The sequence below is a fragment of the Thalassophryne amazonica genome, chromosome 4 (genome assembly GCF_902500255.1).
Source record: "Thalassophryne amazonica chromosome 4, fThaAma1.1, whole genome shotgun sequence".
NCBI classification, from domain to species: Eukaryota; Metazoa; Chordata; class Actinopteri; order Batrachoidiformes; family Batrachoididae; genus Thalassophryne; species Thalassophryne amazonica.
Genome location: NC_047106.1, coordinates 19,174,317 through 19,236,003, shown reverse-complemented (window position 1 = coordinate 19,236,003; position 61,687 = coordinate 19,174,317). Strand labels below are relative to the sequence as shown.

Sequence of the window (61,687 nt, the reverse complement as noted above, 5' to 3'; positions counted from 1 at the left end):
TCTTTAGGCCAGTTGATGTGTTCTTTTGGCAAATTGTAACCTCTTCTGCACGTCTTTTTTACTTTGCGGGGGATTCTTGCAAATAAATTAGCTTCATTTACACAGGCGTCTTCTAACTGTCACAGCACTTACAGGTAACTCCAGACTGTCTTTGATCATCCTGGAGCTGATCAATGGGTGAGCCTTTGCCATTCTGGTTATTCTTCTATCCATTTTGATGGTTGTTTTCCGTTTTCTTCCACGCGTCTCTGTTTTTTTTGTCCATTTTAAAGCATTGGAGATCATTGTAGATGAACAGCCTATAATTTTTTGCACCTGCGTATAAGTTTTCCCCTCTCCAATCAACTTTTTAATCAAACTACACTGTTCTTCTGAACAATGTCTTGAACGTCCCATTTTCCTCAGGCTTTCAAAGAGAAAAGCATGTTCAACAGGTGCTGGCTTCATCCTTAAATAGGGGACACCTGATTCACACCTGTTTGTTCCACAAAATTGATGAACTCACTAACTGAATGGCACACTACTATTATTGTGAACACCCCCTTTTCTACTTTTTTTTTTACTAATAGCCCAATTTCATAGCCTTAAGAGTGTGTATATCATGAATGCTTAGTCTTGTTGGATTTGTGGGAATCTACTGAATCTGCTGGTACCTTGTTTCCCATGTAACAATAAGGAATATACTCAAAACCTGGATTAATCTTTTTAGTCACATAGCACTACTATTATTCTGAACACTACTGTATACACACACACAAACAAAGGGCTGAGTGGTAATTACAGCCCCACGCGTGTGCGCATGAGGAAAACAGTGCAGTCTGTGTCATCTACGTACATGCCCTCTGGAAGCGATCTGACAGGTGTGGACGAGGCAGTCTGTCTGTGCTCCGACACTGCAGACCACGCCTTTTTTCCTCCCAACTGCGTCGGATTATGGCAATATTTCCCATATTGGGCATGACTTTATAAACACTATCCACAGGCTTTAGATTGGGTAGTGTTTATAAAATAGGTAGCTGACATTTTTCAAGGCTGGTAATAAATTAAGCAAAACATGTATAATGAGGTAGAATGGCGTGAGTCCAGAATGTTTTTAGAAACTTAGACCTCAATTTTTAGAAGAGGAACACAACCTTTTTATTTCCTGTTAATTATGTAATTTTTAAAAATCTTTTTAAATCTTACTACTTTAATCTACTCTCTTAATGTATTTATAAATTGTTTAGGTTCTTGTTATCTTATACACACTGTTAGATAACATACACTGCATTAGATAACCGCAATCTGAGATTTCTGACAAGAGTTGACGAACTATACTCAACAAAAATATAAACGCAGCACTTTTGGTTTTGCTCCCATTTTGTATGAGATGAACTCAAAGATCTAAAACTTTTTGCACATTCACAATATCACCATTTCCCTCAAATATTGTTCACAAACCAGTCTAAATCTGTGATAGTGAGCACTTCTCCTTTGCTGAGATAATCCATCCCACCTCACAGGTGTGCCATATCAAGATGCTGATTAGACACCACGATTAGTGCACAGGTGTGCCTTAGACTGTCCACAATAAAAGGCCACTCTGAAAGGTGCAGTTTTGTTTTATTGAGGGGGGGATACCAGTCAGTATCTGGTGTGACCACCATTTGCCTCATGCAGTGCAACACATCTCCCTCGCATAGAGTTGATCAGGTTGTCAATTGTGGCCTGTGGAATGTTGGTCCACTCCTCTTCAATGGCTGTGCGAAGTTGCTGGATATTGGCAGGAACTGGTACACGCTGTCGTATACGCCGGTCCAGAGCATCCCAAACATGCTCAATGGGTGACATGTCCGGTGAGTATGCCGGCCATGCAAGAACTGGGACATTTTCAGCTTCCAAGAATTGTGTACAGATCCTTGCAACATGGGGCCGTGCATTATCCTGCTGCAACATGAGGTGATGTTCTTGGATGGCACAACAATGGGCCTCAGGATCTCATCACGGTATCTCTGTGCAATCAAAATGCCATCAATAAAATGCACCTGTGTTCTTCGTCCATAACAGACGCCTGCCCATAATGTAACCCCACCGCCACCATGGGCCACTCGATCCACAACATTGACATCAGAAAACCGCTCACCCACACGACGCCACACACGCTGTCTGCCATCTGCCCTGGACACCTCTCCAGCGTGCAAAACGCCAGCGAATGTGAGCATTTGCCCACTCAAGTCAATTACGACGACGAACTGGAGTCAGGTCGAGACCCCGATGAGGACGACGAGCATGCAGATGAGCTTCCCTGAGATGGTTTCTGACAGTCTGTGCAGAAATTCTTTGGTTATGCAAACCGATTGTTTCAGCAGCTGTCCGAGTGGCTGGTCTCAGACAATCTTGGAGATGAACATGCTGGATGTGGAGGTCCTGGGCTGGTGTGGTTACACGTGGTCTGCGGTTGTGAGGCTGGTTGGATGTACTGCCAAATTCTCTGAAACACCTTTGGAGACGGCTTATGGTAGAGAAATGAACATTCAATACACGAGCAACAGCTCTGGTTGACATTCCTGCTGTCAGCATGCCAACTGCACGCTCCCTCAAATCTTGCGACATCTGTGGCATTGTGCTGTGTGATAAAACTGCACCTTTCAGAGTGGCCTTTTATTGTGGGCGGTCTAAGGCACACCTGTGCACTAATCATGGTGTCTTATCAGCATCATGGTATGGCACACCTGTGAGGTGGGATGGATTATCTCAGCAAAGGAGAAGTGCTCACTATCACAGATTTAGACTGGTTTATGAACAATATTTGAGGGAAATGGTGATATTGTGTATGTGGAAAAAGTTTTAGATCTTTGAGTTCATCTCATACAAAATGGGAGCAAAACCAAAAGTGTTGCATTTATATTTTTGTTGAGTGTATGTTAGAATGAGTTGCAGCAAATTATATCAGTTCTGTGAAGTTGTCAGGGTTCGTCTTAGTCAATACTGATTTGCACACACAATTGGGGGGGGGGGGGGGGCAGAATAGTTCATCAGCTGGTGATGTAAGACAGTCGCTACGATGATGTCATATTGAAATGTGAAAGGAGCTTATGCTACCACAAATCAAATCAAATCAAAATCAAAACAATTTTATTTATATAGCGCCAAATCACAACAAACAGTTGCCCCAAGGGGCTTTATATTGTAAGGCAAGGCCATACAATAATTATGTAAAAACCCCAACGGTCAAAACGACGCCCTGTGAGCAAGCACTTGGCAACAGTGGGAAGGAAAAACTCCCTTTTAACAGGAAGAAACCTCCAGCAGAACCAGGCTCAGGGAGGGGCAGTCTTCTGCTGGGACTGGTTGGGGCTGAGGGAGAGAACCAGGAAAAAGACATGCTGTGGAGGGGAGCAGAGATCAATCACTAATGATTAAATGCAGAGAGGTGCATACAGAACAAAAAGAGAAAGAAACACTCAGTGCATCATGGGAACACCTCAGCAGTCTAAGTCTATAGCAGCATAACTAAGGGATGGTTCAGGGTCACCTGATCCAGCCCTAACTATAAGCTTTAGCAAAAAGGAAAGTTTTAAGCCTAATCTTAAAAGTAGAGAGGGTGTCTGTCTCCCTGATCTGAATTGGGAGCTGGTTCCACAGGAGAGGAGCCTGAAAGCTGAAGGCTCTGCCTCCCATTCTACTCTTACAAACCCTAGGAACTACAAGTAAGCCTGCAGTCTGAGAGCGAAGCGCTCTATTGGGGTGATATGGTACTATGAGGTCCCTAAGATAAGATGGGACCTGATTATTCAAAACCTTATCAGTAAGAAGAAGAATTTTAAATTCTATTCTAGAATTAACAGGAAGCCAATAAAGAGAGGCCAATATGGGTGAGATATGCTCTCTCCTTCTAGTCCCCGTCAGTACTCTAGCTGCAGCATTTTGAATTAACTGAAGGCTTTTCAGGGAACTTTTAGGACAACCTGATAATAATGAATTACAATAGTCCAGCCTAGAGGAAATAAATGCATGAATTAGTTTTTCAGCATCACTCTGAGACAAGACCTAATTTTAGAGATATTGCGCAAATGCAAAAAAGCAGTCCTACATATTTGTTTAATATGCGCATTGAATGACATATCCTGATCAAAAATGACTCCAAGATTTCTCACAGTATTACTACAGGTCAGGGTAATGCCATCCAGAGTAAGGATCTGGTTAGACACCATGTTTCTAAGATTTGTGGGGCCAAGTACAATAACTTCAGTTTTATCTGAGTTTAAAAGCAGGAAATTAGAGGTCATCCATGTCTTTATGTCTGTAAGACAATCCTGCAGTTTAGCTAATTGGTGTGTGTCCTCTGGCTTCATGGATAGATAAAGCTGGGTATCATCTGCGTAACAATGAAAATTTAAGCAATGCCGTCTAATAATACTGCCTAAGGGAAACATGTATAAAGTGAATAAAATTGGTCCTAGCACAGAACCTTGTGGAACTCCATAATTAACCTTAGTCTGTGAAGAAGATTCCCCATTTACATGAACAAATTGTAATCTATTAGATAAATATGATTCAAACCACCGCAGCGCAGTGCCTTTAATACCTATGGCATGCTCTAATCTCTGTAATAAAATTTTATGGTCAACAGTATCAAAAGCAGCACTGAGGTCTAACAGAACAAGCACAGAGATGAGTCCACTGTCTGAGGCCATAAAAAGATCATTTGTAACCTTCACTAATGTTGTTTCTGTACTATGATGAATTCTAAAACCTGACTGAAACTCTTCAAATAGACCATTCCTCTGCAGATGATCAGTTAGCTGTTTTACAACTACCCTTTCAAGAATTTTTGAGAGAAAAGGAAGGTTGGAGATTGGCCTATAATTAGCTAAGATAGCTGGGTCAAGTGATGGCTTTTTAAGTAATGGTTTAATTACTGCCACCTTAAAAGCCTGTGGTACATAGCCAACTAATAAAGATAGATTGATCATATTTAAGATCGAAGCATTAATTAATGGTAGGGCTTTCTTGAGCAGCCTGGTAGGAATGGGCTCTAATAGACATGTTGATAGTTTGGAGGAAGTAACTAATGAAAATAACTCAGCCAGAACAATCGGAGAGAAAGAGTCTAACCAAATACCGGCATCACTGAAAGCAGCCAAAGATAACGATACGTCTTTGGGATGGTTATGAGTAATTTTTTCTCTAATAGTTAAAATTTTATTAGCAAAGAAAGTCATGAAGTTATTACTAGTTAAAGTTAAAGGAATACTCGGCTCAATAGAGCTCTGACTCTTTGTCAGCCTGGCTACAGTGCTGAAAAGAAACCTTGGGTTGTTCTTATTTTCTTCAATTAGTGATGAGTAGTAAGATGTCCTAGTTTTACAGAGGGCTTTTTTATAGAGCAACAGTGTTGTGTGGGCCGCTGAAGAGGAGGTACTGCTGGCCCACCACCACAAGATGGCGCCCTGCTTGAAGTGTGGGCTTCAAGCACGAGAGGGCGTCGGAGCGACCAGGAGTGACAGCTGTCACTCATCATCCGTACCAGCTGTCACTCATCCACTACTCATCACCACCACCATAAAGGCCGGACTGCAACTCCACCTCCCCGCCGAGAAATCAGCTACCATTCAGGTAATTTTCTCTGCTGAACAAAACCTTGTGTAATAGTCTGAACTCTTTTGCAGCCGTTTTCCTGTGACGGTGTCCTTATCTGTGGGATTGGCGTTTGGTGTGATCAGCGACGGCTTCGCTTCACACCCCAACCAGATAAGTGATTAGACAGGAGCTGCATGAGTGTGTGATTGGAGGTGGAGGTGCTCCCTCCTTCCTGAATACAGACTGTGGGATTACTGAGTGTACGAACTCACACTCATCAGGACTGTCTCTGTTCTCTGCCAGCAGTACCGGGTCTGACTGCTGAAGACAGCGGCCACCTGGGGCGCAGGGCTTGGCGGCTCCGGTGTTTTTCAGCTCCATTGGTGGTGGAAGCTGTGTGGGAGCCGGCTCTTCTCTCGCCAGGCATCTTCTATCGTCGAGCCTGCCCACACGTCACCTGGTGTATAATTGACAGTCCACCATATTGTTATTGTCTGTACGTCGTTGTGCGATTCACAACATTAAATTGTTACTTTTGGCTTATCCATTGTCCGTTCATTAACGCCCCCTGTTGTGGGTCCGTGTCACGACACTTTCACAACAAACAGACTCTTTTTCCAGGCTAAGTGAAGATCTTCTAAATTAGTGAGACGCCATTTCCTCTCCAACGTACGGGTTATCTGCTTTAAGCTGCGAGTTTGTGAGTTATACCACGGAGTCAGGCACTTCTGATTTAAAGCTCTCTTTTTCAGAGGAGCTACAGCATCCAAAGTTGTCTTCAATGAGGATGTAAAACTATTGACGAGATACTCTATCTCACTTACAGAGTTTAGGTAGCTACTCTGCACTGTGTTGGTATATGGCATTAGAGAACATAAAGAAGGAATCATATCCTTAAACCTAGTTACAGCGCTTTCTGAAAGACTTCTAGTGTAATGAAACTTATTCCCCACTGCTGGGTAGTCCATCAGAGTAAATGTAAATGTTATTAAGAAATGATCAGACAGAAGGGAGTTTTCAGGGAATACTGTTAAGTCTTCAATTTCCATACCATAAGTCAGAACAAGATCTAAGGTATGATTAAAGTAGTGGGTGGACTCATTTACATTTTGAGCAAAGCCAATTGAGTCTAATAATAGATTAAATGCAGTGTTGAGGCTGTCATTCTCAGCATCTGTGTGGATGTTAAAATCGCCCACTATAATGATCTTATCTGAGCTAAGCACTAAGTCAGACAAAAGGTCTGAAAATTCAATCAATCAATCAAATCAATTTTTTTTATATAGCACCAAATCACAACAAACAGTTGCCCCAAGGCACTTTATATTGTAAGGCAAGGCCATACAATAATTATGTAAAACCCCAACGGTCAAAACGACCCCCTGTGAGCAAGCACTTGGCTACAGTGGGAAGGAAAAACTCCCTTTTAACAGGAAGAAACCTCCAGCAGAACCAGGCTCAGGGAGGGGCAGTCTTCTGCTGGGTCTGGTTGGGGCTGAGGGAGAGAACCAGGAAAAAGACATGCTGTGGAGGGGAGCAGAGATCGATCACTAATGATTAAATGCAGAGTGGTGCATACAGAACAAAAAGAGAAAGAAACACTCAGTGCATCATGGGAACACCTCAGCAGTCTAAGTCTATAGCAGCATAACTAAGGGATGGTTCAGGGTCACCTGATCCAGGCCTAACTATAAGCTTTAGCAAAAAGGAAAGTTTTAAGCCTAATCTTAAACGTAGAGAGGGTGTCTGTCTCCCTGATCTGAATTGGGAGCTGGTTCCACAGGAGAGGAGCCTGAAAGCTGAGAGAGAAATTCACAGAGAAACTCACAGTAACGACCAGGTGTACGATAGATAATAACAAATATAACTGGTTTTTGGGACTTCCAATTTGGATGGACAAGACTAAGAGTCAAGCTTTCAAATGAATTAAAGCTCTGTCTGGGTTTTTGATTAATTAATAAGCTGGAATGGAAGATTGCTGCTAATCCTCCGCCTCGGCCCGTGCTACGAGCGTTCTGGCAGTTAGTGTGACTCAGGGGTGTTGACTCATTTAAACTAACATATTCATCCTGCTGTAACCAGGTTTCTGTAAGGCAGAATAAATCAATATGTTGATCAATTATTATATCATTTACTAACAGGGACTTAGAAGGGAGAGACCTAAAGTTTAATAGACCACATTTAACTGTTTTAGTCTGTGGTGCAGTTGAAGGTGCTATATTATTTTTTCTTTTTGAATTTTTATGCTTAAATAGATTTTTACTGGTTATTGGTGGTCTGGGAGCAGGCACCGTCTCTACGGGGATGGGGTAATGAGGGGATGGGGATACCACACCAGCAGATAAGCAAAAAAATGAGCTGCTAGTTGATGCGTTCACTGCGCACCAGTCATTTCAAAGCGTCACGGAATTTCGTAGAGTTTCTGCTTAAAACTGCCTAGTTTATGCTTAAAACTGACTTTAGAATTATTTAAGAAGATTTACTTTTATCATCTGATGGTTAATAATCACATTAATCCATTGCTTTGAGTGAAGAGACTCCGTCTAGACGTGCTGCTGTGGTCCGAAATGACGCATGCGCAGATGCAAAAGGTGGACCAATTTTTAGGGGCGGACTGTTTGTTCTGCGACACCGGACCTTACCTGGATCCAGATGTTTCAATCTGATATTTAATTCACAAAATGGTAAACCCTGAGTCTTCCATGGCCTAATATTTGTCTGTGGTGAAAATTTAGTGAGAATCAGTGAAGTAGTTTTGATGTAATCCTTGAAATCCTATATATAGTGAAATCCTGAGCCAGAATCCAGATCTGGACCGCACCAGAATTTAATGGAGTCTTCCATGGCCTAATCTGTGGTGCAAATTTCATCAATTCATGCAGTAGTTTTGATATAATCCTGCTAACAGACAAACAAATAAGTAAACGATGATTTTATTACGTCCTTGGAGGACGTAAAAATCAGTCCATTTATTTTAAAATGTGCAGTATTTTACATTTTATTATTATTTTACAGCAGCTCAAATGTATTTTTTTTCCCAATTTTTCAGGATTAAGGTCCAGAGTCTGATCGTTCACAAAATAATAATCACTGCTGCAATTACGAGACAAATCCAAAAACAATGTCCTTGATGACAATAAGTAAGTGCATGACACATTTCCATTACAGAAAATAAGTTTTTTCTGAATCCTAATAAAAAAACAACAACAACAACAAAAAACAAATAAGAATGCCTTCTGGACATCGTCTTCCACAGGGATATAACTGTTCGTGGTACAAAGACGCCTCTGGCAGGAGCTGAATCTGTTCCCCTCCTGATACACACCAGCCTCAGTATCAGGTGGACAGATCTGGAGTCGGTGAAGGTTTTTGAGCATTGATGACGCCACAGAGTACTGACAAGTGAACGCCTCCCCACTGCCCGGCTGACATCCACACAAAGCCTTGCGTGTATGGGCGCTACTTCGGTCAATACTCCACTCTGTCACTTTTACATCACCACGTGATCATTATGTTTAGAACAATTCCTGCAGCCAGGATGGACAGCATGGCAACCACAGCCAGACCCCGACGCAGTGCCACGGTACGAAAAGGGAGCATCACTGCCTCAGGCACCGCCTCACTTCCACCGCCCTCCACAGCGTGCGTTTGGTTCGTCAGGCACTCTTGGTCATGTATTGGGGTTCCTGGAGACACTGACAGAGAAAACAAAGAACCGGTCAGTGCAGCACTACCATATGATCTTTAATGCTGTATTTACACATAGGCAAGACGCATTACGAATGTCATATTTGCGTCATTCTTAGCACATCCCTGACATTCTTAACGTGACTTAATGCATCTGAATAGGTTTCTTAATAGTGCGTGATATTCGTGATTTTCATGGAGCATGTTTTTGTCTTTCAAAAAATCTTCCACGAATGTCACGCACCACCCTCATTTCACCTCATGTCATGGAGGTCGCAACTGAGCGCGTTGATCAGTCTTGATTAGTGTTAATCCTTAATAGAGCGTGACAGCGTTCTTCTCTGACATGCGCACAAATAAACCCTGCTGCACCACATTCAGTTTCATTGCTGCAGTATGCTGAAGAAGGACAGTGACGCCAAGTCGGCTAAAAGTTTCGTTCCAGTGCTCCTCGGCGTGCTGCTGCAGGTGTTCCACCTGCTGCATGTGCCTGATGTTTGGGAAAACGCATGAGATGAGAGCCGCATGGAGCCACACATCTGGCTCTCTCGCCATCTCCTCCTCCTCTCTGCGCCTCTCCACGGTACAGAGCCCAACTAAGCATGCAATCACAAAGTTCTTCTGCTGTGGATTTTGAGGAACAAACTGGAGCGATCTGAAACTGACGTTTGGATGAATATGGGTGTGTGTGTGGAGACAATTCACCTCATTCTCAATGTGACAGAACTTAACTGTTACATGCGATAGTGCGCAACAACGCGGAACATTGTTCTTGACCGTGCGTAATGGTTTTTGATAATTTGCCAGTAACACGTGCCATTAATCATAATGTGTGGTAATAGGTTGCAGCAGTTCCTGAGGACACCTGACACCTCTGCCTAAAATCATCACATTCGTGATCAGCGGCCAAGAATGTATCATTCGTGGCATTCGTGACTTTTACTGCATTTTGTGAACAATCTTTAAGAGTCACGTGGAAAAAAAAATGGCCCAAGAGCAGCCTAGAATTCCATATGCTGATCTGGATTCCTAAGAGAGATTTCTGGTGAGTACACAAAGGGTTTGTCACCGTGCAGCGTCTGAAATGATCCCACAGTGTCAAAACACACATAGACACAGAAGTGTTGGGGAAGTGTCGTGACACGGACCCACAACAGGGGCGTTAATGAAGGGACAATGGAATAGCCAAAAAGTAACAATTTAATGTTGTGAAGGTGCACAACGTGATACAGAGATACAAATATGTGTTATATCAATCCAACAAAACGTGACGTGTGGCAGGCTCAAAGATAGGAGACGTCCGATGAGAGAGAAGCCGGAACCCACACAAGCCTCACCACCAACGGACCTGAAGAACACCGGAGCCGCCAAGCCCTGCGCCCCAGGTGGCCACTGTCTTCAGCAGTCAGACCCGGTACTGCTGGCAGAAAACAGAAACAGTTCTGAATGAGTGTGAGTCCGCACACCACACCGCCAACTCCGCAGATAAGGCACACCACAGGAAAACGGCTGCAAAAAGAGATCAGACTAATACTCAAAGTTTAAGTCAGCAGAGAAAATTACCTGTATGGTAGACGATTTCTTGGCGAGGAGGTGGAGTTGCAGTCTGGTCTTTATAGTGGTGGTGATGGGTGACAGCTGGTGTTGATTGATGACAGCTGTCACCTCCAGCGGCTCCGACGCCCTCTCGTGCTTGGAGCCCGCACTCCAAGCAGGGCGCCATCTGGTGGTGGTGGGCCAGCAGTACCGCCTCTTCAGCGGCCCACACAACAGGACCCCCCCCTCAACGGGCGCCTCCTGGCGCCCGACCAGGTTTATCCGGGTGCCGGGCGTAGAAGTCGGCCAGGAGGGCCGGGTCCAGGATGAAGCTCCTTTTCACCCAGGAGCGTTCCTCGGGACCATACCCCTCCCAGTCCACCAGATACTGGAAGCCCCGACCCTTGCGACGGACGTCCAGAAGCCGACGCACAGTCCACGCCGGCACCCCATCGATGATCCGGGCAGGAGGTGGTGCAGGTCCAGGGGTGCAGAGCGGTGAGGTGTGGTATGGTTTGATCCGGGACACGTGGAAAACAGGATGGATCTGCAGTGAAGCTGGCAGCCGTAGCTTCACTGCGGCCGGGCTGAGGACCTTGGTGATGGGAAAGGGTCCGATATATCTGTCCTTTAGTTTGTGTGATTCCACTTGAAGGGGGATGTCCTTTGTTGATAACCATACCTCCTGCCCAGGCTGGTATGCAGGGGCCGGGGAACGCCGGCGGTCTGCATAGGCCTTGGCCCTCATCCGGGCCTTCAACAGGGCAGAACGGGCGGTCCGCCACACCCGGCGGCACCTCCTGAGGTGGGCCTGGACCGAGGGCACACCGACCTCACCCTCCACAAGCGGGAACAATGGGGGCTGATACCCCAAACACACCTCGAACGGGGAGAGGCCGGTGGCAGATGACACTTGGCTGTTGTGGGCGTACTCGATCCAGGCCAGATGGGTACTCCAGGCCGTCGGGTGCGTGGAGGTAATGCAACGGAGGGCCTGCTCCAACTCCTGGTTGGCCCGCTCTGCCTGTCCGTTCGTCTGGGGGTGATACCCGGACGAGAGACTCACAGTGGCCCCCAGTTCCTTGCAAAAACTCCTCCAGACCTGAGAGGAGAACTGAGGGCCACGGTCTGAGACGATGTCCGCTGGTATCCCATGCAGACGCACGACGTGGTGGACCAGGAGGTCTGCTGTCTCCTGGGCCGTAGGGAGCTTCGGGAGGGCCACGAAGTGGGCCGCCTTGGAGAACCGGTCCACTATCGTCAAGATGGTGGTGTGGCCCTGGGATGGCGGGAGGCCCATGACAAAGTCCAGGCCGATGTGGGACCAGGGGCGATGAGGCACCGGTAGGGGTCGGAGGAGTCCTGAGGTCCTCTTGTGGTCTGCTTTGCCCCTGGCGCAGGTGGTGCAGGCCTGGACGTAGTCCCGGACGTCGGCTTCCATAGACGCCCACTAGAAGCGCTGCTGGACTACTGCCATGGTCCTACGCACTCCAGGATGACAGGAGAGTTTGGACCCATGGCAGAAGTCCAAAACCGCAGCTCTGGCCTCTGGTGGGACGTACAGCTTGTTCTTCGGGCCGGTCCCCGGGTCCGGGTTCCGTGCCAGGGCCTCCCGGAAGGTCTTCTCCACGTCCCAGGTGAGGGTGGCCACGACAGTGGACTCGGGGATGATGGTTTCTGGGGGGTCTGACAGCTCGGCCCTGACTTCCTCTTCATGCACCCGGGACAGTGCATCCGACCGTTGGTTCTTGGTCCCGGGGCGGTACGTAATCTGGAAGTCAAAGCGCCCGAAGAACAGTGACCAGCGGGCTTGCCTGGGGTTCAACCGCTCCAGGTTCCGATGGTCCGTGAAAACTGTGAAGGGCACCGTCGCTCCCTCCAACAGGTGTCTCCACTCTTCAAGAGCCTCCTTCACCGCCAAGAGTTCCCGATTGCCGACGTCATAATTCCTCTCAGCCGGGGTCAACCTGCGGGAAAAATAGGCACAAGGGTGGAGGACCTTATCGGACTCCCCGCTCTGGGACAGCACAGCTCCTATCCCTGAGTCAGAGGCATCCACTTCCACTGTGAACTGGCGAGTAGGATCGGGCTGCACCAGAACTGGCGCAGTCGAGAACCGGCGTTTCAACTCCCTAAACGCGGCTTCGCACCGATCTGACCAGGTGAAGGGGACTTTAGTGGAGGTCAGGGCTGTCAGGGGGCTAACTACCTGACTGTAGCCCTTAATGAACCTCCTGTAGAAATTTGCAAAGCCGAGGAACTGTTGCAGTTTCCTATGGCTTATTGGGTGGGGCCAGTCTCTCACCGCCGCAACCTTGGCCGGATCAGGGGCGACGAAGTTGGAGGAGATTATGAACCCCAGGAAGGACAAAGAAGTGCAGTGGAACTCGCACTTCTCGCCCTTCACAAACAGCCGGTTCTCCAACAACCGCTGTAGGACCTGACGTACATGCCTGACATGACTCTCAGGGTCCGGAGAAAAGATGAGGATGTCGTCTAGATACACGAAGACAAACCGGTGCAGGAAATCCCGCAAGACGTCATTAACCAAAGCTTGGAACGTCGCAGGGGCGTTTGTGAGGCCGAACGGCATGACCAGGTACTCAAAGTGACCTAAGGGGGTGTTAAATGCCGTCTTCCACTCGTCTCCCTTCCGGATCCGAACCAGGTGGTACGCATTCCTAAGATCAAGTTTGGTAAATATTTGGGCTCCATGCAGGGGCGTGAACACCGAATCCAACAGAGGTAACGGGTATCGGTTGCGAACCGTAATGTCGTTCAGCCCTCTGTAATCGATGCATGGACGGAGTCCGCTGTCCTTTTTACCCACAAAAAAGAAACCAGCACCCATCGGGGAGGTGGAGTTCCGGATCAACCCAGCAGCTAACGAGTCCCGGATGTAGGTCTCCATTGATTCGCGTTCCGGACGTGAGAGGTTGTACAGCCTGCTGGACGGGTACTCAGCGCCCGGAATCAAATTGATGGCACAATCGTATGGTCGGTGCGGGGGAAGGGCGAGTGCCAGATCTTTGCTGAAGACGTCAGTAAGATCGTGGTACTCACATGGCACCGCCGTCAGATTGGGCGGGACTTTGACCTCCTCCTTAGCTATCTCACCGGGTGGAACCGAGGATCCTATACACTCCCGGTGGCAGGTTTCGCTCCACTGCGTCACAACCCCAGATGGCCAATCAATCCGGGGATTGTGTTTCAACACCCATGGAAAACCCAAAATCACTCGGGAGGTAGAAGGTGTTACAAAAAACACTATCTCCTCCCTGTGATTCCCAGACACCACCAAAGTCACTGGCTGTGTCTGGTGTGTGATTAATGGAAGAAGAGTGCCATCTAGTGCTCGTACCTTCACAGGGGAAGGCAGAGCCACCAGAGGGAGCCCTACTTCCTTTGCCCATCTGCTGTCCAGCAGATTCCCTTCTGACCCCGTGTCTATAAGTGCTGGGGCGTGAAGGGTTAAATCCTCACAAAGGATTGTGACTGGGATTCGTGCTGATTTTCGGGGTTCCCCCGCGTGCGTGTTATGGCCCACCCTTAGCCCAGTTTCTAAGGACGGGCGTTGTAGTTTGACCGTTTGGGACAGTTCCTCTGTATATGACTGTTAGACCCACAGAAAAAAAACTCCCCGCGGGCCTGCCTCCCTTGTCTGTCCTTTGATTTCATTTTGGCCCTGCTCGTGTCCATAGCTTCGTCAGCAGGGGGAGCTGTAGCCACACAGGGCCCTCTGGCTGTGGAGCGTGGGGACGACGGCACCCTTTCGGACCCGGAAGGAAGAGGGATGGCCCGTGCCCGGTCACGCCCCCCGCCCTGCTCCCGACGGTGTTCCTCTAACCGGTTGTCTAAGCGTATAACCAGGTCGACAAGCCCGTCAAAATCCCGCGGTTCCTCCTTAGCCAGCAGGTGCTCCTTCAGGACCGGAGACAGTCCGTTTATGAAGGCGGCGCGGAGTGCAACGGTATTCCAGCCGGACCTCGCAGCCGCGATGCGGAAGTCGACTGCATACTCGGCTGCACTCCGGCGCCCCTGTCGCATTGACAGTAGCATGCTCGAAGCAGTCTCACCTCTGTTGGGATGATCAAAAACCTGTTTGAACTCCCTTACAAACCCAGCGTATGACGTTAGGAGCCGTGAGTTCTCCTCCCAGAGCACCGTAGCCCAGGCGCGTGCCTCTCCTCGAAGCAAATTGATGACATAAGCCACCCGGCTAGCGTCTGACGCGTACATGACGGGACGCTGTGCAAAGACGAGTGAGCACTGCATCAGGAAGTCCACGCACGTCTCAACACAACCTCCGTACGGCTCCGGAGGGCTTATGTATGCTTCAGGGGATGGTGGGGGGGGTCGTTCAACGACCAGTGGAACGTTTGTGTCTGACAAAGGATCAGCAGGAGGAGGTGCTGCAGCAGCGCCTTGATCGCGCGCCTCCACCCTGGCGGTGAGAGCCTCCATCCTCCAATTGAGGATAACGTTCTGCTCGGTGACCAGATCCAACCGAGCAGTGAAAGCGGTCAGTATTTGCTGCAGCTCCCCTAACACGCCTCCTGCTGGTGCCTGTGCACCTTGCTCTTCCATTGGCCGTTCAGGCTCGAGTTGATGCCCCTCGGGATCCATGACGCTGGCCGAGAAATCCTGTTGGGGAAGTGTCGTGACACGGACCCACAACAGGGGGCGTTAATGAAGGGACAATGGAATAGCCAAAAAGTAACAATTTAATGTTGTGAAGGTGCACAACGTGATACAGACAGATACAAATATGTGTTATATCAATCCAACAAAAGGTGACGTGTGGCAGGCTCGAAGATAGGAGACGTCCGATGAGAGAGAAGCCGGAACCCACACAAGCCTCACCACCAACGGACCTGAAGAACACTGGAGCCGCCAAGCCCTGCGCTCCAGGTGGCCACTGTCTTCAGCAGTCAGACCCGGTACTGCTGGCAGAAAACAGAAACAGTTCTGGATGAGTGTGAGTCCGCACACTCAGTAATCCCACAGTCTGTGTTCAGTTAAGGAGGGAGAACCTCCACCTCCAATCACACACTCGTGCAGCTCCTGAGTTAACCACTTATCTGAGTGGGGTGTGAGGCGAAGCCGTCGCAGTCCACACCAAACGCCAACTCCGCAGATAAGGCACACCACAGGAAAACGGCTGCAAAAAGAGATCAGACTAATACTCAAAGTTTAAGTCAGCAGAGAAAATTACCTGTATGGTAGACGATTTCTCGGCGAGGAGGTGGAGTTGCAGTCCGGTCTTTATAGTGGTGGTGATGGGTGACAGCTGGTGTTGATTGATGACAGCTGTCACCTCCAGCGGCTCCGATGCCCTCTCGTGCTTGGAGCCCGCACTCCAAGCAGGGCGCCATCTGGTGGTGGTGGGCCAGCAGTACCTCCTCTTCAGCGGCCCACACAACAGTTAAGATTTCTTAAAACCTTTGGTGCTACTTATGTAAATGATCATCAATTATTTCATCAACCCAAGTTCCCTTTGCCCCTCCCTCCCCCCCACCCAGTTTAGTATTGTCTTTTGACTCTTTATGACTGCAGTCTCTCTTACTTGTGTCTGTAGCGTTCTCATGAACTCCAGCTCTGATCCGGGCCTGCAGACAGGGAAAGAAGAATAATAAAAATAAATAAATAAATAAATAAAATAAGAAAAGGTAAATATTTATTCTTTCAGAGGTTGACAAAAGGTAAGTGTAGAGGGAGAACTTAAGTGCTGAACACCAACCTCAATTGTGACTTTGGCCCAATTCAATTTAATGAGGTAGACGATCAAAAATAATGACTGCAGAAACCCACAAACAAACAAGCCTGTCCACAGACCTGAAAGAAGGAAAGGAAAATATACATCTTCATAGAGATACTTCCAGGGGCGTAGCACCAAATTCTGGGCCCTAGGTACTAGCCATATTGAAGACCCCCCCACTGTTATGTTCTTTTTTATTAACGCACACATTAACACCAAATTTCTAATGCGTCGTCAAACCAGGTCTAAATCATGTATACCTTTGATCACACCTGGGAGCCAGAACCCTTTTTAAAGTTGGGGGAGCAATATTGAGTTTGGGGGGTCTGGGGGACCAAATTGCACAATGGTGCAATTTGGTCCCCCAGACCCCCCAACTCAATATAGCTAGCTTTCAAATTCACCTCTCCTTTCAAAGAATTTGGTTAGCAGCTGCTTTCCCTCATTTAGTTTTCTTTCCCTGTCCTTTTTTCTCTTCTTTTTTGAAATCCGGACTTTGATTTTTTTAGGAAAGACATATTTTATTTCAGCCTAAACACTAGGGCTGCAATTAATGATTATTTTACTAATCAGTTCATCGGTCGATTATTTTTTTGATTAATCGTTTTGTTTTTTTGTTTTTTACTTACATGTGAGTTTTGCCATTATTTCTTTAAGTGAGTTATTATTAAAAGGCCTTTATCACGCAACATCAACGTTTGACCTTGTAACAAAGTTATGTTATATTCTCGTCAAAAACATACCTGGAGTAGTGTTTTGTTTTATTTTGCACATACATACATCACCGACACACCACAAAGAGATTTCTATCAGGTTTCACCCGATTATGAGCATTTTTAGATGCCTACAGCAACTATCTCAACCACTGACAACATATTACAGCAAGAGTTCATGAAACTATTTAAAAGGCCTGACTAAGGTGTAATATGTGATCTTTAAAAACAGATTTTCATGAAGAAAGACGCAAATGTGCAGTTTACTGCATTTTATTTTTTTTCTTGTGTAAAAACACAGCTTAGATGTGGTTTGACTGAAACAAATTGTCATTAAACAAATAAAACATGGATGAAGTGGAGGTTTAAGAGTCACTAGGTGTTCACAGGAAACAGTTATTTCTATATTTATTTATGTTCATTGTTAGTTGGTTTAATCTTTTCGGTTTTGTTTTATCAGATTCTTTTTGTCCGTTTCTCTATTGTGGCATTATTAGTTATTATTACTATTATTGTTGTTTCTATTATTACTATTATTGATATATATAAAAAAATTGAATAAAAATTACAATTTGTAATACATTTGACTCTTTTACGACAACAAACGCTGAGCCATGAATTATTATACAGAAAACAAATGTGCTGACAGCTGCAACAGCTTAATGCTAACTTTAAAATTGAAAACGCCATAGACATGCTAACGCATTAGCATCGGTCCCGTTTTTAAGTTATAAAATACATCTATCAACTGTTTCAGAAGACCATAACAGGTCAGATTAACATAAAAAGGTAAATATTACTCACAGACATATGCTCTTTGGGGTTTTAGTGGAGAAAAATTAAGATTAAGCGAAATAAAACACTGAATAAACAAAGCACCAGATTGAAGCACTGCTTCGATCTGCGAAGCACTGCTTCGATCTGCAAAGCACTGCTTGGATCTGCGAAGCACTGCTTCGATCTGCGAATCACTGCTTCAATTGGTTCAAGGTTCAAAGCAAAGCCGCGCTGCAGAAACGGTTGATTTATATGGAAGAAGCAAAACATTTGCGGTAAAACAAAGTTATTTAACAACTAACTGATGACTAAATTAGTTGACAACTATTTTAATAATCGATTAAATCGAATAGTTGTTTCAGCACTACTAAACACCTCCTCTTTCTGTCCGATCCCGTTTGGGATGTATGTGCGTGTGTGTGTGTGTGGGGGGGGAGTGCCGCCTGTGCGCCTGGACTAAACCATTGTACAAATGTGCAGGGGTGGAAGGGCCTTCAGAGATCTTTCAATATTATTGTTAGAGCAGAATTATGTTTTGCAACATTTATACATTGATTATATTCTTTTACAACATGAATTGTATGGACATTAATACCATGCAACACAAAAATGTATTTAATGCGTTTTTTGTGCCCCCCCCCCCATGCTCTGGGCCCTGGGTACATAGTACCCTTTACCCCCCCCCAGTCCGACGTCCCTGGATACTCCAACTAACAACCTATTTTATTTTTTTTAATACTGAGGTCAGATCTGGGAGCATGTGGTTGTGCCACATATTGTTTCATCCACCATGCTAATGAACTGTCTTGCATTCTAGATGGCAACCATTCAGTCAGACAACAGGTCTGTCCCCACCTCTCAAAAGTATCTATTGCAGCCAGGTGAAACATGTGTGTGTGTGTCCTTGGTCTTTTTGCAGCAGTTGAAGTAATCAACACTGAGGCGCCTGCATGATGGATTATGCACAGAGGAAATGTACCACATGGCCAAAATGTCATAGTGGTGCTCCTTCATAATGCAAGTGATACTCCTCCTCAAAGTCTCCCTACAATACGTAACTGCTCCTGTGACAAAGAGTAATTGAAGTGGTACCCAAGGATCCTCCAAAGGGACCTAGTACCAAAGACACCCAGTCGTGACCTTAGGTCGCTGGTTAGTATCCAAGTCTCACAACCACAAGTAAGACAGGAAGCACCAGGACCCTAAAGACTGCCCTGTAACCTCATAACTCCATCTCCAGCCATGACCTGATTTCAAAGGCTGAGAACCTAGAGACATGAATCTCACTGCCAAGCAGTGATGCTGGTAACGCGTTACTCTAATCTGACCATTTTTTTCAGTAATGAGTAATTTAACGCCTTAAACTTTCCAAACCAGTATTCAGATTAAAGTTACTTCTCCAAGTCACTGTGTGTTACTATTACTTTTGCATTGTGGGTTGATTTCAGCATTAAACTTGGTCCGTGGGCAGGGGGTCGGGGTTCGACTAAACTGTCCACTTCACCCACTTTCAACGAGCTGCGAGTGGGTTCTCAAAGCGCAGTGATAACAGCACATCTGCACTGTGCTTTACAAAGACATTTTTCTGCTTTTTGTCCCTTTATTTAAAACTGAGCCACTGTGTGTCTCCTCAATAAAAACCGCTGATCCGTGACGTGTTAGCAACACTTTTTTCAACCCAACTGCACCTAAACTCTTTCTGAGGACAACATAACGTAAAAACCGCTGATAAAACTTTCTTACCAGAACGCACTCATTATAAACTTGGCCAAGACTGAGGAAATCATCTTTGGCCAACCTCAATTCACCACTGCTCCTGTGGTCATACATCAGGAGATCAAACAGTCTGACTCATTGAAATATCTAGGAGTGTATGTGGACAGCGCCCTCTCCTGGAGTGTTTACATAGACTACCTGTGCAACAAGCTGCAGCGGAGAATATACTTTTTAAGGAGACTCCGAACCTTTGGAGCCAGTCCAGTCATTCTGGACCAGTTCTATGCAGCTACCATTCAGAGTGTTTTGCTGTATGGCAGCTCTGTGTGGTTCTGTGGCCTCTCAGTGCAGCTGAAGAACAGGATACTGAGACTCCTCAACATCTGCTCCAAAATTGTGGGTCACTCGGTAGAGAACAAATTCACAGAGCTATGCAGGAAACAAACCTTATGACTTGCGGACTCAGCCCATGTTCTGAACAGTGAATATGAGCTTCTTCCTTCTGGGAAGCGCTTTAGAGTGCATCACTACAGCAGGAATAGATACAAGAACTCATTTGTGCCACACTCCATTGTACTTTTAAATCAGAGGGAGACCAAATGAACACATTGTTGCAGACCACATACTAATTTTAAAATTATTTTATGTTGAATGTTTTATGATGAATGTTTGATGTGTTTTTTATGTCTTGGGGCTTCGGCAGCTCATGTAAGTCAAATTTCCATTTTATGGACAATAAAGTTTTATCTTATAAATTTTCAACAGGTGGGAAAAGTGGTTTTACATTTATCATTTATAAATATTGTACATTTAGCAATTTTCTGTCAATTTTTAAAACTGTTCAAGGTGCATTAAATGCAGTTCCTTCCTACTCCTGCACGTGTAACAACCAAAAATAACAAGAAGTTTGTGTGGAAGCCGCTGGCATTGCTCTGAGCGTTTACATATGCAACTGTGAAGTGTCCTCGTCACAGTGCTTTGGGGGCACGTTTATTTTGTGACTGATCAGGTTGAACTAGATTGTTACACCTGTGGGGCTTAACAAGACAGATAGAGGAAACACTCACTCAAACTGAAGGCTCTTACCCTTGATTCCCAATTTGGCTGCAAACATCAGCGGTATTCCAATCGGAAAAGCAACACCATAGAATCCCACGATGTACAGGATCGCTCCAACTCTTTGCTTTCCTGCTCCTGTTATAATGCTTCCTGAGGCAGCCTGGTCAGGAATAAAGATGACATTAGCACAAACGGCCCAATTTTGATTTTATTTTTAAATAAAGATGTTAGTTAAGTGTACTTGTAGAAATACATACTGATATTGCATCTAAGAGGATGAACGGCGCATAGAATGAGATAACGTCGGCAACTCTTTTCCTGATTTCTCTGTTGACAAAGAACACATCATTGACATTCTAACAGTGTACAAGGGGCAGTGGAGTTTGTAGCCACCAGACGAGGCTTTTGGGAATTAAAGAAACTGACAAACAAGCTACATGTGACTTCACAGCCACACGAGTGTGGAGCAGGACAGAAAGAGGCCAAAGAAGTGTCCAAGTGAACTAAATTCATACAAAATCCTTTCTGTGGGTTGCTGTTGGGATTTGCTCCCCGTTTGTGCACATTTAAGATTATTTTGGAGTTTATTTATTGGTGTTTTTCTGTATAAGTTACTTGTTCATGTTGTTTCTTGTGGGTGGTCTGGGCCCCCTTGTCCCACCCCTTGATCCTCACCTGTTAGTCTGGTTCCACTTTGCTTTAACTATTATTATTATTATTATTATTATTATTGGTCAGTTTTAGTTCTTAAGCCCCGTTTACATAGACGGTAAGAGCTCCCGGAAGCATCCCGGAAGTGTTTTTGGCCGTCTTAAGGATCAAACACTGGCTTAGTTCCGGCTTTATCAGGAATCGTCGAAAAAATTATTCAACATGTCGAATAATTCCGGGAGCGCTCCCGGAGAATTCGCGTGACGACGGAGACAACGCGAACAACGGCATTTGATACTAAAACGGCGATAGAGCCCACATCGGCGTCCTCAAGGGCGTTTTAACCGGCGACAGAGGCAGACAAAACGGCGGCGCTAGCGGACAGTATGCCGTTCTAAATGCCACCTCCCGGTTAACAGCATTCCAAACGGCCGACAGGCGGCGGCCAGTATAAAAACACTAGCGCGCTGCATGCAGGCCTCTCACTCACGGCCAGCTCCAGATATTTTTGCAGAGAAGCTCCAGTATGCCTCCTAAAAGAAAATTGTCAGCGGTAAGGACTTACCAAGAGGTCTGGTTCAGAAGCAGAGGGTAGCCCTGTGGTGGAGACGGAGCAACACGTTGAGGAGGGGAAAAAGGAAGGAGAAGAAAAGGCTGAGGATGATCTCCCTCCCTCTGCAGTGACAGAGGCATGTATTCCTGCTGCTTCAGCTTATTATACTCTGGCTGCGGTACCTATATGCAAAAGTTCCTGGAGTAACGCAGGATTTGCCTGGATAAAACCAGCGGTACACAGGGCATTATCGGCGGCAGCAGAAAACCGCCGTTCTCACGCACGTCTTAACCTGCGATTGTAAAGGATAGAACTGGGTATTAACCCCCGTTCCCTGATGTGTGCCGGATGCTACGGCGTCAAAACGCTGCTTTATTTGGCAGATTTAGCGGCGTTTTAGCCGCGTATTTGCAGCTAGTACGGCGGACAAAACGCCGGCAAAATTCTCCGCCCCTTTACACCGCGAAAACAGACGGAACTACCGTGAACTTCGGTCTACGTACTACCCGCCGACAAAACTGTCTATGTGTAAACGGGGCTTTAAAGTTTTTGTTCTTTTTCACATTATTTATGTTTAGTCCTTTACCCTCACACTTTATTTGCTCCTGAGTTCTTTCTTTGTTTGGGAGTTTATGATTTCATTTAATATTATTTATCATGTCAGTTTCTCCATTTATGCAATTTATTAACACCTGAGTTCTATGTTGTGTTTATGAGTTTTCCTTCATTTTTTGATGGTTGTTTATTTCATGTTTGTCACTCACCCCTTGTAATCAGTTGCGCTGTTTGGGACCATCTAGTCTGCGTTAGATTCAGTCACCTCGTGTTTGTTCATTTCCATTTGTTCTTGCTGATTCTCGTCACCTGTAATCATTTAGATCATTTGGTATTTAAGTTGTCACCTGTCAGTTTTTGGTTGTGGGTTCATTCCTCGTTGCTGGCTCTCCACTCACTCCGTGAGTACATGTTTTTCCTCTGCGCTTCATCCTCCGTCACCTGCTCTTTTATTGCTTTGTAGTCGCACGCTCCGCTGTTTTTTTTTCGTTATTTGTTACAGCCTCCTGGGATTAACATTTGTATTTTGTTTTTGTATGTTATGAATTGTTTGCTTTTGGCTCCGCCAATAAATCACTCTGGGGTTTTGATTGCACATGCTTCTCATGGTTTCTGTCTGCAACTCTGGGTTCGTTATTAGAACAAAACCGTAACAGTTGTGTAGTGTTCTGACAGTGCTATGCAAGCATTAGAATATAACTGCTGTTAAACAATTAGAAAATTATTTTGTTGTTGTTTTGTTTCTCCAGTTTAGTAAACTTCTGGTCTCTGACTGTGTACCACATTCAACCATCCCCATTCCTCTTTTTCTTCTGACGGAGTCCTATTTTCCGGTGAACGGCACGACTTCCCAAGTCATATGCACGAGCATACATAAGTGCGCAGCGGTGTAGTTAATAACAAGGTTAAACATTATGACTGCAGACAGTTGTACAATCTCACCCACTTCATGCTACAGAGTCTGTAGACAAGCAGTGGCACCAACGGACCTTACAGCCGATATCTGACTCATTTCTTCTTCTATTTGAAAAGTGCAGCTACTATCCTAGTGTGTTTAATAGAGGATCACTCAGTAACAGCAGTGATAGTAATGTACAACACACGATTAAACCTCACAATCACGTTTAGTGTATCTAAGGTTTATCTGTAAGGATGTACACCCAGAGAATTCTGAGTACCAGTCTCCAACCCAATCAGATGAGGAAGGTTATACCAGGATGGGCATCCAGCTTAAATTATTTTGGCAAACCAGCCATACAGTTCACAAACTGAAATTCCACACAGGGTAAGTTGAGGACCAGGTTAACAACAACCAGTGGTGGTTCCGATAATCCGCTAACCGATAATTATCGAAGATAATGTTTTCATTATCGGATTATCTTTTCAGATAACTTTGAAAACCATTATCGGACTAATTATCTTCCAATAGATTTTTGTCCGATAATTTTTAGACCATTAACATGGTAAACAAAGCTGAACAACTACAAACTCTTATAAAATTTAAAATCAGTTGAACACCTACCTGTTAAAAATTTTGTAGCAGATGTGTAGTTCTACCCTCTGCAAAAAGAGGAAAGCTGCTTCTAGAAGAAACCACTCTATCCTCTGCAGGCAAAGGTGAACTGGTCACAAAAAAACCCTCATTTTTTTAACCCCATACTGATACAACAGCAATATCACCCAAGTCATTCAGAGGTATACATTTTTAACTTATGGTTCAAATTTTAACCAAACTAATTTCGGACAAGTTATTTAAATTAACGTCATGTCTGAAGTTTTATGAAGTGAAAATATCAGATATATGTTTTACTTTTAAAGTAATGCGCTAATTTTTAAGGTTTTAGTGTTGACATGCTGTGTCCAGGTGCATTATGGGTATAGGATAATCTCTATGTTCATGACATGAAAAATGCATTTGAGACGCTCTGATCAGGCTCCACGGACAACAGAATTAAACTCTTGTGCCTAAAACTCTTGTGAATATATTCTCTGGGTTTACAGACGTTATTGTGTTTGCGTTTATTAAATTTCACGTATCTTAAACGTAGCAGAGTAGCAGCAGACACAGATTATCTGGAATTTTGTTTTGGCAAGTCTCTACTTCCATCTATTGGCCAGTAGTGTTCATGGCAGTATTCAAACTGAAGCTGGGCTGATATTTTCAATCACTGTTCTCGGTTCCAGCTCAAATTGTACCACAGAACCACATGGTGTAAAAGTTCAGAGCGCACGATTTATGTTCTCACACACATTGTACGTTCAAAAACCACATGTTGGACTCATGTTTCCAGAAGCAAAATGTAAACAGAAGCTTTTTTTTCAAACTTAATTTACAAAAACTCTCGATGGGAGACATCAAAGTTAAAAAACAAAACAAAACAAAAAAACATTACAAGACAGGTCTGCGGTGTTTGCACAGGCACAATGCGAGAGGTGGTCGTGAGATGTTAAATGCAGCTCGTTACTCCATGTATACTAAACGATGCAGGACGTGTGATTAACCTGAAACTCGGTGCGATCCAAAAAATTCTTGCACCAATGAAAAATCAAGTGAAAAAGGGCCAAAACTCGCACTGGCACCAGTAGATCATGGCAGTGTTCTATTTATTTTGACACCGGTTATATCAGACAGTTATCTAATTACAACTTGGCTTTTTTTTTTTTTAACATATTTTACAAAAGCACATTTATCTGTAAACACCAACACACGACACACCTCACATTAACGTGTTGGTTTACATAACCAATCAGTGTTAGTGGAGGCACATTTTACCCAGAATGCCATCTGTCTGTTTGTTAAAAATTGAGCTTTGTGGCTTCTCTCAGCTGCGTTTGTGCTGGAAGCCATGTAGTAAACTGGAGCTTCCAGCAGGAGGCAGGACACTCAAAGACAGAAGTGCTGACTCATTGTTTGGGTCTGTTATCGCTTTTGATACTTCCAAAAGCGACTGTGGTGTTAAACTCAAAATCAGCTTGTTAGTAGTTGCAAGTATACCGGAGACAATGCTGGAATTTATCGGTTATCTGTAACTTCCGATACATTTTTGGATGGTTTATCGTTTTAACTTTATCAAAGTTAACTTTTCAGTTATCTGATTATCTGTTATCGAAGTTAATTTTTTAGTTATCTGTGCCCACCACTGACAACAACTACCATTCGTGCAGCAAAAACTGGGCTACTGTTATATGAAAACATGTCTGGAAGCAGTGGAAGGTAAGTCAGAAGTGTGGAAGTGAGAGTCTGGACTTTAAATGCTGACAGATTGACTGATAAAGGGACAAAATTGGTCAATATGATGAAGAGGAGAAAGGAAGAAAACTGTGTGCACAACAGACGAAGTGAAAGGGAAGGCACTATTGTTAGTATGGCCAAAGCAGTGGGTCACCCCTTTGAGTCTGGTCTTCTTAAGGTTTCTTCCTCAAAAAAAAAAAAAATACCAGAGGGAGTTATTCCTTACCACTGCTAACTCAGAGGGGTTGGTAACGTTAGACCCTACCCTTGTGAAGCACCTTGGGGTGACTTATACTGTGAAACTGAATTAAGACCAGGAGAATCGAAGGTGGGTTCAAACTGTTCTATCACAGTGTCGATGGAAGGACAAATGGGGTTTAGATCATTCTAAAGGAAGAGCAAATTAAGTGTGTTAGGGGTTGACAGGGTGAAATTAAGTCAGAAATTGAAGCTGTGATGATGAATGTCATCAGTGCATATGTCAGATGGAGTTATATTTTGCATTTGTGGATTGGGAGAAATCTTATGACAGGGAGTCAAGAGAAGAGTGGTGATCAGGATGGACAAGATTAAGAATGAACATATCATAAGGACAACACAAGTAGGAAAGTTTGGAGACAAAGTCAGAGGAAAGATTGAGATGGTTTGGATATGTACAGAGGAGGGACCCAGGTTATACAGGAAGAAGGATGCTGAGGATGCAGGCACCAGGAAGGAGGAGAAGAGGGAGGCCAAAGAGGAGATTTATGGATGTACTGAGGGAGGACATGCAGGTGGTTGGTGTGACAGAGGAAGATACAGAGGACAGGGTGAGATGGACACAGATGACATGCTGCAGTGCCCCCTCTTCAGGCACTGGAAGGAACACTTTGAGGAACTCCTGCATCAGACCGGAGCACCCTCTATAGTAGGGGCAGAGCTGGAAGCTGATGCAGGATTCTAATCAATTTCCCTGGTGAAGTCACTGAGGTAGTCAAACAACTCCGCAGTGGCAAGGCCCTGGGGATTGATGAGATCTGTCCAGAAATGCTGAAGGCTTTGGGTGTGGAGAGATTGTCTTAGATGAGACGTCTCTTCAACATTGCTTTGAGATCTGGTACAGTGCCTAAGGAGTGGCAAACTGGGGTGGTGGTCCCCATATTTAAAAAGGGGACCAGAGAGTGTGTGCCAAGTACAGGCGCATCACACTACTCAGCCTCCCCGGTAAAGTCTACTCCAAGGTGCTGGAACGGAGGGTTCGGCTGATAGTTGAACCTCTGATTGAAGAGGAACAATGCATGTTCCGTCCTGGTGGAACAACCGACCGGCTCTTTACTCTCACAAGAATCATGGAGGGTGCCTGGGAGTATGCCCATCCAGTCTACATGTGTTTTATGGACTTGGAGAAGGCATATGATCAGGTACCCCGGGAGATACTGTGGGAGGTGCTGCGGGAGTATGGCTGGAGAATCAGTGCAGCATGGGCAGTATTGCATTTGCTCTACCGTACTGTTGTGACAAAAAAGGAGCTGAGCCAAAAGGCAACGCTCTCAATCTATTGATCAATCTTTGTTCCTACTCTCACCTATGGTCATGAAGGTTGGGTCATGACCGAAAGAACTAGATCGCGGGTACAAGCGGCTGAAATGGGTTTCCTCAGGAGGGTGGCTGGTGTCTCCCTTAGAGATAGGGTGAGAAGTTTGGTCATCCATGGGGAGCTCGGAGTATAGCCGCTGCTTCTTTGCGTTGAAAGGAGCCAGCTGAGGTGGTTTGGGCATCTGGTAAGGATGGCTCCTGTGTGCCTCCCTAGGGAGGTTTTCCAGGCACGTCCATGTGGGAGGAGACCCAGGGGAAGACCCAGGACTAGGGGGAGAGATTATATCTCCACACTGGCCTGGGAATGCCTCGGGATCCCCCAGTCAGAGGTGGTCAATGTGGCATGGGAAAGGGAAGTCTAGGGTCTCCTGATAGAACTGCTGTCCCTGCGACCCGATCCCGGATAAGCGGTTGAAGATGAGATGAGATTTATTTTCAGCAGTGGTAAAGGTCCTGTAAGTGCTCTTTATCTCCAACATTTTTACATAACTCCCTAACAGACAAGATAGCAAATGAACCGGTCCTTTGAAACATAAACTACTCACTCATCATATGTGAAGACATAAGCGATATGATCCTTCAGGCTGCCAATGGTCACTGCCAAAAACATGGACACTGACACTAGAGGGCACAGAATTCACCAGAGTCATTACATAATCTTTGTGACAGCAATCAAAGTCTTAATGTGTGAGTCAAGATGTTGGTCAGAAACCTTCTTCAGCTTTCTGTGGTTCAGTGAAATGAGCTTATTTATTAAAGCATTTCTAGCAAAGCAGCACTATAAAGACAGTTCAGGCTGTCAGCTTGAGCAATGTTCTTAAAATGTTTAATGTCAAAGCCCGGGAATTACTGTACATTTAAAGGCAAAGTTCACTTTACCAACTTTAACCATATTAAATAACTGCATTTTTCATGTGAACGGGTCCACAGGAAAATCATTTTGTTCCACGGTTCCGGTGAGTCCTGAGTCGACAGGGTTCTATCCCAAGGTAGAACTAGAGATCTGTCAGCAAGCTCACTAGTAACTACACTGAACAAAAGTATAAACACAACACTGAATTTTAAAATATGTTATAAACAGTGGAAAAAGATTACCAGTTTTTTTCTGTAAGTACTATTCTTTTTAATGCACAAACGCGTTGAGACACATGCAATGGCTTGCCACTCCCTTTTTGAGACATTGCCCCCTCCAGACAGGTGTGGTATGTTGTAGCACTTTCAAAAGAACATGCACATTACTCAGACAATCCTTGTACTGGGGACGATAAAAGGCCACCCCAAATTGTTGTGAAATGTCAGACATTGTAGCGCCACAGATGACATAAGTCATGACAGAGCGCAGAGTTGGCATGCTCAATGCTGGGATGTTGACTACAGCTGTAATGTCCTCTTCTCTACCATCAGCCACTGGACACGTCAGTTTTGACAGTTTGGGAAAACGATCAATTGACCACACACCTGCAAACCATGTGCTAAGATACCCCTCCCCATGTGGTGCTAATGTGCTTCAGTGATGGCACTTCTGTGGTAATAAAGACTTCAAATTGAAGCAAGACATCTGTCTTCCTCTTCCTCAGATGCGAGTCAGGGCAGTTATTATTATTATATTATTATTTTTCTGACATGCACAGGAGACATACCGCACCGCAAGATGCAAACAGAGGCCACACAAGATAGCAGCGTGTGAATTTTTATACATGGTCCCACACTGTAATGAATCTCAGTGAAATTTAAATAGACGTCCGAATGTGGAAATGTCTGTCATCTGTGGGAAATTGACCAATAAAGCAAAGGTGATGGAGGTGAGTAATTTCCTTAACACTAAGCATACAAAATATTTAAAAATGTCCAATTTTCTGTTTATAATTTTGTTCAGTATCATAACATTAACCAGTTCTGCTCTGACGCCTGTAGGCCAACTGGCCTGTCAGTTGACAGCTGCCAGCTTGCAAGATGTGTCATGGCAACGGGGAACCGAACAAAGGATCCTCTGGCCTTCAGTCCTTAGTCAGTTCTCACAAATTAAAAATCCTTCTTAGAGAAGGAAACATGGATCAAAGATATTGGGCTTAAATAGAACTCGTGCCAGCTCAGTCAAGTGTAACAGACGATGTGTTTTCTGATTCTCAGCAGACAAACTCTGACAACAGGTTTGTTATTTTATGTTGAAATAACTTAAGAGGATTGAAATAAGGAGCATTATCAGGTGAGCAGTTGGCATATTTGTGTATGTAGAGACAAGCCAAGGATGACCACAACAACTCCAGTTACCTCAACAACTTTCACATTTTACTCTCATTTAAAATTTATGAAGCGGTTGGCAGAGAAAGTCCGTACTAACCCGCACAAAACATGGCGACTTTAGCAGACATTTTGGCCTCTTCCGTGTTTCCGGCTCCCAAAGCATTTCCCACTCTGATGCTGGCTGCCACACTAAAACCCAAAGGGAACTTAAAAAGAACAAACATCTGTAACAATCAACATCACATTCAGTGAGATTCTGTGTGTCATCTGTGTTTGATCGTAGAGACAACAGTCACCATATATGCAACATTTGACAGTTCGTATACAACCGATTGAGCGCCAAGTTCCACCTCACTTATTAGACCTGTAGACAAAACATAACAAAATAACTGTTTAGATGTCACTCGTGCACTGACTACCATAGATTACTTCAAAATAAGAATTACCTGCCAGAAAACCACCAATCTCATATGTCCACCACTCAACACAGAGCATGACCATACTGGGGATGGCCAGGCGCATGTAAGATCCCCAGTCCTGCAGACACTCTGTAGTCCAGCCTGTGCAATCAACCAAACAAATACTCTAATGAGCCAATCAGAACTGACTCAGAAACCAGACGTTTATGATCACTTCTGTATTTGTCAAATTTGTTAGCATCAGCCATTGACGTCATGTTAAACCAAGAGTCACTTTATTTGCAAAAGGTTAATGGCCTCAGTGATGCCAAACTTTTCTATTTTTTCCCCACCAAGATTGCCTGAGGCGCCCCTTGGTGGCTACATTGTAATGAAGAATTATGAACATATCAAAGATTATAGATGTCTTCAAGCATAAATTTCAGTAACATTGTGATTATCGCTCCTCAAAATTGATTTTTAAACATTTAAAGGGTAGAATTTCTTCTAACAAAGCTTATCTGCATGCCTAAAAACTATGGAATAAATTTACTGAATTTGAGTTTTCAATTCATGAGCTCCAGTTTAAAGGTGTAGTACCTTTCAATGTCTCCCATTGATTACAGTTTGCCTTGTCTGGAAACAATTCAGCATTTTGACCCATGTGAGTAGTCGGACAGGTGTTTGGCAATGATACCTTTCCAGAAGTTCCAAGTCTTTAGAGTCCTGGTGCTTCATGTATAGTTGTGAGATTTAAATGTTAACCAGCAACCTCAAGCAGCAAGGGTTAACCCTAACCCGGTAAATTTGTCTACTTTGTGATAAGCTGACAAAGGGAATATACACCTTCAAACTGTCAAACATATTTTATTTGTTTTGGTTAATTTAGATCACTACTGCAAACTGACCATCCTACGTTGCAAATTTGCTTGATCTCACCTCCCCAGGTGGCCTTATGGAGACCATTCCAGATGATGTACACATAAAGACTTGCAGCCATGGTGAACTGTGAAATAGCGTTGGCAACGGCAGAACCTCTGCAAAGATGATTTTACTGAGTGACAGTGGTCATGTAGCAACATCGATAATACTGAAGGATTATCGGCAGTACGGCGTGCGGCATAAGAGGTGATACTTACGCCACTCCCAGGTTTATCACATAGAGAACGATGTAGTTGATGAGGGCATTTAGCAAATTGACAAAGATGCCCGTGATAACTTGTGGCCAAATAATGTTCTAAAAGGAACAAGAATTGGTTATATAACAGGAATTTAGCTCATAAAATATTTCAGCAAATGTTCATTAACCCTCTGGGGCCGACACCGTTGTATACGACAGTTGAGACCAAGCTTTACTAAATTCTAAATAACTTTTTAATGATATGAGATAGAAACTTTTTTTGCTGAAAGGTTAACTCCGTGGACTTTCGAGCCAGCCGTCGGCCATCTTTGTACTCCTCATAGAAGCTGTGTGATGACGTGTGCCATGTGTGTCCAATCGGAATTGGTTCACCGTCACATGGTTTTCCAAAATCCAGTTGTAGGGCAGATTTACCTCACGTGATAAACCAAAGATTGTTTTTAGCAGTGATATGTTTCTAGCTGGCCCGTCTGAGTAGCCCCCTGGCTGGTGGCTTCAATGCATCCTGCGCCATTACGCACAGCGATCAGTCAGTGAGCAGAGGGAGCAGATGGAGAGCCTCTGATGACAATCTCACGTGCTCAAACACAGAGTGTGTGAGTTTTAGAGATGCTCCACTCCTCATTACCCGTGAATGTTACTGGATAAGCCTGTGGCAAGCTCTCTCGCTCCAGTGTAAAGCACTGTTTACCATATCAATGGAGCAAGGGGGGGGGGGGGGGGGCTGCTCCTCAGAGTGTAAATGGGCCAAAGTGTCAAAGCTGCTTTCAGAGCAGGACAGAACACTCCAAAACACAGTAGAAGTAGAAGTTTGAGATGTGACCTTTGTGTAATAGCAGACAGAAATTGTTTTGAGATGAAGACAAACAAAAAGCATAGACCATTTTGTATATATTGTTCAAAATGTGCATTTCAATCAATCAATCAATCAACTTTTTTCTTATATAGCGCCAAATCACAACAAACAGTTGCCCCAAGGCGCTCCATATTGTAAGGCAAGGCCATACAATAATTATGAAAAACCCCAACGGTCAAAACGACCCCCTATGAGCAAGCACTTGGCCACAGTGGGAAGGAAAAACTCCCTTTTAACAGGAAGAAACCTCCAGCAGAACCAGGCTCAGGGAGGGGCAGTCTTCTGCTGAGACTGGTTGGGGCTGAGGGAAAGAACCAGGAAAAAGACATGCCGAGAAGGGGGGCAGAGATCGATCACTAATGATTAAATGCAGAGTGATGCATACGGAGCAAAAAGAGAAAGAAACAGTGCATCATGGGAACCCCCCCACAGTCTACGTCTAAAGCAACAACAACACTAAGCATTTGTGTTTAGTGTTTGAACCTTTTTGTTGTACAGTCTTTGACACAAGAGCACAAATTACCTTTACAAAGTGTCAAAACAGTAGCTTATTATAGTTTACTGTGTGTTTTGAATGAATGTGTGTGGAAAATAATTTCCGCTTTACTTTTTTCCTTTCTTATTTCTGATTGTAAACCTTTATTACACTTATAAAACACAACTATAGCATATATATATATATATTCTGAAAGTACAGGTTGTCCTGAAAAAAGAGACATAAAACTTGATTGTGGGATGCAGGGAGAGCTGTTAACAGCAATAATAAAACATTTATGCCAGGCGAGTGAACTGTCAAAAAAATGCCCTCGGACCCCAGAGGGTTAATAATACTTTTAGACGGACCTGATTCTGCAGGTATCTTTTTAACAATGCAAACATAAATGTAGCCTGTAAAGAAAAAGACTGATGTCAGATTTTCCACCTGAACCACTGGTGACCTGTCAGGAGTGGTACTTACAGGAAGTGCAGGCATAAATATCTTCACATACAGCTGAGCCAGTCTAGAAAGAAATTCAGAATCAGAATTCAAACAAGAACTTTGGTGGGTTTAAAGAATACAACAAAATGTAGAACAGGCATTTCGAACCAGCTGACCTTGCCACTTCTGGACTTTGTCGGACAGCCAACAGAATTAGTTCAGTGTTTAGGAGAATGGCCCAGCAGGGGAAACAAGCCAGCAACAAAATAAGAACGGCCCGCTGCATAATGACACCAATTCTCAGGAGGTTGTGGCTCCCAAATGTCTGAAATCAAAGACAAGTTTCAGATTTTTGAAAATTTCAGCTGTCAATCCAAGAGTTATACACAATCAGCCACTTTATAAGGTACATTACGCTTACCTATCTGGATCCCCTTTTGCCCTCAGACCTGAATTTAAACAGAATATAGACATATTCAACAGAACCTGTTGAATATGTCTATATTATTACGTCAACATTACATTTAATTTCTGTCAAATAAAATTTTTTTGTCTGGGAGCACTGTGCTGTGCGAATCATTTGGTTTTTCTTTTTGTATTTAATGGGTGACTTGTAAAATCATTTTTTTTTTTTAATCTAAAGAATTAAACCTTTGTTCCAAGGTTCAACAAGACCTCAGGTTTACAACTTGGGACCTGATGAAGGATTTGGAGGCATCAGACAGACATGTATATAAATGAACACAGCTTTTTCTTCTGGGTTAATATGTAGAGATGAAAAAAGGAATATTATGATAATGTCTGCATACTGACAGACATCAGTTTAGTTGTAACTGCATTGACACGGGGGGTGGAATTTACTCTAAATATTACTCACTGGGTATGTTAAATGCTGTCAAGCCTTCCATTAGGAAGGATCACCTTCATTTTGAAGAGTTAAAAATGTTTGAAGATGTACAGGGACGCTTTGTGAATTATACATCTCAGATTATTTTGATTGATGATAAAGCAGAGGTTTGATTTGTAATTTATTTATTGTGTACAGAGCCCCATTAGTCTTCACCATAGTGAAGACTATTCTTCCTGTTGGTGAAGACAAAGTTTTCATTTCAATCAATCAACATTTATTTATAAAGCGCTTTACAGCACCGACTGGTGTCCAAAGTGCTTAACATTAAAAACACAAATTCACAAAAATAAAACACATATAGAATAAAAATTTAAAACAGCACATAAAAAACAGAACATGTCACCTCCCCACTAAGTGTTAAAAGCCAGTTTAAATAATTACGTCTTTAACTTAGATTTAAAAAGCGCTAGGTCAGGAATACTAGTACGTAACTCAAGAGGTTTCACCCTCTGAATCAAACCCGCCGTGGGGTGGGTAATCAGCTAGTTTATATAACACCTGAATAGACCCTTGTCATTTGATTGGTGGATTGTATGTCATGTGATATGGATTATTCACACCATTTTCCATTTTGTTGCATTTACTGTGCAATTTTGGTCCTATTGAAAATAAAATAAGATCAACTTTATTCATCCCGAAGGATATTATTTTGTCAGAGTATCAAAACAGTAAACATTTTTTTTTTTTTTTTACAATAAGTACAACAAATTTATATGAAATGAGTAGAAGACATTTGCACAAGATGTTCAATAGTATTGCACATAACTTCGAGTAACTGAATAAATCAGTTCATTATGTATTCATCCTGCAGAAGGGGGACGAATTATACAGTCTGACTGCCACAGGTAGGAAAGAACTCCTGTAGTGCACCTCGGTGGTCTCAGTCTGTGGCTGAAGGTGCTCTGACAGGATGCCAGTGTGGCATGCAGGGGGTGAGAGGTGCTGTCCAGGATACTGAGCAGTTTCCTCAACATCCTCCTATCTGACACCCCCACTACAGACTCCAGCTCAACCCCCAAGACAGAGCCAGCTCTACTGATGAGCTTGTTGAGTCTGTTCATGTCAGCTGCCTTCAGCCTGCTGCCCCAGCACACTACATTGTAGAAGATGATGCTGGAGACCACCGAGTGATAAAACATCTGCAACATATTTCTGCAGACATTAAAAGATCTGAGCTTCCTGAGGAAGTACAGTCAGCTCTGACTGCTCTGAAAAACTCAAATATTGTACATATTAAAGCTTTTTTTTTTTAAACTCAGAGAAGTGAACAATTTCAATACATTACTGAGACAGTTCCACAAGTTAACTATTTATTTCTGTGTTGGTAAAACAGTTTGTGGTTTCAGGCTTGGATAAATCAATAATTATCTTGCTCTAACAAGGAAAACAACTGTAAGTGTTAGTCCATGGTCCAAGCATGTTTTTGGTACCACGTAAGGTGATGAAACAACACTTAGAATCCAGCCTCGGTGTACCATGGCCTACACAAAAATGTATGATAACCATCCCAGGGTGGTAGTTATAGCCAGGTAGGGGTCAATGAAGAATTACACAGAGGTCAAGGTTAAAAGTGTTCTAAAAAGCAATAGTTTACACCATCTGTCATGCTTAGTTATCATGTTACGAGTTAACATATGTCATACGTCATAGATTCCAATGTACATGGACCTAGTTTGACCATTACTTCGAAGACCACACAGTCAAAACTATTTGATTTATTAATCCTTTTATTTCAACCAATAATTTGCATCATTTTTTTTACTGAAATTGGAGCAACGTCAACTTTTGACCCCTGTACAAACTGAAACTGACCTTTGTCACCATTTTTGCTGTTTTTTCCCCATTCAAGTCATAGATAGTCCAAACTATACCTTGTTGGAATTGTTATAATCAGACAAATAATGTAGTATATTTTTCAACATGATTGGCGCATTTTTACATTTGACCTCTGTGCAATTCTTCATTGACCCCTACCTGGCTACAGCTACCACCCTGGGATGGCTTTCATACATTTTTGTGTAGGCCATGATACACTAGCTGCGGTTACATGGACCACAAGTAATATGATTGAACAATCAGATCGAACAATCAGATCAAAATCACGCCAGGTAAACAGCTCCATCTGATTAGATTCGCCCAATCTGATCAAAATTACGATCAGGTTAGAGGAGGTGGTGTAAGCCTGTTTCTAACCTGATCGGCTTCCATGTAAACGGCACGCTGGATTGTCCGCCTGTGAGGAGACTTGTTGCACATGTCTGTTACGTCACATCACCACGTGACGCTTCCTGCTCTGTGTAATAATTGATCAACATATTGATTTATTCTGCCTTACAGAAACCTGGTTACAGCAGGATGATTATGTTAGTTTAAATGAGTCAACACCCCCGAGTCACACTAACTGCCAGAACGCTCGTAGCATGGGCCGAGGCGGAGGATTAGCAGCAATCTTCCATTCCAGCTTATTAATTAATCAAAAACCCAGACAGAGCTTTAATTCATTTGAAAGCTTGAGTCTTAGTCTTGTCCATCCAAATTGGATGTCCCAAAAACCAGTTTTATTTGTTGTTATCTATCATCCTCCTGGTCGTTACTGTGAGTTTCTCTGTGAATTTTCAGAACTTTTGTCTGACTTTGTGCTTAGCTCAGATAAGATAATTATAGTGGGCGATTTTAACATCCACACAGATGCTGAGAATGACAGCCTCAACACTGCATTTAATCTATTATTAGACTCAATTGGCTTTGCTCAAAATGTAAATGAGTCCATCAATCAATCAATCAATTTTTTTTAATATAGCGCCAAATCACAACAAACAGTTGCCCCAAGGCGCTTTATATTGTAAGGCAAGGCCATACAATAATTATGTAAAACCCCAACGGTCAAAACGACCCCCTATGAGCAAGCACTTGGCTACAGTGGGAAGGAAAAACTCCCTTTTAACAGGAAGAAACCTCCAGCAGAACCAGGCTCAGGGAGGGGCAGTCTTCTGCTGGGACTGGTTGGGGCTGAGGGAGAGAACCAGGAAAAAGACATGCTGTGGAGGGGAGCAGTGGGGAATAAGTTTCATTACACTAGAAGTCTTTCAGAAAGCGCTGTAACTAGGTTTAAGGATATGATTCCTTCTTTATGTTCCCTAATGCCATATACCAACACAGTGCAGAGTAGCTACCTAAACTCTGTAAGTGAGATAGAGTATCTCGTCAATAGTTTTACATCCTCATTGAAGACAACTTTGGATGCTGTAGTTCCTCTGAAAAAGAGAGCTTTAAATCAGAAGTGCCTGACTCCGTGGTATAACTCACAAACTCGCAGCTTAAAGCAGATAACCCGTAAGTTGGAGAGGAAATGGCGTCTCACTAATTTAGAAGATCTTCACTTAGCCTGGAAAAAGAAGATCTTCACTTAGCCTGGAAAAAGAGTCTGTTGCTCTATAAAAAAGCCCTCCATAAAGCTAGGACATCTTACTACTCATCACTAATTGAAGAAAATAAGAACAACCCCAGGTTTCTTTTCAGCACTGTAGCCAGGCTGACGAAGAGTCAGCTCTATTGAGCCGAGTATTCCTTTAACTTTAACTAGTAATGACTTCATGACTTTCTTTGCTAATAAAATTTTAACTATTAGAGAAAAAATTACTCATAACCATCCCAAAGACGTATCGTTATCTTTGGCTGCTTTCAGTGATGCCGGTATTTGGTTAGACTCTTTCTCTCAGATTGTTCTGTCTGAGTTATTTTCATTAGTTACTTCATCCAAACCATCAACATGTCTATTAGACCCCATTCCTACCAGGCTGCTCAAGGAAGCCCTACCATTATTTAATGCTTCGATCTTAAATATGATCAATCTATCTTTATTAGTTGGCTATGTACCACAGGCTTTTAAGGTGGCAGTAATTAAACCATTACTTAAAAAGCCATCACTTCACCCAGCTATCTTACCTAATTATAGGCCAATCTCCAACCTTCCTTTTCTCTCAAAAATTCTTGAAAGGGTAGTTGTTAAACAGCTAACTGATCATCTGCAGAAGAATGGTCTATTCGAAGAGTTTCAGTCAGGTTTTAGAATTCATCATAGTACAGAAACAGCATTAGTGAAGGTTACAAATGATCTTCTTATGGCCTCAGACAGTGGACTCATCTCTGTGCTTGTTCTGTTAGACCTCAGTGCTGCTTTTGATACTGTTGACCATAAAATTTTGTTACAGAGATTAGAGCATGCCATAGGTATTAAAGGCACTGCGCTGCGGTGGTTTGAATCATATTTATCTAACAGATTACAATTTGTTCATGTAAATGGGGAATCTTCTTCGCAGACTAAGGTTAATTATGGAGTTCCACAAGGTTCTGTGCTAGGACCAATTTTATTCACTTTATACATGTTTCCCTTAGGCAGTATTATTAGACGCCATTGCTTAAATTTTCACTGTTACGCAGATGATACCCAGCTTTATCTATCCATGAAGCCAGAGGACACACACCAATTAGCTAAACTGCAGGATTGTCTTACAGACATAAGGACATGGATGACCTCTAATTTCCTGCTTTTAAACTCAGATAAAACTGAAGTTATTGTACTTGGCCCCACAAATCGTAGAAACATGGTGTCTAACCAGATCCTTACTCTGGATGGCATTACCCTGACCTCTAGTAATACTGTGAGAAATCTTGGAGTCATTTTTGATCAGGATATGTCATTCAAAGCGCAGATTAAACAAATATGTAAGACTGCTTTTTTGCATTTACGCAATATCTCTAAAATTAGAAAGGTCTTGTCTCAGAGTGATGCTGAAAAACTAATTCATGCATTTATTTCCTCTAGGCTGGACTATTGTAATTCATTATTATCAGGTTGTCCTAAAAGTTCCCTGAAAAACCTTCAGTTAATTCAAAATGCTGCAGCTAGAGTACTGACAGGGACTAGAAGGAGAGAGCATATCTCACCCATATTGGCCTCTCTTCATTGGCTTCCTGTTAATTCTAGAATAGAATTTAAAATTCTTCTTCTTACTTATAAGGTTTTGAATAGTCAGGTCCCTTCTTATCTTAGGGACCTCATAGTACCATATCACCCCAATAGAGCGCTTCGCTCTCAGACTGCAGGCTTACTTGTAGTTCCTAGGGTTTGTAAGAGTAGAATGGGAGGCAGAGCCTTCAGCTTTCAGGTTCCTCTCCTGTGGAACCAGCTCCCAATTCGGATCAGGGAGACAGACACCCTCTCTACTTTTAAGATTAGGCTTAAAACTTTCTGCTGGGGGGTTCCCATGATGCACTGAGTGTTTCTTTCTCTTTTTGCTCTGTATGCACCACTCTGCATTTAGTGATTGATCTCTGCTGTCGTCCACACCATGTCTTTTTCCTGGTTCTCTTCCTCAGCCCCAACTAGTCCCAGCAGAAGACTGCCCCTCCTTGAGCCTGGTTCTGCTGGAGGTTTCTTCCTGTTAAAAGGGAGTTTTTCCTTCCCACTGTCGCCAAGTGCTTGCTCACAGGGGGTCGTTTTGACCATTGAGGTTTTTACGTAATTATTGTATGGCCTTGCCTTACAATATAAAGTGCCTTGGGGCAACTGTTTGTTGTGATTTGGCACTATATAAATAAAACTGATTTGATTTGATCTGTGTTCACAGAAATGGCGACGGAAAAAACAGAGCTGGACTTTACAAGAGACGGTGCTCCTTCTCAAAATATTAAAAGAATTTAAAATAAGTGGAAAAGCTTGACGGATGTAAGTTCGCAGCACAGACTTGTTGTGTCCGGAGTCAACAGGTCAGATGAGCAAATTAAAAACCGTTGGGAAGCAACGAGCGCTTTCTACAAGGAGAAGCTAAAAACTGAGCAGAAGCGGCGCGGCTCCAACCAGCTTCTCTTATTACGAATTAATGGAGTAATAACTGGAGGTCGACCCTCTTCAAGGAGGACACTGGAATAGAAGTTGGTTTTCCACAGGAGGAAAGTTCACCTGAGACACCGGAAAGCCTGGAGGTAAGTCCTGATAAAATCACGCCAATGCATCATTCCTCTTTTTTTACGAGATGTACTTTTAGCCAAATGTGTGGATTTAGTTCAAGTTAATGTTGGTGATTCATGTTAAGTTATCCCAGGAGTTTATTAGCGGAGTAAACTGTATGAACAGTCTGTCATCGAGTTAACCAACACTCTTTATCCTTGTTCACTTTAGTACATCACGTTAATTTCTGCTCTCATACATACAATGATGTAAAGAGCACGTCGGAGGAGATAGATGACAGCAGTGTTATGTGCAGACGCAGGTTGAGGAGCGGACCAACGTCTGACCGAACCCAGCGCTAAATAACCAGAAAGCGGTTCCACAAACAAAACGATTTTATTTCCCCTCCAGTGCAATAATTAGTGTACAACATAAATATCTGGCTTGTCTGGCGGAGTGAAGGACGGCGCGCTCTCCAGCGCACAAAAGGATCGAAGCCTCGGCGCCTCTGGACTCAGATTCACCGCCAAACACCCCCCAGGTGGATACGACAAACTGACTCTGTGAAGGATGGAAAAGGTGAGGTAAGTCAACAGAGCTACAGCAAATATCTTTCAGAGGCACACACTATCAGCAACACATTCAGGTCTGAATTTAAGCTTTATGTAAATGAGCAGCTTCTCACAACAGGTGGAGGATCATCAGTCCGTACGCCACGGCAGTGAGAAGCAAACTGCACAATTCTCATCAATGTTCAAATATACTGCGTAACAAAATGCCAAATTACTATTAACGATCATTCAGACAATAATCACCTCTGATGTGTGCTGACAGCATGTGTCCCTCACCCGTCCTCCTTCACAGGCACGATGTGTCAAACCCTGGCGCGGTCCTCAGCGTCTCACAAACGAACGTCACAAGGTCAAGTTCCCGGCAATTCTGCTTGAACCACTCATGGCTTAAATGCAGAACGCCATCTCATTATCTGCTTCAGCTGAAAGTCTTTAAGTTTACACGTGAGCATCATCCACAGGTGCTGCGAGTCACTAGGCCTGCACGTGAACATCCTCCACAGGTGCAGCTAATAATGCTGATGAGGGTGAAGGACTCTTCTGCCAGCACCGTCTCCACAGACAAAAACCAGTTTGCATACCACCTGGAGAGCAAAGAAAAGAAAACAACACAAAAACATCCAGCCAAACCCCCCAACACACAACAAGCAGATCTACACAACCTGAAGACCACACAGAGGAGGCTCCAGACAAAAAAAGTGATTTTTTTTTTTATTTTTTTAAGTAATATCATGCTGCTAAAGAAAACCACGGTGAGTTCTTGAAATTTCCTGTAGCGCTTTTTGAAAAAATATCGTACAAAGTCATTGCATATTTATGTATTTTTTGGAGTGCTTTATTTTTTAAAAATTACAAAGTTCCAACAGAATATGACAGTTAACGTCCTCTAGACTGTTGAGACACAAACATATATTCATTTCAATTTTGTTTTCCTGTTTTGAGCTTTGTGAAATCAAAAGCCGTGTGGATGAGTTACAACATATTTGAATACAGATGCAGGATGATTCTTTGGTATAATACACGACTGTGAGAGATCCACAAAGAGAAACATGAAGAACATTTTTTTTTCTTTGCAAACTGAAATGATACATTCTTTCACGAACGAAAGCCATCATCTGGTGATGCCAAGCTCCTGGGTGATTGGTCGGACCAGGAGAGATTCTTCCTGGACAACATGCAACAGCATCACAAGATTAATCGGAAAAGAGAAGAGAGGATTCTTTCCAGGTTTATCAAAGAAAGTACCCGCTCAACTGAACACATTATAAGGCAACTGTTTGATGGTCTTCGGGCTCTCCTTTCTCAGTCCTACTCATCAGCTCCACATTTACATCAACGAAGTTAGTCGAGGACCTCACTGAGACATGAGACATTATATTTGGCAAATCTTCATTTTCTTTCAATGTGTGGTAATATGTTGGCCCACTTACAGCATTTGAGCCATTTTCTCTTAAAATATCAAAATAGAAATTTTACACTTTTCTTTGACCCTCCCAAATGTGTACTGGTCATTTTGAACATGTTCAACACCTTGGAAAATCTCTAGCTGCTGCTGTTTAGAAAATACATCTGTGGGCGATTCTTTAATTAGGGGCACTATTGGCCTTGTAAATGTAATTTCCACCACACCATTGCCTTACAATATAAAGCGCCTTGGGGCAACTGTTTGTTGTGATTTGGCGCTATATACATGTGCTCTGATGTCACTGTTTATCTCCATAGAAACTACCCAAACAATCTTTCATACAAACTGTTTAGGGACATTAGTGTTGTGGTGGAAATTACGGCAATAGTGTGGGACAACTACATTTTGTTTAAAAAAAAAATCACAACAGTTGTATGACATTGAATACCCCAATTATGTTTTGATTATTTTACTGATATTCTATTCAGAGATATTTTAAAACATTAGAAAAAATGTTTCTTTACCATTCATTTATATCATTGAAGATCAAAAGTCTGGGTGTGGGACAAGCACAAAACGGCAATATTTGCATATAATGATGCTGAAAAAAGGTGAAAAAGTCATCATAGACTTCTAGAACAAATTTCTTAACACACTTTCATTGTAAAGATAACTATAAAAGTGTGAAATTTCCCCTTTTTTCTGTTTTTCATACAATATGATCAAAGGACATAATAAGTGCCCGTAGTCTAAGAATCACCCCTGTATTTGAAGTAACACTCGGGATAAAAAAGGGTGTGGTCACTTTAGGGCTGTCTGTCCTGGACAGAGAGATTTTGGCACATATCTCAAGTTGTTCATTGGGGTCATATTAGTCTGGAACAGGTGAGTTAACCTCTCCTAAATGATGTGCACACGTCTCAGCCAGGTCCTCTACTAAGTCCATCACGTCACAGTGAGCCACCTAACCACCCGACCCAACTTCTCACCTGCCACATCTACACACTCAAAATAATCAAAATAATGGTGGAAACTTTGACTACAGCCCACACATGTAGAAACTGAAAATAAGAAACTGGACCTGATGTTTAGTTTCTTCAAATTTTTCCTGTCAGTATGTTATTGTGCTGACAAAAAGAGCCGACTTTAGGGTTTGGTTTTATGATCTGACTTCACAGTAATGCCAGTTTAAGAAATAATGTCAAGCTCTGATGTAAGTGAATAAACGTTTTTAGCACGATATTTATTTTTAACCAGACTGTTGTGGTCCTGCCAGGTTTTTATTTTATATATGTGTACGGAAGAAAGTTGTATTGACTTTTGTATTGAAAGAGAAAATGTGTTTGTCAGATTTTTTATTATTATTATTTTGTTAATGGAGATGACCATTTCAGAGAGGGAAGTGATTGAACATGGACTCCTTCAATGCATCCTTGTCCTGCTACCACCGGAACGGCTCTGCATCCAGACCTGTGGTCCAGGCTGAGGAAAGATGCCATCAAAGTGACCAGCATTCTCCAACCAGTTGTTGCTTGTTTTGTTCCTCTCATTCTGACAGAAATTAGGAAGTGCACAGCAGGTTGCTATCACAACTGGTGAAAAGGTGAAGTGAAACTTGCTTCTCTTCAGTGTCACCCTCCACCTCAACTTCCAAATCCCTAAAGTGTTTTCTGCTGTTACACAGAGTGAGCTGAGGTTCACATTAACAGATTTCTCCTCTGGGGTCAGATGTGCAGAATTTATGAAGTCTTTCAGCAACCAGTCCAGGAGTGGATCTGCAGGGTCACCACTGATTTGTAGTCGTACGTCTTCTCTATGTTTTTCACACCCTAAAACAGAAAATGGTTATGTTTTTTTAAATTCTTGTGTTTAATGAGTAATTATATCCTTAAGAATAAATCGGGGGAAAAAAGCACAGGGTGTAGTGGATATGACTTTTTTTTTCTCTTAAAAAAAGTTTGAAAGGTAACTTTGGCAGGAGATGAGCTCTCAGAAAGGTCTGAATGGCACAAAACATTGGAATCTTGGGCTTTTCGAGACATTTTGCAACTGATGCTCTAAAATCTAAAAGCAAATAACTTGTTTTAGTTGAGTAAATTAAGTAGAAAATGTAAAAAGACCTCACACACTAGGTTTGTTTCATTTATTCATGAAACTGCTTTATTGTCATATTTTGAAAAAGTTCATTGTTTAAAGTAAGTTTGGTGAGATTTCATAGTGGGCTCTCCCTAAAAGCCACAGAAAAAAGTTAGCAGAAGTCATAAAAGTGGTAGCTGTGATGTTGATTGTGGGTCAATGAAAACGACAGATGTTCAGAAATAACCTACCTACATGTGGCTGTGAGTCCCGTCAGTTATTTGAGGAATATGATGCGTTTCCTCAAAGCTCTGGCTGATCTCCAAGGCTTCATTTTCATTTGGCTCATAAATGAGCGGTTTAATCCGTCAGTCTTTTCATTACGGTTTTACAAAACATGTACATGATGTAGCCGTGCTCTGTGCCACATCGCGTAAAAACACATTCTGCCACGCTCGTTTCTTTCTGAACAATTCCTGAAGAAGAAGCATGTTCCCCTGATGCTACTGTTTCAAAAGAAACATGCAAAGAATAACAGTAGTCTTGATAACTCCAGAAAACAAATCCATTGTTTATATGGCGGCTTCCGGGTACAACTCTTTTTTTGTTTGTTTATTATAATTATTAAAGTAAAACAATTACACAAAGTACAAAGGTATGCCAGGAGTCAGCAAATAAAGAAAAACATCCATTTCATCCATCCATGCTGCACCGATCCGTCTGTCGATCTCACGCTCCATCCGTCCCTCGCTCGTGAACAAGTCCCCGAGATACTTAAACTCCTCCACTTGAGGCAAGGACACTCCACCAACCTGAAGAGGGTAAAGCACCTTTTTCCAGTCGGGAACCATGGCCTCAGATTTGGAGGTGCTGATTTTCATCCCAGACGCTTCACACTCGGCTGCAAACCGCCCCAGTGCACGCTGAAGGTCATGATTTGACAAAACCAACAGAACCACATCGTCCGCAAACACCAGAAATGAGATTCTGTGGTTCCCAAACCAGACCCCCTCTACACCCTGGCTGCGCCTATAAATTCTGTCCATAAAGATAATGAACAGAACCGGTGACAAAGGGCAGCCCTGGCGGAGGCCAACGTGCACTGTAAACAGGATTGACTTACTACCGGCAATGCAAACCAAGCTGCTGCTGCGGTCGTACAGGGACCGAATAGCCCTTAGCAAAAGACCCCGGACCCCGTACTCCTGGAGCACCCCCCACAGGGTGCCCCGAGGGACACGGTCGAACGCCTTCTCCAGATCCACAAAGCACATGTGGACTGGTTGGGCGAACTCCCATGAACCCTCGAGCACCCGAGGGAGTGTATAGAGCTGGTCCAGTGTGCCGTGACCAGGACAAAAACCACACTGCTCCTCTTGATTCCGAGGTTCGACTATTGGTCAAATTCTCCTCTCCAGTACTCTGGAATAGACCTTACCAGGGAGGCTGAGGAGTGTGATCCTCCTGTAGTTGGAACACACCCTCTGGTCCCCATTCTTAAACAGAGGGACCACCACCCCAGTCTGCCAATCCAGAGGCACTGTCCCCGACCGCCACGTGATGTTGCAGAGGCGTGTCAACCAAGACAGTCCCACAACATCCAGAGACTTAAAGTACTCAGCACAGATTTCATCCACCCCAGAAGCCTTGCCACCAAGGAGCTTTCTAACCACCTTGGAGACTTCGGCCTGGGTGATGGATAAGTCCGCCTCTGAGTCCCTAGTCTCTGCTTCCTCTTCGGAAGACTGAATCAGATGGTAATCACGGTGCATGTAAACACTCACAGCAAGCGGATCACTTTAGGGCACGTTCATGTAAACACTAAACAAGACAATCTGATCCACCAATTGGACAGAATTCAATCAGAACAGAAATAAAGTGTCCATGTAAACGTAGCTACTGAGGCTGGATTCTAAGTGTCGTTTCATCACCTTACATGGTACCGATTAGGTCAAAATTGATGACTGGCTCATAGACTAAGTAAACAGATTATAGCTGTGATTTCATTTGTGTTGGACTGCCAGTTACTCCATATTAATATGAAATGTTACTCTACAGTGCTGTATCATAACTTGTGATAGCAGGAGTGATAATCAAGGTATGTCTGAGACATGGGTGTGTGTGTGTGTGTGTGTACCTGAGAAACCAGTGTGTCACATGCTGCCGACAAGCCGCTTCCTATAGATATACCTGTAACATTAATAACCTGAGGGAGGATGACAAACATGGCAGTTTATGTTCAGTTAGTTTGCTCTGACTCAGTTGTCTTTTAGAATGATACTCGACTTACCGATATGGCCAAAGCCACTCCTGCCAGCTCTGTTCTTCCCAGATGGCCACAGAAAACGGTACTAATGAAACTAACTAAAAACACCATGAGCTGAGAGAGCGTCTGAAAACAAACAAGAAGAAAAGAATGGAAATTAGCTGTTGAGATGCACATACACACAGACACAGACAGACAACAAATAATACTCAGAGATGACTTACCACTGGGCCAGCTAGTTTAGATAACTCTATTATTTCCCTCTTGGAACCAACAGGGATCATGGCACGGATGGATCTTAACATGTTGCATTCAGTCAGATGGGAAGGAGCAGAGTTCTCCATTTTCCAGCCTCACCGCCAGTGTTGCCACAGTTACTTTGAAAAAGTAATCCAATTACTGATTACTCCTTGAAAAAGTAACTTAGTTACTTTACTGATTACTCAATTGGAAAAGTAACTAAGTTAGATTACTAGTTACTTTTTTAGTTACTTTCCCCAGCTGCCGACAACAACCCTCTGCCACCTCAACATGACAATGATACTTGTTTTGCCAAAACTCACTTTATAGTCACCCTTTCTTGACTTCAATGAAAATAAATACTTGTTTTATAAAAAGTCAAATAAAGACCTCTTTCTTGACCTCATATTTAACTGTTGACAGCACTGTAACAGTAAAACTTGCAATTTCTAACCTACATTGATTATAAATGTAACTATTAAATTCTTTCTAACATTTTTCTAACATTTAAATTCTCTCTAAACATTTTACTTATGAAAATTATTATTATTTTAAGTAGTATTAGTAGTTGTAGTAAAAAAACGGCTTCAAAACTGGACCTTGAATCTAGCGGTGTTGTGGGGGGCACATCCCTGCCCCACGCCTCCATTCTATCTGGATTCGTCCCTGCTTTGGTGTTTGAGCACAAAGAATGGATAACATTTATGCAGAAAACATGACCAGATTTACAGGTAAGAAAGTTTTATTGCGTTTTCACATCATGTGCTCCTCAGAAAGAGAGTTTAGGTGCATTTGAGTGGAAAATAGTGTTAGTTGTTGACGCGTCGCGGAGGATCAGCTGTTTTTAGCAGCAGATACGGAGCGGCTCGGAGAAAAAAAAGCATAAAAATGTCTTTGTAAAGCTCAGTGTAGGTGTGGTGTTGTCACCGCGCTTAAGAGGTGAGGATGAGTCGTAGCTGCTGCAAAAAACCACGGATGAAAAGCTCGCAGCCCGCTTAAAGTGGGCAGTTCAGTCAAACCCCGACCTCCTGCCCACAGACCAAGTTTAATGCTGCTATCGACCCACAATTCAAAAATAATAGTAATGCACAGTGGCTTGGAGAAGTAACTTTAATCTGATTACTGATTTGGAACGATTAACGCGTTAGATTACTTGTTACTAAAAAAAAGTGGTCAGATTAGAATAATGCGTTACCGGCACCACTGCTCACCACTCACTGCCTGATTTAAACAGACCTTTAGTGTTTGGGTGACCTGATGAACTTTGCTCAGACTGTGATGTAAGCAGTTGTAAATGCGTGTTATGAATGAAGTCAGTGGGTTGAAAGTTAACTCTGTTTACTCCGAGTCATCTGTGACAATGGAGTTTTCGGATATAAGACAGTATACAGTAAAACTCACATATAATGGATTCAGGTGGACCAGCAAACTTTGTCTGTTATAATCAAAATCCGTTATATGTATAAAACTAACAAAATCTGTTATACATATAAAACGACAAAATCTGTTATATGTATAAAACGGACAAAATGTGTTATACATATAAATCGGACAAAATGTGTTATTCTGTACGTATAAAAAGGATAAAATCTGTTATATGTATGTAATGGATTAGTTACAGTCAGGAGGTGCCGAACAATCTACGGGGAATCCTGAATCTGGACCTGCTTCATTTAATGACCGGGTCAAAACTCTGAAAAAAGTGAAAGCCTGCCTTAAATAAGCACCAGTGTAACAGTTTATCTTCTCTCCTTTTTAACTACCCCCCCGGGATTTAGATGTCCTAGGATATCTTACCCCCACCCTGGATATCTTACACCCACCCCGACCCCACAATATCCAGAATATGTTTGTCAGTATGTTTATTTGTTTGTAATCGCTGCATTTTTCACCTCAACTCGCTGTGCAGCACACAGTTTACATCGCACTCTTGCAACTTCACATACAGTAGTGTTCAGAATAATAGTAGTGCTATGTGACTAAAAAGATGAATCCAGGTTTTGAGTATATTTCTTATTGTTACATGGGAAACAAGGTACCAGTAGATTCAGTAGATTTTCACAAATCCAACAAGACCAAGTATTCATGATATGCACACTCTTAAGGCTATGAAATTGGGGTATTAGTAAAAAAAAAAGTAGAAAAGGGGGTGTTCACAATAATAGTAGTGTGGCATTCAGTCAGTGAGTTCATCAATTTTGTGGAACAAACAGGAATCAGGTGTCCCCTATTTAAGGATGAAGCCAACACCTGTTTAACATACGTTTCTCTTTCAATGCCTGAGGAAAATGGGCCGTTCAAGGCATTGTTCAGAAGAACAGCGTAGTTTGATTAAAAAGTTGATTGGAGAGGGGAAAACGTATACGCAGGTGCAAAAAATTATAGGCTGTTCATCTACAATGATCTCCAATGCTTAAAAATGGACAAAAAAACCAGAGACGCGTGGAAGAAAATGGAAAACAACCATCAAAATGGATAGAAGAATAACCAGAATGGCAAAGGCTCACCCATTGATCAGCTCCAGGATGATCAAAGACAGTCTGGAGTTACCTGTAAGTGCTGTGACAGAAGACGCCTGTGTGAAGTTAATTTATTTGCAAGAACTGCCCGCAAAGTCCCTCTGTTAAATAAAACAGTCCAGCGTTTGCATCCTGTCACACCCGTTTTCCAGTCTTGATACAAAGTCCCTCTGTTAAATAAAAGACATGCAGAAGAGGTTACAATTTGCCAAAAAAACACATCAACTGACCTAAAGAGAAATGGAGGAATATTTTTTGGACTGATGAGAGTAAAATTGTTCTTTTTGGGTCCAAGGGCCACAGACAGTTTGTGAGATGACCCCTAAACTCTGAATTCAAGCCACAGTTCACAGTGAAGACAGTGAAGCATGGTGGTGCAAGCATCATGGTATGGGCATGTTTCTCCTACTATGGTGTTGGGCCTATATATCGCATACCAGGTATCATGGATCAGTTTGGATATGTCAAAATACTTGAAGAGGTCATGTTGCCTTATGCTGAAGAGAACATGCCCTTGAAATGGGTGTTTCAACAAGACAATGACCCCAAGCACACTAGTAAACGAGCAAAATCTTGGTTCCAAACCAACAAAATTAATGCCTCGCAGATGTGAAGAAATCATGAAAAACTGTGGTTATACAACTAAATACTAGTTTAGTGATTCACAGGATTGCTAAAAAAGCAGTTCGAACATAATAGTTTTGAGTTTGTAGCTTCAACAGCTGATGCTACTATTATTGTGAACACCCCCTTTTCTACTTTTTTTTTTACTAATAGCCCAGTTTCATAGCCTTAAGAGTGTGCATATCATGAATGCTTGGTCTTGTTGGATTTGTGAGAATCTACTGAATCTACTGGTACCTTGTTTCCCATGTAACAATAAGAAATATACTCAAAACCTGGATTAATCTTTTTAGTCACATAGCACTACTATTATTCTGAACACTACTGTATAGCAGCCCTAGTAAGGTACCTTTCAGTACACAAAAGGATCAAGCTCAAGGTCAAAGGTCAAGGTCACAGGAAGGTCAAACACTAAATTCAACTAAACAACTTTCTTGGTAGCAATTTTTGAAATTTTGCCTCCATATTTGCCATGAACACAGTCACGGGCCTTGCCAATTACCTGGGATAAGCGATTGACCTTGACCTTCAGGGTTTCGCTTGAGGTCAAATGTCACCTAAATTAGGTCAAACGTCAGATTACAGTAAAACATGTTGTGTAATACACCAAATTAATAATATTTTTTTATTACATTAGTACTAGCAGAATATAGTCATATGATTACAAATAGATAAAACTTTATAAGTAAAATGTTCATTACAGCAAACTATTGTTGTCATACTGGGTGTTGAAAAAGTAACATAAATGTGTTGTTTGCTGATTATTATACTGTCAGTATAATGAGAAGTAAATTTATTTTTGCAGGGTAGAGAAGAATCTGCTCCAGGGATGTCGTTCTTTTGAATACATTTGATCTTCGCTTATTGTGGGCTCACTTGCCGTGTAGTTCAACACCATTTGGGACTCTAAGATTTGACTAATTCTTCATGCTACTAAAACTTGAAACCACTTTTCTGTAATATTTAGTGGATAAAATATAGCAAAAGATAAAAAATAGAAGAATAAAAAGTTCTTTAAAAACACATTTAAAATGTTTGAAAAGGGTGTAAAATGTGTGAAAGAATGGAAAGTTCTTTAAAAACATGTTTAAATGTTTACAAAGGCTGTAAAATGAGTAAATGCATAGAAAGTTCCTTAAAAACACACAAATACTTTTAAAATGTGTTTAAGATGTGTAAATGATTAACCCTCTGGGGCCGACGCCGTCATATACGATGGCTAAGACCAAGGTTTACTAAATTATTATATTGGTCTCCATGCACCCTGCGCCATTATGCCCAGCGATCAGTGAAGCAGATGGAGAGCCTCTGATGACAATCTTTCTCCTAGAAGATGCAGCTGAACCACTGAATGTCAAGAAAGAGCCAGTAAAACTCAAAGTATCTACAATAACATCAAAAACAAAGGTTGTGCCCAGCCTAAAGATGAAAGGTCTACAAGTAAGAGGTATCATGTCTGAAACTAAAATCAAGCTCCCAACAACTTACACAAGGGACTATATACCATCAAATAGATCCAATATACCCACAAATAAAACAGCAGAGTCCTGGCCTCACTTGAAGCATCTGACAAATGAAATGTCTCCTGAGCTTGATTGCGAAGTAGGACTGTTAATTGGTTACAACTGCCCTCAGGCCTTACTTCCCAGAGACATAATAAGTGGGGATGAAGACCAGCCTTTTGTGCAAAAGACAGCGTTACATTGGAGCATTGCTGGCTACAACAAATCCAACATTGACTATGAAGATGAACTAGGTGTAAGCCACCGTATCATCACAAGACAAGTCATGCCAGTCACCAAGTCCTATGTTAAACTAAAGTCTGAAGTCCACTTTGCTTGCAGAACACAAGTGAAAGAAATGATAACTCTAATTGACATCATCAAGGTCTTTGAGTCAGATTTCACTGAGAGTAAGAGGGAAGATGTTCCTTTGTCACAAGATGATATCATGTTTTTGACAAAGTTGAAAGAAGGCATTAAACAAAAGCCAAATGGGCACTTTGAGATGCCACTGCCTTTCAGAGAAGAGGCCATGTTTACCCAGTAATCTAGCATGTGCAAAACATTGACTCAAATGCCTAGAGAAACGACTGAGAAAGGATAAACTATACTGAAATGATTATGTAACTTGCATGAGAGACATGATAGCAAGAGGTGATGCTGAAGGCGTTCCGGAGAAAGAGATCAGCAATCAGCTGATCTCAGGCGTCAGTACAGGTGAGTCACAGTTCAGTTTCTTCCTCATTATCTCAGAATGTTATTACTGCTACATTGGAATCTGATCATTGTTCCGGGGTTGTGCATGTCTTTGTGGATTCTGGCTCAGACGCCAATTTAATGCTACCCTCTCTTGCCAAGTCCCTGCACCTTAAGTTGTTTCACGTCAGTCGCCCTCTGGTGGTCAGGGCAGTGGACGGCCATGAATTAGGACACATTACCCATAAAACTCAGCCTGTCCGTCTCACAATAAACAGCAACCATGTTTAAACCATTAGCTTCCATGTGTTTGATCAAATGGCTCACTCGGTGATCTTAGGGCATCCCTGGCTGCAACAACACAGCCCCAATTTTGATTGGTCTAAGGGCATGATTGATTAAGGAATGGGGTTCCTCTTGTTCTGAGAAATGTTTAATTAAATGTGAATCCCAGCCACAACTTGTTTTTCCGGACCTCCAGGAGGTTCCTCTCTGCTATCATGATCTAGCGCCCATGTTTAGCAAAGCGAGAGCTAAATCTCTCCCGCCTCACCCTCCTTATGATTGTGCTATAGACTTATTGCCCGGAACCAGTCCACCTCATGGTAAATTGTATTCACTGTCCATCCCAGAACGTGCCGCCATGCGGGAGTATATCCAGGAATCACTCAACGCCGGCCTGATACGACCGTGTTCCTCACCAGCTGGGGCAGGATTCTTCTTTGTTGAAAAGAAGGACAAGACCCTACGTCTGTGTATTGATTATCGGGGTTTGAATGAAATAACAGTTAAGAACCGCTACCCACTGCCACTGATGTCATCTGCCTTTGAATCGTTAGAGGGGTCCAAAATTTTTACCAAGCTAGATTTACGAAACGCCTACCATTTAGTCAGGATTAAACAAGGGGATGAGTGGAAGACTGCCTTCAATACCCCCACTGGCCACTATGAGTATCTCGTGATGCCTTTTGGGCTTACAAATGCGCCAGCAGTGTTCCAGACCCTTGTTAATGATGTATTGCCCGAATACCTTAACAGGTTTGTTTTTGTTTATTTGGACGATATTCTGATTTTCTCGCCAGACCTTGAAACCCACACTCGACACGTGTGAACCGTATTACAGACCCTCCTACAAAATGATCTTTATGTCAAGGCGGAGAAATGCGAATTTCATAAATCAACAATTTCCTTCCTTGGCTTTGTTATTTCCGAGGGAAGGATCCAGATGGACCCCGACAAGGTGGCAGCAGTGTGGGATTCGGCGGTGGCCAGCAGCCGGAAAGAGGTTCAGAGGTTTTTAGGATTTGCGAACTTCTACCGTAAATTCATTCGTAACTTTAGCTCGGTTGCCGCACCCCTTTACAATGTGACCTCCTCTCTCCGGGCATTTAAATAGACCCCGGAGTGTGATGAGGCCTTCAGGGTTCTAAAGCAGTGGTTCACAGCCGCCCCCATATTACTCCTTCCTGACCCGGCGCGGCAGTTTGTGGTGGAGGTCGATGCTTCTGATATTGGTGTGGGTGCCATCTTGTCACAAATGAGTCCTACAGACAGTCAGCTGCATCCATGCGCCTATCTGTCCTGTAAGTTGTCTCCGGCGGAGTGCAACTACAGCATCGGCGACCGCGAATTGCTGGCGGTCAAAGTGGCCTTGGAGGAGTGGCGACATTGGCTCAAGGGGGCACAAGTACAATTTCTCGTGTATACCGACCACAAGAACCTGGCCTATTTACGCATGGCAAAACGCCTGAACACTCGTCAAGCTCGGTGGGCAATTTTCTTTAGTAGGTTCAATTTCGTCCTTACTTATCGACCCGGGACTAAGAACGGCAAACTGGATGCGTTATCCAGACAATTCAATGGCCCTGACCTTCCTGCAGAACCTGGTTGTATCCTCCCGGCTTCTTGTTTTGTTTCAGCCCTTACATGGGACATCGAATCACGGGTTAGAAACGCTCATGGTAATGATGTTAGTCCAGCGGGTTGTCCGGCAGGGAAGCTTTTCGTTTCAGTCGCACTAAGAGGGGAAGTTATTGAATGGGGTCACAGTAGCCGGTTTTCCTGCCACCCTGGTATAAAGAAGACCTTGTATATAGTACAACAGCGATTTTGGTGGCCACGGATGGTTGCAGACATTACGGAGTTTGTTAACGCCTGTCACGTATGTGCCATGTATAAGACCTCCACTCGTCCTCCCGCTGGTTCATTATATCCACTGTCTATTTCTCGGCAACCCTGGACTCATATCTCACTTGATTTTGTCACCGGTATTCCACCCTAAAAAGGTCATACTGTGATTTTAACTGTTGTAGACGGCCTCTCGAAGATGTGTCATTTTGTGCCTTTGTTGAAACTGCCCACAGCTAAAGAACTTGCCGAAATAATGCTTACACATGTCTTTCGTCTCCATGGCTTTCCGCAGGATATTGTCTCTGACCGGGGTCCGCAGTTTATGTATGGATTTTGGAGGGAGTTCTGCCGTCTCCTCGGGGCTGCCTCCAGCCTTACATCCGGGTACCATCCCCAGGCAAACTGTCAGTCTGAATGGTTTAATCAAGAGTTGGAAAAGGGTCTCAGAATTCTATGTTCTCAGCATCCGTCTACCTGGTCCTCACAGATTCCTTGGATAGAACTAACCCACAACAGTTTACCGTCGGCGTCTTCCGGGTTTTCTCCTTTTCATGTGGTTTACGGTCATCAACCTTCTCTCTTCTCTTCCTCTATCCTTCGTTCCTCTGTTTCATCTGCCCTTCATCTAATTGTCAGGTGCCGACGGTCCTGGAGCGGGCTCGTCGGGCCCTGGGTCGCTCTTCGGCCCTTTATAAGGTGGCTGCTGACTGTAAACGGTCGGTTGCCCCGACTTACTCGGTGGGACAGAAGGTTTGGCTGTCCACACGTCACTTGCCACTCCGTGGGGTCACGCACAAGCTGGCTCCCAGGTTCGCTGGTCCCTTTCCCGTTTCGAAGATCATAAATCCTGTTTCTGTCTGTCTTCAGTTGCCTCCGTCTATGCGTGTTCATCCCTCATTTCATGTTAGTCACGTCAAGCCGGTGAAGTCTAGCCCTCTGTGCCCTCCGGCCGTTCCCCTGCCTCCCGCCCGGTTTGTGGGCGGGGGGCTGGTGTTTTCTGTGCGGTGGCTTCTGGCTTCGCGTCGCCGGGGTCGGGCTTTTCAGTATCTGGTTGATTGGGAGGGGTATGGTCCCGAGGAGCGGTTGTGGATCCCTTCCCGTTTTATCCTGGAGCCCGGTCTCATGCAGGATTTTCACGTTGCCCATCCTGCTGCTCTGGGGCCATCTGGGGCCGGCCTTTGTGGGGGGGGGGTACTGTCAGGATGTGAGGTTCTGCCTGGTTGTGTTTTCATGCTTTTGCTATGTTTGCTTCGCTGTAGTGTTATTCTCTTGTCTGGGTTTTTCCTTGCTTGGGTTTTACTGTCCCTGTCTCTTGGTGGTGGGTGTTTCCCTCTCCCTGGCCACACCCGCATTCTGGTTTGTTCCACACACACTTGCTCACAATCTACACTTCATCACTTGGGTGTATTTAAGATCCTCTTTTTGTTCTGTTACCTCACCAGATTGATGCGCTCTATGCCTTCTCTCCAGCCTTTTTGTCTTGTTCTTGACCTGCTTGCTTCCCGTGTGCTTTGACCTCTTGCTTGTATTTTTGACCATGCACCTGCCTGATGTTTTTGCTCTTGTTCACTTTGTTGGATTGCCTGCCCGTGTACCAGACCCTGCTTTTTGCCCAAGTAAACTGTTTTTGTCTACCAAGCCTTGAGTTCGAGTCCAGCATTTGCATCCTGTCACACCCGTTTTCCAGTCTTGATACAAAGTCCCTCTGTTAAATAAAAGACGTGCAGAAGAGGTTACAATTTGCCAAAAAAAACACATCAACTGGCCTAAAGAGAAATGGAGGAATATTTTGTGGACTGATGAGAGTAAAAGTGTTCTTTTTGGGTCCAAGGACTGCAGACAGTTTGTGAGACAACCCCCAAACTCTGAATTCAAGCCACAGTTCACAGTGAAGACAGTGAAGCATGGTGGTGCAAGCATCATGATATGGGCATGTTTCTCCTACTATGGTGTTGGGCCTATATATCGCATACCAGGTATCATGGATCAGTTTGGATATGTCAAAATACTTGAAGAGGTCATGTTGCCTTATGCTGAAGAGCACATGCCCTTGAAATGGGTGTTTCAACAAGACAATGACCCCAAGCACACTAATAAACGAGCAAAATCTTGGTTCCAAACCAACAAAATTAATGCCTCGCAGATGTGAAGAAATCATGAAAAACTGTGGTTATACAACTAAATACTAGTTTAGTGATTCACAGGATTGCTAAAAAAGCAGTTTGAACATAATAGTTTTGAGTTTGTAGCGTCAATAGCAGATGCTACTATTATTGTGAACACCCCCTTTTCTACTTTTTTTTACTAACAGCCCAATTTCATAGCCTTAAGAGTGTGCATATCATGAATGCTTGGTCTTGTTGGATTTGTGAGAATCTACTGAATCTACTGCTACTTTGTTTCCCATCTAACAATAAGAAATATACTCAAAACCTGGATTAATCTTTTTAGTCACATAGCACTACTATTATTCTGAACACTACTGTTTAAATGTTAAAAAAAAAATAGATGTTTAAAATATAGCAAAAGATAAAAAATAGAAGAATAAAAAGTTCTTTAAAAACACATTTAAAATGTTTGAAAAGGGTGTAAAATGTGTGAAAGAATGGAAAGTTCTTTAAAAACATGTTTAAATGTTTACAAAGGCTGTAAAATGAGTAAATGCATAGAAAGTTCCTTAAAAACACACAAATACTTTTAAAATGTGTTTAAGATGTGTAAATGATTAACCCTCTGGGGCCGACGCCGTCATATATGATGGCTAAGACCAAGGTTTACTAAATTATTATATTGGTCTCCATGCACCCTGCGCCATTATGCCCAGCGATCAGTGAAGCAGATGGAGAGCCTCTGATGACAATCTCACGTGCTCAAACAAAGAGTGTGTAACTATCAGGATTGCTCCACTAGGTTGCATTTGAATGTTACTGGATAACTCTGTTGCTTTCTCGACGTGAAGCACTGTTTACCATATCAATGGACAACAAAACGCATAGACCATTTTGTATATATTGTTCAAAATGTGCATTTGTGTTTATTGTTTGAACCTTTTTGTTGTACAGTCTTTCACACAAGACCTCAAATTACCTTTATAAAGTGTCAAAACAGTTGTTTATTATAGTTTGCTGTGCTGTTGTGCTGTGAAGTTGCAGCTACACAAGAAGTCATTAAAATAATGAATACTCAACACCAATATGATGAGGAAATTCTAAGACTTGAGACGGAAGATCAGAAGTTACAGGCTGAAAGAGATGCTTCAGAAAAGGAAAATGAAGCAGAGAAGGGAAGGAAAAGGGCTCAGTTCATGTCAGAAAGTGTTGACTTAAAAATGAAGCTGATCAAGAAAAGGAAAAAGGTGGAGCAGTTGGAGGAACTAAGAAAGCATAATGTGGCTCAAGCCAGATTGCAAGGTTATTCAGAAGCTGATTGCAATGATGAACAACTGTTAGCCCCTTTCCCTCCAAAAGGTGACACCATCTATTCCTCCCAACCAAAAGCTCAAGCCTCTCTCCATCCACCTCAAGCACTCAACCCTTTAAATCCACCCTTCTGTTCTGCTCAACAAGTATCCCTTTCCCAAGCTCCTCTAACCCAACAAACTTCACCCACTCTAGTCCGCCATCCATATCCAGATGACATCATCCCAGTTTCCACCTACCAAGTCATGTTTCCTCAAGCTCCTGTAAGTCATCGAGAGAACACCATGCAGTCACCTCATTTGCAACAAATGGCAACCAACCAAGTTCCTACCACTCATTCAGCCCCATTCAGGGGAGTTGGATGCAGGTCGGCACAGCAGACAGGGGGGCAGTGTGAGTGGCCCGCTGCAGCACTTACCGAGCCCGCAGACTCAGTAAGCGCATCAGAGGCAGTGAGAGCAATCGCGGTGATGCCGACCGGTGCCGCGGCCAGCCCGCCTGATAAAGACGCAGAACACAATGCGCTGTTAAAAAAAAAAAAAGAAGAAGAGCATGCAAAATTGCACTAAAAAAAATCTGCGAAACTGCGAGGCCGCGAAAGGGAGTTACGTTCTAAAACTAACCGGCGATAGGCGAAACCCGCGAAGCAGTCAGCGTTATTTTTTACAATTATTATAGATGTTTTAAGGCTGTAAAACCCCTCACTACACACTTTATACACTTTTCTCAAACAGGCATTAACATTTTCTCACTTTTCTCTCCTGTGTAAACACTCAAAGTTCAAACCTTAGTAGAAAAAAATAAATAGAACGTTTTCCTATAAATAATTATGATGGTTTTTAGAACTAGCAAATTTAATTTTAATGATCAACCTACGAGGTTGGACATGTAAGAAATTATTAATAGTGACTCATCAGTATTTCACAGTTCCTCTGACCACGCCTCTTCGTCGTGGCGCCGCTCCGCTGTCCCAATTGGAAGATTACTCGGTGGTATGAAAAATATTACCCGTCCGCGAAAAGGGTGTATTGCTATTTATTCTTTAGTGTTTTATCCAATCATATTGGTGTATCATTTATAGGTATATGATAATATTTAATATCTCAAAAACCATAGCAGCAGAAACAAAGCATGAAAAAAGTAGACCAGTTTGGTTCATTTTGGAGCAAGCTGGGGTATGGTGACCGCTGAATGACCTAAAAAATAATCTTTAATATCTCCAAAACCATAGCAGAACAACTGAAAATTTTAACAGCACAAATGTGCACAAACAAAGCACTAACCACTCAATGTGTTTGCTTGGATATATATTTTTTTTTTATGTGGGTGGGGGGTCAGCTTCACTGAGCGCAGAAAAAGCTGGTGTCAAACAACATAAGTTGAGACTTGTACAAAATTTCATTAGCAACACCATACTCAGAACAAATATCCACTAGCCTTTGAATGCCCTTCACACAAGGAGCAAAAACAACAAGATCATCAGCATACATTAAGTGATTTAGAATTATATCTCTACAGCAACAGCCAGCTGGCACTATGGTAACACAAATACTCAAATTGTTCATATTGAATAACAAAGGTGAGAGGATTCTAACATATTTAAGGAATAATATAAACTAATTTATAAATAAACTGTCTTAATTAGACAGGCAAACATGACAAGAAATACAATATTAAAATAAATATTTAATCCACTCATTCATTCATCTTCAACAGCTTTTCCGGGTTCGGGTCATGGGGGAAACAGCTCCAGCAGGGAACCCCAGACTTCCCTTTCCTGTGCCACATTGGCCACCTCTGACTGGGGGATCCCGAGACGTTCCCAAGCCAGTGTGAAGATATAATCTCTCCACCTAGTCCTGGGTCTCCTCCCAGATGGACGTGCCTGGAACACCTCCCTATGGAGGCACACAGGAGGCATCCTTATCAGATGCCCGAACCACCTGAGCTGGCTCCTTTCAACGTGAAGGAGCAGTGGCTCTACTCCGAGCTCCCCACGGATGAACAAACTTCCACATAATTTCAATAAACTTAAAATTCAAATGTTATTATAGCAACTGAAGTCTACCCAGAAAATCATGTGATGACGCCATCATGCTCGACCAGTTGCAGCATGTTCCAGGCAAATAACCAAAGTAAGGCCTCTTCCGGTCACAGACAAATCCACTGCCAAATCTAAAACGCTGCTTTTTTTATATTTAGGCTCTCTGGTATAAACTAGTGCAGATTTGAGAACTCTGAATACAATATTTTTTTTATCTGGACCCATTGCAATGTGATCCAAAATTGGGGACAACAACAAAAAAACACAAAGACTATGCTTTTAAACATCTTTAGTCTCTAATACAGTCACATTTGATCTGGACTCAGTCCACCAGGGGCAGATTTGGGAGGGACCCTTTCACGGACCAAAAAAAAAAAAAAAAAAAAGAAAAAAACACCAAATGCTGTTTCTGTACTCTCTATTCAACCAGTGATTCAGCTCCATACATTTGTACCAGACCATGTTTCAGCAAGGTATAACAAGGATGTTCACTTTTTTTTAACCAAAGACATTTCAAATGTTCTCTGTTACTTGTCATCATAACATCATAGTATCACAATAAATAAATAAAAAGAAGTTGTATAGTATCTTTTCTCGATAGTGTATTTTGTGGTGAAATATGTAGGAAATGCCACCTAAAAATTAAAAATTTTCTTTCTTGGTTGTGTCTGACTCTTCACAAATCCAGCCCCCCCCCCCCCCCCCCTTACAATATACTGGATCTGCCCCTGTTCAGTGCAGTCCATAAGTATGTGTGTGTTAATTTTATTCACAAATAAAATATTTTTTTTTTCACAAATCTAAAATTTAAAAAAAGCGTTAAAAAAATGATCAGATGGATTTGGCAGCGCAGTAAACCTGTGAATTGACCCTTTAATTTTTTTTTTTTAAACAAATAAAATAACATTTTCACACATCTGAAAGTGCTTTTTAGATCAATGTGCGTAAAGTTGTGGCAAATGTCTCATCGTAGATTTTCCATAAGTTGCCTCTTAAGTGCCGCCTGGTGCTGAAGGCAGTGAAGTTAGACTGAAATTCGATATTCAGACATTCACCGTAACAGTATATCCTCGCCGAATGACTGAAGATCGAATATCGAACAGCTGGTTTCTAACAGAAGATTTCAGCTCGCCAACAACGGAACTTGAATTTAAGGGAAGGAACCGGTTCCGAGACTTTGCCTGACTTTCTGCGTTTAATCTAAACTGGTCGGTTTGTGTTTGCTGTACTTTATTATTATGTTTTAGAAAAGATCATTTGGATATTAAAGTTCGACGTAAGAAAACAAAACAGCAAACCAGAGAAGCTCAACTGTTTACCAACAGAAATGCAACAACTTCCAACACACACACACACACACACACACACACACACACACACACACACACACACACACACACACACACACACACACTTTATGCACCAGCACGCTCGTTAGAAATATTCAGACATTCGGCGAGGATACCGTTAAATAAATCGTCGTTCACGCAGTCAGTGAAAACCGAACAACCCGTACATGACATGAAAGAAGTAAACTTAAGTTTCACAGCTCTTACTTTAGATAGTTTCGCGTTTGTTTCGAAGTGCAGAGGGAAAAATGATCGAGACGCACAGAAAACACCAACAACTGCGAACAGAAGCGGTCGCTGATTTAGGGACCATCGAGCAATTACACGTCAACTAAAAACGTGGAATCTTGACAACGTCTCATGTCTTGTATGAACCTAACTAAACTTAATGTCATTAAGTTGCCTGGCTTTGGATGAAAATAAAAAAAATATATATATAAAAATAATTGACCAAGGATCAAAGAAGTTTTTTTTTTCTTTGAGGTTGTGAACCCTCATTTTGCATCGACCTAATGTGATGAACTTACTCATTGTGCCTCATCGTGGTCCTCCATCCCACAATAAAAAAACACAGACTGCTCAGATCTTCTGTTAATATCGATGTATTCAACACACACTGTTGTAGTATGTTCAGATTAATACAGTTTGCATTGCAGAGTACACTCATTAAATGGTTTAATATTTCTTAGGTAACATGTATGACTGACAATGCTGAGCAAAAAAAAGGAAGCACGCCAGATTCTCTGACAAGGGAAGTGGCCATGTCCAGTCTCAACTTGTCCACTGCAGTCTGTAAGGTGTCAAGATTTGTTCCAATGACAAAATGACAACAAAAGCTCTTCTCTCTCCCTCTCCCTGTAAAAGTTTTCTCTGCAAACCGGAGACAACTTTGAGAAGCAGAATGACGTAGTTATTTAAAGTACAATAAAACAAAGTAGGGAAAAAACAATTCAACGAGAATCGTCATGCTTTGTTTTTTTTTTGTTTGTTTTTTTTGGTTTGATATCTTGGATATGAAGAATAACCAAATGCATCTCTGGCAAGAAACATATT

The 61,687-nt window shown here is 42.9% G+C and overlaps 1 protein-coding gene and 1 long non-coding RNA gene across 4 annotated transcripts; one reads left to right on the top strand and one right to left on the bottom strand.

Annotated features, from left to right (window-relative positions):
* Positions 1-8,534: 8,534 nt before the first annotated feature.
* LOC117509465 (multidrug and toxin extrusion protein 1-like) lies at positions 8,535-60,927 on the bottom strand. Of its 3 annotated transcripts, XM_034169166.1 has the most exons (18): positions 60,842-60,927; positions 46,336-46,488; positions 46,136-46,237; positions 45,983-46,051; positions 33,109-33,257; positions 32,972-33,014; positions 32,857-32,901; positions 31,156-31,253; positions 30,956-31,053; positions 30,065-30,178; positions 29,915-29,982; positions 29,716-29,824; positions 27,920-27,995; positions 21,066-21,135; positions 20,836-20,968; positions 16,526-16,620; positions 16,352-16,394; positions 8,535-9,257 (listed from the first exon to the last, which is right to left on the bottom strand). In XM_034169166.1, the coding sequence occupies exons 2-18, from the start codon at positions 46,453-46,455 to the stop codon at positions 9,058-9,060; spliced, it is 1,632 nt and encodes a 543-aa protein (XP_034025057.1). In that variant the 5' UTR covers positions 46,456-46,488; positions 60,842-60,927; the 3' UTR covers positions 8,535-9,057. The 3 variants fall into 3 exon arrangements, with proteins under 3 accessions (XP_034025057.1, XP_034025059.1, XP_034025058.1); XM_034169168.1 differs by lacking the exon at positions 32,857-32,901; XM_034169167.1 differs by lacking the exon at positions 60,842-60,927 and having other exon boundaries at positions 46,336-46,545.
* Positions 25,290-35,377, top strand: LOC117509466. Its single transcript, XR_004560414.1, has 3 exons — positions 25,290-25,323; positions 34,727-34,729; positions 35,240-35,377. It is a non-coding gene; the product is annotated as an uncharacterized LOC117509466 (long non-coding RNA).
* Positions 60,928-61,687: the final 760 nt, after the last annotated feature.

Coding starts and splice junctions, on each gene's coding strand:
- LOC117509465 (XM_034169166.1), bottom strand. CDS start 46,455: ATGGAGAACTCTGCTCCTTCCCATCTGACTGAATGCAACATGTTAAGA. Junction 33,015..33,108: donor CAAAGTCCAGAAGTGGCAAG/GTCAGCTGGTTC, acceptor ATTTCTTTCTAG/ACTGGCTCAGCTGTATGTGA. Junction 16,621..20,835: donor AGCCAAATTGGGAATCAAGG/GTAAGAGCCTTC, acceptor TCCTTCTTTCAG/GTCTGTGGACAGGCTTGTTT.